Source organism: Oryctolagus cuniculus, chromosome 18 (genome assembly GCF_051225735.1).
Source record: "Oryctolagus cuniculus isolate XC-2025 breed Fujian yellow rabbit chromosome 18, ASM5122573v1, whole genome shotgun sequence".
In the NCBI taxonomy this organism is placed as follows: Eukaryota; Metazoa; Chordata; class Mammalia; order Lagomorpha; family Leporidae; genus Oryctolagus; species Oryctolagus cuniculus.
Window position 1 is genome coordinate 39,727,068 of NC_142884.1, and position 72,089 is coordinate 39,799,156.

At 40.9% G+C, this 72,089-nt stretch overlaps 2 long non-coding RNA genes and 2 pseudogenes across 6 annotated transcripts; 1 reads left to right on the top strand and 3 right to left on the bottom strand.

The window, feature by feature from the left end:
* Window positions 1-2,048: 2,048 nt before the first annotated feature.
* Window positions 2,049-32,599, bottom strand: LOC149120938 (uncharacterized). 2 transcript variants are annotated; one of them, XR_016225470.1, is made up of 4 exons: window positions 32,287-32,599; window positions 31,284-31,385; window positions 31,019-31,185; window positions 30,450-30,605 (listed from the first exon to the last, which is right to left on the bottom strand). It is a non-coding gene; the product is annotated as an uncharacterized LOC149120938 (long non-coding RNA). The 2 variants fall into 2 exon arrangements; XR_016225469.1 differs by lacking the exons at window positions 30,450-30,605; window positions 31,019-31,185 and adding an exon at window positions 2,049-2,298.
* LOC149120939 (uncharacterized) lies at window positions 31,721-40,166 on the top strand. The gene is made up of 4 exons (XR_016225468.1): window positions 31,721-32,349; window positions 33,192-33,324; window positions 39,561-39,795; window positions 39,968-40,166. It is a non-coding gene; the product is annotated as an uncharacterized LOC149120939 (long non-coding RNA).
* A 7,839-nt stretch (window positions 40,167-48,005) lies between these two features.
* On the bottom strand, window positions 48,006-48,842 carry LOC100353749 (high mobility group protein B2 pseudogene; annotated as a pseudogene). Of its 3 annotated transcripts, none has more exons than XR_016225477.1 (2): window positions 48,751-48,842; window positions 48,006-48,667 (listed from the first exon to the last, which is right to left on the bottom strand). The product of XR_016225477.1 is annotated as a high mobility group protein B2 pseudogene, transcript variant X2 (transcript). The 3 variants fall into 3 exon arrangements; XR_016225478.1 differs by having other exon boundaries at window positions 48,006-48,580; window positions 48,751-48,840; XR_016225476.1 differs by having other exon boundaries at window positions 48,006-48,834.
* Window positions 48,843-61,719: 12,877 nt separating this feature from the next.
* On the bottom strand, window positions 61,720-61,787 carry LOC127488326 (U6 spliceosomal RNA; annotated as a pseudogene).
* Between the last annotated feature and the right edge of the window lie 10,302 nt (window positions 61,788-72,089).

Consider the following 72,089-nt stretch of genomic DNA (forward strand, 5'->3'; position numbering starts at 1 on the left):
CTATCCTTAATGTGCTGTACATTGAGATTTAATGCTATAACGAGTACTCAAACAATATATTTCACTTTGTGTTTCTATGGGGGTGCAAACTGTTGAAATCCTTACTTAATGCATACTAAACTGATCCTCTGTAAAAAAAAAAAAAAAAAAAAAAAGAAATTATCAATTCCCAACTTGACTCTCACTGGGATTAAACATGACAATAGGTCTGATCTGATTTAATCATCATTTAAAAAAAATCATCTATTATTTTTCACTTTATGTTTCTGTGTGGGAGCAAACTGTTGAAATCCATACTTAATGTATACTAAGCTGATCTTCTGTATATTAAGATAATCGAAAATGAATCATGATGTGAATGGAAGGGGAGAGGGAGTGGGAAAGGGGAGGGTTGTGGGTGGGAGGGACGGTATGGGGGGGAAGCCATTGTAATCCATAAGTCGTACTTTGGAAAATTATATGCATTAAATAAAAGTTTAAAAAAAAAAAAAAAAAAAAAAAGAAAACCCAAGCATTGTCTTCTCCCACAGATGGAGTCTGCTATTGGTTTTTTTTTTTTTTTTTTTTTTTTTTTGACAGGCAGAGTGGACAGTGAGAGAGAGAGACAGAGAGAAAGGTCTTCCTTTGCCGTTGGTTCACCCTCCAATGGCCGCCGCGGCCGGCGCACCGCGCTGATCCGATGGCAGGAGCCAGGAGCCAGGTGCTTTTCCTGGTCTCCCATGGGGTGCAGGGCCCAAGCACCTGGGCCATCCTCCACTGCACTCCCGGGCCACAGCAGAGGGCTGGCCTGGAAGAGGGGCAACCGGGACAGAATCCGGCGCCCCAACCGGGACTAGAACCCGGTGTGCCGGCGCCGCTAGGCGGAGGATTAGCCTAGTGAGCCGCGGCGCCGGCCCTGCTATTGGTTTTGATTTACATTTCCCTAATGGCTAGTGATATTGGGCATGTTCATCTATGTCTTGACCATTGAGATTTCTTCTTCTGAGAAACATCTATTCAGATCATTCTCCATTTCTGAACTGTACATTTTGCTTCTTGTTTGGAGTTTTTCCAGTTCTATATAAGTATGTTTTGGCTATCAATCTTTTGTCATAGTCAGAGTTTTCAATGTTTCCTGCCATTCCGTCCATTGTATCTTCACTCTGTTGATTACTTTGTTGTGAAGATGTATATTAATTTGATATGCTCAAATTTGTATATTTTATTTTGTTACTTGTGCTTTTGGAATCTGACCCAAAACTGTTGTCTATGCTAATGTTTTACAGTTTCTCATATGTTTACTTAGTTTTTGGTTTTATATTTAGACTTTTAATTCACCTTGAGTTGCTTTTACATAGTGTATAAGGTGTTGGGGTATCTTTTCAGGCTTCTACATATGGATAATCACTTTCCTTTAAACCATTTGCTAAAGGGATTATTCTTTCTCCTGTTTGTTTTCTTTCCTTTGTTAAATAGGAGTTACCTGTAGAAAAGTCTGTTTATTTCAGCTGCCTATTCTTTTCCATTGAACTATGTGTCTTTTTCCAACAGTGCTAACACTGCTTCTATTTTTTTAAGATTTCTTTGTTTATTTGAAAGGCCAGATGCTTCTTCCAAGTCTCTCATGTGGGTGCCAGCACCCAAGAACACGGTCCATCTTCTACCAATTTCCCAGGTGCATTAGTAAGGAGCTGGATTGGAAGTGGAGCACTTGGTCTCCTAGCAGCAACATATGGGATGCATGCACAGCAGGTCAAGGCTTTAACCCACTACACCACAGCATCAAACCCTTCCTTATTTACTTCTGCTGTGATCTTTCATTATTCACTTTTTTCTACTGCCCTGCATCTTGACTCATTCCTGTTTTTTTCTGGGTCCTGGAGGATGGTAGTAGGTTGCTTCTGGGATATCTTTTTTGTGTTAGTAGATACTTGGTAATCTAAAATCACAGTTTTTAGTTTCTATATTTCTCTGCTAATCACGAGGAACTTCTAGATGACAGCAGAAAATGCTGGCAGAAATGAGGATATATAAATTTGCTAAGAAAATACCACAGAGAATATGATGTAAATCATGGAATTTTACTTCTCAGAGTTGTAGAGGTTGAAAATGTAGATCAAGGTGCTTAAATAGGCTTGATTTTTCCAGAAGCCTTTCTCCGATGTGACAGACACATCTATCATTTTATCTACTTGAAAGCACTTTCTTCAGGTAGAGTCATGTTGCTGGTTAGCACTTCAGTGTTTGAGTTTCAGGGAGGAACATTTCAGTTCACAACAGCAAAAGGGGCCCTGTGGTCTACTTCAGTGACAGCCATCTCTGCAGAGGACAGAAAGTTTAAAATCAGCGTTAGGATTTCTCACATTATTACTGTTAGTGCTATCTCCATCAAATGTATGTGCATTCATGTACACACAAACAAAACTACCTGTACACATAAACACATTCAACAGTGGAAATGCCTGATGGTTGTGTACAGGTAACATCAATATAATAATACATAAGATGGCCTATTAGCAGACATTAAAAAAAGAATTAGAAAGAATGACAACAAAATCTGCAATTACCTATATTTATGGCTATATGTATGATATTCAGTATTTATAGTTGCTAAAAGATGAATACTGATGTGTGGGAATAAAAGCTAAACCTTACCTTGCAATATTGCAGCCTAGTCTACATGAAAGATGTCTTCCTAAAACCTTTCCCTGGGCCCACTCTGTGGCATAGTAGATTAAGCATCCACCTGCAGCACCAGCATCCCACATGGGCACCAGTTTGAGTCCCTGCTCCTGCACTTCCAATCCAGCTCTTTACTAATGGCCTAGGAATGCAGTGGAATAGGCCCTGAGTGCTTGGGCCCCTGCACCCATGTGAGAGACCTGGAGGAAGCTGCTGACTCCTGGCTTCTGGCACCTGGCTTCAGATCGGCCCAGCTCCAGCCATTCTGGCCATTTAGGGGTGAACCAGTCGATAGAAGACCTCTCTTTCTCTTCCTCTCTATATCTGTCACGCTGCCTCACAATAAAGAAATACATTTTTTAAAAACCTTTCACATTTTAAATTTCTTAATTGTTTTAAAGATTCATTTATTTATTTATTTACAAGTCGAGTTACAGACAGAGAGGAGAGCCAGAGAGAAAGAGAGAGGTCTTCCATCTGATGTTCACTCCCTAATTGATTGCAACTTCCAGAGCTGTGCTGATCTGAAGCCAGGAGCCAGGAGCTAGTTCCAGGTCTCCCAGATGGGTACAGGGGCCCAAGGCCCAAGGCCATCTTCTACTACTTTGCCAGGCAATAGCAGAGAGCAGGATCAGAATTGGAGCAGCTGAGTATTGAACCGGCCCCCATATGGGATGCTGGCACTTCAGTCCAGGGTGTTAACCTGCTCCACCACAGCACCAGTCCAACATTTTAAATTTCTGATACTCTAAAGTAGCACAGGACTGCATTATATCTAGGAAAGATGCATTTAAAAATTATAAATCTAGTGCATTTTAGCAGAAGTTTTAACAAATACTTCTGATTTTCTCAGCATTATGTACTAAATAAATGACATAATGAGTCATTGTCAGATTTTTAGCTTTTGACAGCCACTTATAATATTTCACAGCTTTTTGAAATGTATTGCTAGTGTGTTTTTCTCAACACATGCACTGGATTTTACCTATAAGGGTTGCCTCTTATAGGATTTGCATTTTAATGGGTTTCCATGGCACATGTAATCAACATCTGGAAAGCCTCTAAAACACATAAATAATAACATGAATCAGGTTTTTTTTCTTAAAGATTTATTTATTTATTTGAAAGTGCTGCACAAATAGAGGAGAGGTAGAGAGAGAGACAGACAGACAGAGACAGAGAGGTCTTCCATCTACTGGTTTACTCCCAGTTAGCTGCAATGGCTGGTCTGTGTCAATCCGAAGCCAGGAGCTACTTCCGGATCTCTCATGTGTGCAAGGCCCCAAGGACTTGGGCCACCTTCTACTGCTTTCCCAGGCCACAGCAGAGAGCTGGTTCAGAAGTGGAGCAGCCGCGACTTGAACTGGCACCCATATGGCTTGCCAGCACTGCAGGCAGCAACTTTATCTGCTATGCCACAGCACCAGCCCCACATTGCATCTCTTTAAGATGATATGGATTTAAGTTCATGAGAAATTTTAGCATAGTGGGAACTGATAGATATGGATGAAGCAGGATGGACTTGTTAGGAATGGTGATGTTAATTTTCTTATAAAATAAATAAATAAGAAATTAAATATGGTCAGACATAAATGAAGACTAAATTTTTTTAATGGTGATCCAGAAAACACTGATCTCAGGTCTTTTTCTTCCAGTGTTAAGTTTATATTTTTAAATGCATATTAAGTGAACAAATTTCATGTAATTTATATATACAGTTTGAAGAGCAAACTGATAACATCCTATCCTATCTTCCCTTGGTCTCATATTTCCAACTTGCTCCTTCTCGTTTTATTTTCTTTTAATTTTGACAGCTGCATGCTTTGATTTTATTTTAGAATCACAAGCTTTAACCCTCTACAAAATAAAGAATTCAACAAGTAGTAGAAGAAATATCAATGAGTATATGTTGTTTACTCTATCAAAGAGTACAGAAAAGTGCTATGAACAATACTCAAATCTCAAAATGTCATATTAACTCATATGCTACTTTTTGTTGTCTATATATTAATTACCACCAGTCAGAGAAAACATATGGTATTTGTCTTTTGGGAACTGGCTTCTTTCATGAAGCATACTTTTTTCCAGTTCATCCATTTAGTTACAAAAGATAGGATTTCATTCACAATTATCCTGAATAGTATTTTACACTGTATATATAGCTCATATTCTTTTTCCAGTCACCAGTTGATGGACTTCTGGGTTGATTCCATGTTAGCTATTGTGAATTGAGTTGTAATAAACATGAGGTACAGATAACTCATGCCTATGCATATTCTATTTCATTTCATGCGGATAAATTCCTAGGAGTCAGATGGCAGGATCACATGGTATGTTTGTTTTCAGATTTCTGAGGAACTTTGATACTGCCTTCCATAATGGCTGTACTAGCTTCATTCCCACCAACAGTGGGTTAGGGTACCTTTTTCTCTCCCTCTCCACCAGCCTTTATTGTTTGTTGACTTTTTCAAAAGAATTATTTATTTGAAAGGTGGAGTTAATTATAGGGAGAGGCAGTGGCAGAGAGACATAAGTATTTTATCTGCTTGTTTATTCTCCATATGGCCCAACAGGTGGTGCTGGTCCAATCGGAAGCCAGAGTTAGGAGCATCTCCCTGGTCACCCAAGTGGGTTCAGGGACCCAGGCACTTGGGCCATCCTCCACTGCCCTCCCAGTCCAGAGCAGAAAGCTGGACTGGAAGAGGAGCAACCGGGACCAGAACGGCACCCATAGGGGATGCCAGCTCCATGGGTGGAGGATCAACCCAGTGTGCTATGGCACTGGCCCCCATCAGGGACATTTCTCTATAGTACTCTCTATCCACTGTATCTTTTTCTAGTTGAAGAATTAAGGTGATGCAGGATTAATCGAATGAGTTTGAGAGGATTGTCTCTCTTTCAATTCTTTTGAATAGTTTGAGAAGTATTGGAATTAGTTCTTTAAAAGTCCTGTAGAATTCAATAGTGAGGCTGTCTGATCCTGGACTTTTCCTTGTTGGGAGGGTCCTTATTACTCATCCAATCTCTGTCTTGGTTTTTGATTTGTGTAGCTTTTCTATGTGTCTTCATGACTCAATTTTGATATATTGTGTATGTCCAGGAATCTGTTGATTTTTCCTCTAAAATTTCCAATTTGTTAGCCATCACAACCGATGCCCACATCCTATATTGCAGTGCTAATCTGAGTTTTGGGTACTCCACTTCCAAACCAATTTCATGTTAATACCCCTAGGGAGCAACGGATAATAGCTCCAATTCTTTCCTTCCTGTCATCTAATTTGGAGAACTGTAACCTCAATGGGGACTTGAAACCTGGTCTTGCACAGTGGTAGCCATATAGAAAGTGAACCAGCAGATGGGAGACCTCTCTGCTTCTCTTTCCTTCTCTCTTTGTCTCTGTGTCTCTCTGCCTTTTTTATCATATTAAAATATTTAATTACTTATTTGAAAGAGTTACAGAGAGAGGGAGAGACAGAAATCTTCCACCACCTAATTCATTTTTGAGATGACTTTAATACCAGAGTGTGGCCAGGTTGAAGCCAGGAGCTTTTCCTGCAATGTGCGTGGCAGCATCCCAGCACTTGGGCCAACTTTCCCTGCTTTTTCAGTCCATTGGTAAGGATCTGGATCAGAAATGGAATAGCTGGTACTTGAACTGGTGCACGTAGAGGATGCCAATGTAACAGATAGCAACTTTGTACACTGCACCACAACCACCAGCTCCTCTTTCTGTCTTTCCAATAAATAAATCTTTTGAAAAAGAACTGAAGGTAGTAAAAGTCATCATGACTGAGCAATGGCAAATTTATTGAAGTGATCTATTTTCTTAAAGATCCTTTTATGAATTTGAAAGGCAGCACTAGAAAGAGAGAGTGGGAGAGATGGATCTTCCTCCTGGTTTGTTCACTCCTCAAATGGCTCCAGTGACTGTGGCTAGGCCAGACTGATATCAGGAGCCGGGGGCTTCTTCCAGGTCTCTCACATGGGTGCAGGAGCCCCAATATTTGAGTCACCCTGTGCTGCTTTTCCAGACACATTAGCAGGGAACTGGATCCGTTTGGAGCATTAATGTCTATGATACTCTCCTTGCAGTTGAAGGATTTAGAATCCGTTTCAATTATGGGTGGGCCAAGTACAACAGCTTCCAATTGTCCAAGGTTTGGATTAGATGGGATCTGAGAAATTTTGTTAAAATAGTTATTAATCATAACTCTGAGCTTAAGCTTTTCTTACCAAATTTTCATGTTTGCTGATGTTTATATCTATGGGAAAATTGGGTCTCTGGATTGCAACCAATGAAAGCATCCAGACTAACAGTAATAAGGTCAACAGTCAGCAGAATGATGTCCAGCTGAACTGAAATAGCTTTTCTTATTTGGTAGAGGGGTTACCTCCTGCATTATGCTGACATACTGACATAGACAGTAGATGTTGGAGCCTGTCCCTTCTGCCAAATGGAGAATACTACATTTTGGTCCATCATATATATATTTATATATTATAATATATATTATGTTATATATTTCTATACATAATATAGAATTACATATAATTATTATAAATATATAATTATATATGAATTTATTATTTATATATAAATATATAATTATTTCTGATCCAGCTCCTTACCAATGGATTGAAAAAGCCGTGAAAGATGGTTCAAGTGCCTGGGTTGCTGTGACACAGAGCGGAGGAGAAGCTCCTGGTTTCAAACTGGACACACGCTGGCTTTTGAAGTCATCTCAATAATATATATGTATATTATATATAATATTAATAATAAATTATATAATATCTGTTTATAATTATTATATATTATATAATATATTGTATGTTAAACTATAATATATTTTATATTGAATATATTTATATACATAAATATATAAATAAATGTATATATATAAATTATTTATTTATGTATTTGACAGGTGTACTTACAGACAGTGGGAGGAAGAGACAGAGAAAGGTCTTCCATATGCTCATTTACTCCCCTAATGACTGCTGGGAGCACAAGGACAGTGCCTAGAGTTTATTTTGATGGATTTTAGCCCCTTTCATTGGAGGGAGGCCCAATGAAGCTAGACTGATTTGTAAACCTCAGAAGTGTCTTTTCAAGGAGAAGGCAAACTGAGACTGAGGGGTTTTTGGAAAAACTTGGAACAAAATGCATTTGCCACACTTGGTTAAGACACATCATTTATTTATTGATTTCATCAGATCTGTTAACATTAAATATAAGGTACAGGGGACATGGTGGATGGCATATAGCAATATGATTTTAGTAATATATCATGAGGTGCTTTTTCTTTTAATGGATTTAGCAGGTAAAATTGGGCTACCTAATGGGATATAGCTGGAATAATCACCTTTTTACTAAATAAATCTGAGGTAATAAATGTTAGTGTATGATGACATTGAGTTTTCTTTTATTGGGCCTTCTTGGTTATTTTAATCTGGGATTTGTGAATTCTCATTTTCTCTAGGCAAGTTTTAACTGAAAAATTTTATTTTATTCTTCATCATGTTGGACCAACTCTGCTGCTTCTGGGATTTTTTTAGTACATCTGACAATTGGAAATTTAGACAATAGTATAGTTAATATGAGATGTACCAAGTAAAGTACTTATTTTTATTCAGATACATATTTTGGAATTCTTCTAAAATTCCTATTGAGTATCCTTGTTAAATTTAGTTGCATCCCAGGTTAAGACTTATTGGAGACAGGTGCCATGGCTCAATAGGCTATTCCTCCACCTGCGGCGCAGGCACACTGAGTTCTAGTCCTGCTGGGAGAGCCAGATTCTGTCCCAGTTGCTCCTCTTCCAGTCCAGCTCTCTGCTATGGCCCAGGAGTGCAGTGGAGGATGCACAAGTGCTTGGGCCCTGCACCTGTATGGGAGATCAGGAGGAAGCACCTGGCTCCTGATTTTGGATCAGCGCAGTGTGCCGGCCGCAGCACACTGGCCACAGCGGCCACTGGGGGGTAAACCAACAGAAAAAGGAAGACCTTTCTCTCTGTCTCTCTCTCTCACTATCCACTCTGCCTGTAAAACTAAAAAATAATTTTTCTAAAAAAGACTTATTGGAGCCACTCTAGTCATTATACCCATGAAACTATGTTAATTAATGCAAATAGAACCTGGGAAAATTGATGTATATCTTATGCTGTAGAGACTTAAGATTGAACATCTTTTTTATCTTTTTTAATTATATAATTTAAAAACAAATTTTAGATTTTTTTTGACTTTACTAAGCCACAGCTCTGGCCCCATTAATATGTCTTAACAATGTCTTTTCCTCTCAGACTTATCTCTATTGATTCAGTTAACTGGATGCCTTTTCTTTACATTCAGATTCCCTCAGCTGTCAAAGCTTATTCATCTTAATTCTGTTGTTCCTATTTCCCTCCCTTTTATTCTGTCCCTAGGCTAATTGAGGTCATGATTCTCCATTCCTTCTGTGTGGTGTCACAGTAGCCTTGAAGTGTTCTTTTTCTCTTCTGATTTCTAAAGAAAGAAATTATGTATTCCCCCAGTTTAGATATTTTAATAATTCATTCTAAAGCAAAGGTTAAATATTCTTAATTTGACAAGAATTTTCGGGGCCAGTGGTGTGGCATAGTGGGTAGAGCCACCACTTGTAGTGCTGGCAGCTCATATGGATCCAGATCTCTGCTATAGCCTGGGAAAGCAGTAGAAGATGGCCCAAGTCCTTGGCCCCTGCACCCATGTGGGAGACCTGGAAGAAGCTCCTTGCTCCTGGCTTTGGATCAGCACAGCTCTGGCCATTGCAGCCAACTGGGGAGTGAACCAGTGAATGGAAGACCCCTCTCTCTTCTCTGCCTCTCTCTGTGTAATTCTGACTTTAAAATAAATAAATAAATCTTTTAAAAAAGAATTTTTTCTAATTTTAGATTTGTTCTCCTTCATTGTCACTTCAGGGTGTGTGTAAAGAGTGCATATCCAGTTTTTCTATTTTGGATTTTTGGGATTTTGTATTAGCTCTGCTGTGTATTCATTTTTCTCGAGCATTGGTGATATCTTCTCCTTAGTTGTATTAAGAGAGAGAGCAATAGCCCTCATGTCTTTTTAGGTAAGTAAGACATATTAAAAACAGAGCATTCAGTATACATTCATAGTAGTTTGACTTGTTCAATTGATTTTCCTGACCTCCCTTGGATATTCTTGGTCTCTGCTGTACAACTTTCTATACTCATTAATTCTTTGATATTCCCAAACCCAGAAAATGAATGACTCAACAGCTGTGTTCCTGTATTTGCTGGGACTCAGGGTAAGAAGCAAAGTGGAGGTGTTCAGGAATCTAAAAGTACATGCTACATAGCAAAGCACATCATTTCCTATACAAAGTGACTGGGAAATCCAGAATCTTTTGCACACATATTGGATCCTGAACTATTACTGGACTATTTAGTAAGATTTTAATGCATTTATTTTCTGTGTGTGTGTTTGTATTTCTAAATAAACTCTGCTGGGCTACTTAACATTAACATGTATTGCAGAATTCTTTCATCAGTTTTTACTTTTAAAAAGTTTCTCTTTCAGTTTTATGGGAGAGGGTAGAAGCTTTCTGCTATGTAACTGAAAATTCATTCATCATTAAAGTTAAAAATATTTGTTGGAAATGGGTGGAATACTATTAATTCTTGTGTGATTTTCATGAAACTAAATACATTCTCTATTTTGTTTTGCTTAAAATTTCTGCATGTGTGGACTTCTTTTTTCCTTATTGCCCCAAATCCCTTTGTGTATTGGGATGGCAAATGGGTTTTACACCGGAGAAAACATGTTATTTTGGCAAAGAAGTACTTAGCCTTCCTGCTTCAAGTATTCAAATATTGCATTAGAAATCAGTATATTTGTTTACTGTACAAATGTCCTTCATACAATTTTGTAATCTTCTGGGATGGGAGAAGGAGCAGGAAATAGGAGGGTTATGGGTGGGTGGGGAAGTTATGATTGTCAGTATAAATTATTGCCCTACACTTTTTATAGACACTCTTCAAAGCATATCCTCAAACTAATTCAATTAATTTAAAGGATTTATTAAATGATAGACTACATGAAATTTATCGATGTATTTTATCAAGCAATCATCCAATGTAAATGATTACCATATGTTTGCACTTCAGGGAATCATTCTATTGTGAATATTTTTGCATCAATATAATTTTGTTAAAATTTCTTTATGAAAAAATATCTAGACTAGAAATCAATTGAATGCGTTGCATGGTTTTGTTACCTAGTGACAAATTGCCTTCACTGAGGTTTATAATTATTTATTCTTTCAACACTAATGTTATGTGTTTACCAAATACAGTAATATTAATATACATTTGGGGTTGGCACTGTGGCATAGTGGGTAAAGCTGCAGCCTGGCAGTGCTAGCATCCCAAATGGATGCCTGTTTGAGTCCCGGCTGCTCCATTTCTGAGCCACCTCTCTGCTAAGGCCTGGAAAAGCAATGGAAGATGGTCTAAGTCCATGAGCCCCAGAACTCGCATGGGGGACCCAGAAGATGCTCCTGGCTCCTGGCTTTGGGTCAGTGCAGCTCTAGTCATTGCAGCCAATTGGGGAGTGAACCAGCAGATGGAAGACCTATCTCTCTTCTTTCTGCCTCATCTTCTCTCTCTGTGTAACTCTGGCTTTCAAATAAATAAGTAAATAGATAAATAATTTTTAAAAAGATACATTTGTTTGCAAACAATATGTGACATCAATACAACTACTTAAATTTTCTCATACAAGTAGTTTAATTTGGAGGCCTGAATTATGGCTGATTGGTTCTGTAGTCTAATGATATCTTTGAACCCAACTATTTTCCCCTTCTTTATGAATTTCAGTGTTGTATATTACTAGAATTCTGAAAAAAATTCACAGAAACTTTAGGCATCATCTAAACATCATAATCTCCAAAGAGCAAAAATCATTGCAAACTATGATTTTCTAGAATTATTTCTTTGGATAATGCTACAATTTTATTGTAGCTTTAAATTGAGCACACACACACACACACACACACACCCATGTACCATACATACATTCACAAATGTACATACACAATCAGCAAGTCTCCAATGCATTTACCAAAGTGCATCAATGTGCTAGTTGAAGATTACTGCCAAAGAATAGTCCCTTTCTTTAAATACCAATTTACTCTATTGATTTATTTTTGACCAAAAATGATGCAGTTTAGTTACTGTTTTGACAAAGAGGCAGGTATCATCACAAAGCACAAATGAGTGAATAAGTTACATTATCCAGGGAATTAGATAAGAAATGGCTCACTCATCAAATTAAAAGGAATTGAATCTAGTTTGAGTTACCATGTCAAGCAAAATATGAAGTTTTACAAAACTTGAATGTATATAGTTTCAAATAAATTTTGAGTTGTATCTAAATGTGTACACTACAACATTAAGCATAAAGGCACAGATATTTAAATACCTTTATTTAGGAAAATGTGAATAGATAATAATAATAATTGCTAACATTTATTTTATACCAGCTGATGTTTCCTGAATTTTATGTTTCCAGAAAAATGGAGGTAGCTCCTGTTATTTTAACTTTAAAGAAAATGCAACTGAGGCATGAAGAGGTAAGTAACTGGTTTGCCCAAGGATATATAATCATGAAGTGGCAAAGCCTTAGACTTGGCATGATCTGAATGGCAGCCATTTTTTTTTTCACAAATTCAATGTTTGATCTATTTCATATATTCACTAAAAGGATTTACTATCAAATGATACTTTCTGATAAAACCTATGAAAACTGCAGATGAGTATTGCTCCAAAGCAAATACTTGAGGCTAGCATTATGTGTAGCAGGTAAAGCCATTGTCTTTAAATTTAGCAAAGATATGCCTTGTTAGATGAGTGTACTTTGTGTAATTCTTCTTGTCAGTGTATACACTTTAGAAATTGATTACAGGGGCCAGTGCTGTGGCACAGCATGTTAAAACCCCAACCTAGGGTGCCAGCATCCCATATGGGTGCTGGTTTGAGTTTCAGTTGCTCCACTTCTGATCTGGCTCCTTGCTAATGCACCTGGGAAAGCATCAGAGGATGGCTCAAGTCCATGGGCTCCTGCACCCGTGTGGGAGACCTGAGAAAAGCTCCTGGCTCCGGGCTTCAGATCAGTTCAGCTCCGGCTTTTGCAGCCAATTGGGAAGTGAACCAGCAGATTGAAGACTTTTCTCTCTGTCTCTACCTCTCTATGTAACTCTGTCTTTCAAATAAATAAAAATAAATCTAGAAAAAAAGAAATTGATTACATCAGGCAACACATATGAACTTTTTTATAGAAAGATTGACCTTTAGAAAAATTTTAGACCTACAGAAAAAAAAGTGGTACAAATGTGAACTTTTGAATAAAAATCTATTTTTCATGAATGTATGGTGTTATAAAACACAGCAATACATCAAGGAAAACCAAAAATAAATTGGACTATCTCATTCTGTGATTTGAAATCTAGGGACAAATGTCCTTTATTTTTCTTACAGAGAATGTAAATAGTGTTGTGATATCAAACTCATTCTAAGTTTAGGTACCCCATGGAAAGTTTGATCTAATGAAAACAAATCTGTTGGATCATTTACCTCATACATTCCACTACCATGAAAATAATATATCTGTCATAATACATCAAGAAGAAAACATATTTATGCCTAAAAATACAAATTCAACTATTACAAGCTGTTCAGCAAAATTTAAATTGTATGTTTTTAATATTCTAAAATGGAACATTTTTCTTTGCTTCTCAATAAAAATGTGATACACTTTAACATCTTCAGAATAAGAACTGAGAGTGTACAAGGCAAAATTTATTTATTTATTTATTTATTTATTTTTTGCCAGGCAGAGTTAGACAGTGAGAAAGACAGAGAGAAAGGTCTTCCTTCCATTGGTTCACCCACCAAATGGCCACCATGGCCTCCCGATCTCCCATGTGGGTGCAGGGCCCAAGCACTTGGGCCATCCTCCATTGCTCTCCTGGGCCACAGCAGAGAGATGGACTGGAAGAGGAGCAACCGGGACTAGAACCTGGGGTGCCAGCACTGCAGGCGGAGGATTAGCCTTGTGAGCCACGTACCCGGTGAAATATAGTTTAAGGAGAGAATTTATAACGTTCATTTTTAAAGTAACAAAAACATTTTTCACTTCTTGGTTTGCATTTTAAATTTGTACATATATATATATATATATATATACATATTAGCCATCCTTACTGGTTATTGCAAATTACCACATCCCAAAATTAATTGCTTCTCAACATTTACAATTTGTTTCTTCACTTTAAAGAAAAATATTTGTGTCTCTTGAGTAAGCAAGTAAATATAATGATTTGGCATCATTTTATAAAACTCAAATCTGTAAGAACTCAAAAACCACTGCAGAAATATTCTATAAGAATGTACTCATGCATATTGTTCTTACAATAGATTCACCCATGTCATAGGAGAGCAACTCCTTGCTCAACATTCAAAAGGTTCACAGTCTTCTAAATATTCCTTTTAACATAGTGACCACAGTTGGACACAAGAGAGTCTTTAAAATTAAAAGAAACAATTTGGGTATGCTGACTTTCCTAGTCTTCTTGTTTTCCTGGGACAGAGTATCTTTTTTGAATGTAGGCTGACAAGGATACAACCCCCTCCACAAAGTAAAATGCCTAAACATTAGAGCACTGCTCCTGACCCCTGCTCACTTGTTCCTCTATGTGGGATTTATGAATGACTTGCATGAATGGAGAGATGAAAGAGGCAATGAGCTACCACCCCCCCCTTTTCTTTATTTAGCACTTTTCTAGGATGCCTATGAGAGAACATGGGTTCTTGTCTGCCCTTTTTTATACTGTAAATTTAGCAAAAAACCTGTGCTCTGTAAGTGACTAGGTAAGGATGCAATGTATTGTACTAGGGCAATGGAAAGGAATCTTTGTTGCTAAGCACCAAGACCAACAACTCTGTGGGCTAGAAAGCTTACATTTTGACTTCTTTCCATGTCCAGCTTGAACCATTCAGAATTCAGAGAAAGTAGGAATGTAAGTTATGAACACACTTCACTGCCACAAATGTTATGATACTCATCAGTTTGTAATCAGGAATGACTTAAAATTTAACCAAAAATACCACAGTCAACTATGGCGGATTCATCAACACCTACACTTATAACTAACATCCACATTTATAATTGTATCTTTCTATGAAGGATCTGACAGGAATTATTATCTGGGATGGATAATTAACAACTCCTTTTACAATTTTTATAATGTACCAAAAAAGTGAACTTTGAATCCTTTGTGAATTGGATAAGCTAAATATATTTGTATTTGATGAATACAGGCTGAGAACTTGTAATTACAATACCAACCATAATACCTACCAAAAAATTAAATACCTTGGAATAAATTTAACTAAGAAATTGAAAGATCTTCACAATGAAAATTACAAAACATTAAAGGAAGAAATAGAAGAACACACACAAAAATGGAAAAATATTTCATGTTTGTGCACTGGAAAAAATAATATCATCAAAATGTTCATACTACCCAAAGCGATTTATAGATTCAATGAGACCCCAATCAAAACTCCAAGAACATTCTTCTCAGATCTAGAAAAAAAGAATGCTTAAATTTGTGTAGAAACACAAGAGACCCCCAAATAACTAAAGCAACATTAAACAAGAAAAAGTTGGAAGTATCAGAAGACCAGATTTCAAGACATACTACAGGGCAGTTACAAACAAAACAGCCTGGGACTGGAACAGAAAAAGACATGTATACCAATGAAACAAAATATAAACCAAAAAAAATTAATCCATGCAGCTACAACCAACTAGTCTTTGACAAATGAGCTAAAGTCAATCCCTGGAGAAAGGACAGTCTCTTCAACAAATAGTGTTGGGAAAATTGGATCTCAACATGCAGACATATGAAACAAAACCTGTACTTACACCCATACAAAAATCAACTCACAACTGATCATGACTCTAAATCTATAGCCTGATATCAACAAATTACTAGAGGAAAATATTGGGAAAACTGCAAGACATTAGCATAGGAAAGACTTCTTGGAAAAGACCCCAGAAGCACAGGCAATGAAAGCAGAAAGAGACAAAAGGGATTACATCAAGCTTAGAAGATTTGTGCTGCAAAGGAAACACTAAGCAAAGTGAAGAGTGATAGAAAATATTTGCAAACTATATAACTGATAAAGGGTTAATATCTTGAAGTAACACCTTGACAGTAGGGACTCCATTTTGGAGCACTTGAGACTCCATTCTGGGAAGGTGCCCCCCCCACACCATGAGACTCTGGTCTGAGACTATGATCTAAAACAGTTGAATAATAGCAGTCCACTACATCTCACTTGGCAGAGCACAGAAACCCCCTAGCATGATCGCTCAAGCTTGGAAGTGGATAGACTACACCTGGGTTAATGATAAAAAATGTAATTTGTCTAAGTCCTACGTATGATTAAAACCAATACCTGGATTAATGTCAACATTATAATTGGAATTGTTAAGATTGTAACTGGTATTGTCAATATTATAATTGATACTAGCTTATTGATACTAGATTATAATTGATACTAGTTTCACATAGGTTTTAGGTCAGTAACCAGTAACCAGTAACCATGTATTCCCCCCTATTCCTAGCAACCATGAATTCCCCTCCCAATTTTGTGGTTTTTGCCTTTAAAAACCCTGTTGCTTTGGGCTTCAGGGTCGAGAGTTCTTTAGGGCATGAGCCCACTCTCCACCACGGGCAATAAAGGACCATCAAATTTTATCAATCTGTGGAGCTCTTTTGTTTGCACTCACTCAGGTACAACAATCTGATGTTCATAAAGATCTTAAGAGACTCAACTTCAATAAAATAATGCAGTTAAGAAATGGGCAAAGGACATGCACAGAAAATTTTCAAAGGATGCAATCAATACAAATGGCCTACAGACACATGAAAAGATACTCAGCATCACTAACCATCAGGGAAATGCAAAGAAAACCATAAAGTTTCATCTCATCCCAGTTAGAATGTCTATCATCCAAAAATGAAAAAAATAATAAATGCTGGTAAGGATGTTGGAGAAAAGGCACACTTATACGCTGTTCATAGGAATGTAAAGTAGTACAACCATTATGGAAGACAGTAAGGATATTCCTCAGAAATCTGAAAATAGATCTACTATATGACCCAGCCATCCCACCCATGGGAATTTACCCAAACAAGATGAAATCAGGCTTTGGAAGAGTTATTTATAACCCCCATGTTTACTGCACCTCAATTGGCAATAATTAAGATAAACAATCAAATCAGATTCCCATTAACTGATGTCTGGAAAAAGAAAATGAGTAGTATGGAATACTGCTCAGTCATAAAAAAAGAATGAAATCCTGTCTTTGCAATAAATGAATGCAACTGGAAACCATTATGCTTATTGAAATGAGCAATTCAAGAAAGATAAATGTCATTTCTTCCCTGATATGTTCTGATTAATATAGGATACAAGAATAGATAAGAATGAAATGGATTTATGATTTGATTATTGTTTTTAGCCCTTGTGGATACTCTAGTCAAACTGTGGTTTTGGATTTTTTTTTATTTGTTGAATAGTATGGTTAATGGTGCACTAAACCCAAGATTCAAAAGAAAATTGTGAAATCATGTTTTTTTGAATTTATGTTTTTGCAAAACTTATAGAGAAAAAGGAAAGGTGAATGGGGATTGATGGAGGGAGTGAGGGGACTATGGATATCTTCTTAGCATTGTATTTATAAAATACATGATATCTGTTCTCTTTATATTAATAAAAAAATTTTTGGAGAGCCTAAAGGTAAACATCTCCTATGAGCTGATCTTCAACAGAAATGCTAAGAATATTCACTGCAGAAAGGACAGTCTTTTCAATGAATGGTGCTTTGAATATTGAATATTCACACATAAAAGATTTAAACTTTATCTCTCATCATATACAAAACTGAACTCAAAGGTGTTCATTTACCCTAGACATTAAGATGTCAGTTAAGATGCTAGTGACTCATATCAAAGTACCTAGTAGATACCCAGCTCTGACTCCTGACTCCAGTTTCCTGCTAATGCAGATGCTGGGAGGGAGTAGGGATAACTCAAGTACTGGGTTCCTTCCACCATGCAGGAAAGCTGGGTTGAATTCCACACTATTGGCTTCTGTTTGGCCCAGTCCTGTCCTTTGTGGGCATTTGTGGAGTCAATCAACATGAGAGCTCTCTCTTTTTGTTTATCTGCTCTCAAATAAATAATTTTACACTCAATTCAAAATTATTTAAAGACTTAAATGTAAGATCTGAAAGTACTAGGAAAAAAATGCTTCAGGACATTGGATTGAGTAAGTATTTGAAGGATACGACACTAGAAGAAAAAAGCAAAAATAGTCAAATGGACTTTTTTATTTATTTAACAGGTAGATTTATAGACAGTGAGAGACAGAGACAAAGAGAAAGGTCTTCCTTCCATTGGTTCACTCCCCAAATGGCCACTATGGCTGGTGCTGTGCCGATGCAAAGCCAGGAGCAAGGTGCTTCCTTGTGGTCTCCCATATGGGTGCAGGGCCCAAGCACTTGGGCCATCCTCCACTGTCATTCTGGGATGCAGCAGAGAGCTGGACTGGAAGAGGAGCAACTGGGACTAGAACCCAGTGCCCATATGGAATGCCAGCACTGCAGCAAGTGAGCCACGGCACTGGCCCTGGAATTTTACCAAATTAAAAAACTTCTGCAAAGCAAACAAAATAATCAACATAACAAATAGACAATATGAAATTGGAGAAAATATTTAGAAAATATACACCTATTAAGGTGTATACACCCTTTAAGACATTTTAAAAACTCAATGAAAAATGAACAGATTTTAAAATTGGCATTAGATCTAAATGCTCATTTGTCAAAGAAAGGCATACAAATGGCCAAGAAGTACATGAAAAATGTTCAGCATCACTAACTAACAGGGAAACACAAATACAAATCAAAACCACAATTAGACACCAAGTTACTCCAGTCAGAATGCCTATTATCAAAGACAAAACAGTGGCTGGTATTGTCACACAGCAGGTTAAGCCATGCTCTGTGACACTGGCATCCCATATGAGCACTAATTCAACTCCACATCCCATCCAGCTCCCTGCTAATGTGTCTGGGGAAGCAGCAGAAGGTGACCCAAGTGCTTGGGCCCCTGTCATCCACATTGGAGACCCAGATGGAGTTCCAGGCTTCTGGCTTCAGTCTGGCACAAAACCAGCCATTGTGGTCATTTTTAGAGTGAACCAATGATGAAAGATCTGTCTCTCTGTCTCACTATGTTTCTCTCTCTTTGTAACTGTTCCTTTCAAATAAATAAATTAATCTTATAAAAAAGAAAAATACACACTTGAAGGAATTGTATGCAAATTTAACAAAAACTTGGAGAACTCAGTAACAGGAAAATAAATGCCTTCAAATTTAAATACTGCCAGAATACATAGAGACACACATAAAATGCATAATAAAATAAACATATACGGGGCTGGCACCATGGCTCACTTGGTTAATCCTCCACTTGTAGTGCTGGCATCCCATATGGGCACAGGGTTCTAGTCCCAGTTGCTCCTCTTCCAGTCCAGCTCTCTGTTGTGGCCTGGGAGTGCAGTGGAGGATGGCCCAAGTGCTTGGGCTCTGCACCCACGTCAGAGACCAGGAGGAAGCACCTGGCTCCTGGCTTCGGATCAGCATAGTTCCAGCCATAGTGGCCATTGGGGGATGCACCAATGGAAGGAAGACCTTTCTCTCTGTCTCTCTCTTTCTTTCTCACTGTCTAACTCTGTCAAATAAATAAAAAAGCATATAAACCAATCTGAATATTAGAGAATTCTGAGAAAAAGAAATGTACTGTACATAAAGGAAGAGCACATTTAGACAGCAACAAGATGGATACACTGTGTATCAGGATGGTTACACTTAAAAACACACATTACAAATGCTTTCAAGGATAGAGTAGCAGGACATCTCATTCATTACTGGTGAGAATGCATCATGGGGCAGATGCTTTATCAGACATCTTGGCATGTTATTAGGAATCCAACACCGTGTCATACACCATACATGTTCTAATATATTTACAGAGCTGGTGTGAAAACGTATGCCTTGATAAAAGCTGACATGAAAATATATATAGCAGCTTTATTCACAATGGCTAAAGCTCATAGAAAACCACATTGTTCCTCAACAATTAAACACATAACCAAACCTTCAAAGTGCATGGAGACCCTGGGAAGAGAACAGGAGATGAAGGCACATGAGATGCTTAGGGTGCAGGCATTTAGCATGGGGACACAGGAAAAAAGCCGAGGCTGAAGTCATAGGGGATCTAGAAGCCTAAGGAAGACAATGACTTCAAGCAAAGGGCAGAGAGGTATCTGAAGGCTGCCATGAGCTGAAGGCTCAGGCTATGAAGTCACTCCAGGGTAGCAGGATAATACTCCAGAGTACAGATGCAGATAACTGATGGGAGATCACGGCTTCATGCAGAGGGGCTGGAGGACCTGACAGCTGGCTTGGGATGCAGGCATAGATGGACACTCAAGGGAAGATGTGATGGAGGCTCTGGCATTGTGGTGCAGTGGGTTATACCACTGCCTATAATGTTGGCATTCCATATGGGTGCTGGTTTGTATGCTGGCTGTTCCTGTTCAGATCCAGCTCCCTGCCAAAGACCTGGGAAAGCAGTGGAAGATGGCCTTACTGTTTTGTCCTCTGCCACCCACGTAGGAGACCCAGAAGAAGCTCCAAAGGCCTGACTCCTGGCTTCAGATGGGCCCAACCCTGGCCATTGCAACCAATTGGGGAGTGAGCCAGAGGATGGAAGCTCTTTCTGTCTCTCTATGCCTCTGTCTCTCCCTCTATGTGATAAGGAAATAACTTGAGATATTAAATTTCATGGGGTTTTTTTGAACAGAGTTAGGCAGTGAGAGAGAGATAAAGATCTTCCTTCCATTGATTCACACCCCAAATGGTTGCCACGGCCAGTGCATAGTGGCAATCCAAAGCCAGGAGCCAGGTGTTCCCTCCTGGTCTCCATGCGGGTGCAGGGTCCAAGAAGTTGAGCCATCCTCCACTGCCTTCCCGGGCCACAGCAGAGAACTGGACTGGAAGTGGAGCAACCAGGACTAGAACCTAGAGTGCCAGTGCCACAGCCAGAGGATTAGCCTAGTGAGCCATGGCACTGGCCCTCTATGTAATTTCCAAATAAATCTTTTTTAAAAAGAGGTGCTGGAGACACAGGGGATGGAGACTTATGAAGGCACATGGAATAAGACTGTGTCTAGGGAGGCCATTCATGCATCAGAATTCTACTTCTCCACTGTCTGTTTGTCATGATAAAGCCTCCCTTTGAGCAACCACCATTTAAAGATGCCACATGACAGACTCCTTGTCTCTGAGGCTAATATGTGTCTGTAAAGCCTACTTTAGAAGTAAGAAGTACAGATAATCATAACAAAATCTGTGACTGCCTCTGGAAGACTGAGGGACAAGGGGGTGTGGAAAAACACAAAATTGGGGCCAGTGCCATGGCTCACTTGGTTAATCCTCCACATGTAGTGCCAGCATCTTATATGGGCACCGGGTTCTAGTCCTGGCTGCTCCTCTTGCAGTCCAGCTCTCTGCTGTGGCCTGGGAAGGCAGTGGAAGATGGCCAAACTGCCTGGGCCCTGCACCCACATGGGAGACCATGAGGAGGTATCTGGCAGCTGGATTTGGATCAGTGCTGCACACTGGCTGTAGCAGCCATTTGGGGGGTGAACCAATGGAAGGAAGATCTTTCTGTCTCTCTCTCACTGTCTAACTTTGCCAAAAAATAAAAATAAAAAACACAAAATTTAATATCTCAATTTATTTCCTATCACTTCTTTTTTTTTTTAATTTTCACAGCAATGTCTTGCAATCACTTGGAAACAGGTAACAACATAGGGACCTAACATATAGACTGAAAGGATTGCAGACTCAAAACACAAACTTGGTTATTCACATCGAATGCACCTTTGCTCTAGAATGACACTGACTGCTGACTGTGAGTTTCCAGCAGTTCTTAGGATGCCAAGTCTTCTGAAAACACTTTGAAACCTCTCTTCCCAGCCTGAGAACCCATGGATAACAGGACTGGAGAGAGCAGTGCTCTAAGACTAGCTCAGCATCTGCTTCCACCCTTGGCAGGGAAGTGCCAGGGTCACCCCACACTGAGGGGGAGTAGCTGCATTCTCTGTGCCCTCTAGCAGTCATGTGTATCAGGGTTCACTCCCAGCCCTGGGGCCTCCAGAAACCCTGCAGCCAGCCTTCCTCCACAGCCATGTGGTGGGGTCGTGGGTGGGCTCCCACAGGGTGCATGGGGCACCTGGTGGCCCTCACCCCCCACCATTCCCTGACCTCTGGTCTGGTGCCTCCACCTCTGGGTTGGAAAAATCCCAGAATCAGTTGAAAGCCAGAGATAAGAAGGGAGGATTGGCACAGCACTGGCTGGGCAGGGAGCAGAGCTCCAGATCAGCCACCAGTGAGAGACCCTGAGGGGCCCTGTGGCACCCACGGGGTTGGCCTCAAGGTCCCAGGGTGGCTGCAGCAGGGCCTGCACAGGTCACCCCTGCACTCTCCCTAGCCCCAGCTATTTGGAGTTCACAAGTACAGAGATCCTGCATCCTTCAGTGCTGGGAGCACACTTCCTCAGGGTCTCCCACAGCCAGAAGTTCACAAAGGGCCACCACTTCCTCCTGTGCATCCATTTCCTCGCTCCTGAGTCAGCACCATCCATTTATGCTGAGTCATCATGAAATTGCTGCTGAGTCATCATTACCATACCTTCTGAGTCATCATGAAATTTCTGCTGACTCATCATTACCACCTACCTGGTCCCCACATGTTCTCTTTAGAGACCTGAGCCCTGTCAAGGGGTCCTGAGAGATAGGGTGGTCCCCAGCAGCTCCATCCTGGTCTCTAGCAGGTGCACATTGCCCCATCTGGGTCGCCAAGCTTCATTCAGTCTCTAGGGCCTTCATACAGATCTCCTGGCCTCCATCCGGGTCTCCAGGCCTCCAGCCAGGTCCCCAGGGCCTCCATCCAGGTGCCCGGGCCTCCATCCAGGTCTCTAGGGCTCCATCTGGGTCTCTAGCAGGTGCACAGGGCTCCATACAGTCTCTAGGAGCCTCATCTGGGTTTCCATGTCTCCATCTGGTTCTCCAGGGCTCCATCTGGGTCTCCAGAGCTCAATTTGGGTCCCCAGGGGCTCCATCCTGGTTTCCAGCAGGTGCATGAGGTCCCCAGGACCTCCATCCGGTCCCAGCAGGTGCAAAGGGCCCCTCCTTCCTTCCTTGCAACCTTGGGTTAGAGTTAGGGGTAGAAGCATGACTCAGCTGGCCTGGTGCCATGACTCAGCAGGTTAGGTTTGATGTCAAGGTTAGGGTGGGGATGGGATTCGGGTTAGGGTTCATGTTTGAAGCATGACTCACCAAGTTTAGAAGCACGACTCAGGAGGTCTGGAAGCATGATTCGGCAATTTTAGAAGTGCGACTCACTGGCCTAAGAGTATGACTTGGCAGGTGTAGTTGTCTACCTTTGTGGGTAAGGATGCCTGGTAGGTAATGATGACTCAGCAGATATAAAATGGTGACTCAGCAGAAGTTTCTCAATGACTCACCAGGTCTGGGATAATGAGGATTAAGTGGGTATGTATAATGATGGCTCACAAGGTGTGTGCTAGTGATGATTCAGCAGAATTTCCTGATGACTCAGCAGGAGTCTCAGCATGACTCATCCCTTCGATCCTTCCCTCTCCTCTGCATTCATTTCTGGTCCACTTTCAATTTCCTAAACCCACTTCTGGTCATTCTAGACCCACTTCCAGTCCACTTCTGCATTCCCAGAGTCAATTCCAGTCAACTTCCCGATTCCTACAGTCACTTACTTCCAGCTAATTTATGTCACTTCGGGGTTCTCAGACTCACTTTAGTCTACTTCTGGGTTCCTAAGTCACTTCCAGACCTGGTATACCTATTTTCAGTCACTTCGGTTCTGTTTATACCCATTTTTGGATACTTCTGGTGTACTTCCAGGTTCTTATAGTCACTTCCCAGAGGGTCTCTGTTGGTCCCTGGGGGTCTCTGTGGGTCCCAGTTGTCTCTGGGGTTCTCTCAGGGTCTTTCAGCATCTCTGGGGGTCTCTGAGGGTCTCTGGGGGTCCCAGGGCTCTTGGCGGGGACACCTGTCCATCACCCAATCACCCTTGTCCATCACTCAGAAACCTGTCCATCACTCAGAATAGACCTGTCACTCAGGAAAAACATTTTAATTCTCATACAAGTTTCTCTCAGCAAATTGGTCCTGGGTCCGAAAGACACCTTTTCTTACAGGGACTCCCTTGAGTTTTTCTCAGAGAAATTTTGTCAGGATCCAATATGGCTATAGCTCCTGTCAAAACAATTGCCAGAATCCAAGATGGCCACCACTGACATCAGAAAACACACTGCCAGACTCCAACATGGCTGCCACTCCTGTCAGAAAAATTTGCCAGCCTCCAAGATGCCTGTCATTCCTGTCATAATGAGAATTTGCCAGGATCCAACATTCTGCTGCTGATGTCAGAACGAGAATTTGCCAGACTCCAATATGGCTGTCATCAGAAAATCTAAAAATACATTTCTTAAAAATTTCATTTAAAAATTTATTAAAAATTCATTAAAAATTAAAAATTAAGTAAAAATTAAAAATGTAAAAAGACATTCAAATAAAATCCATTTAAAAATTCATTAAAATTGGCCGGCGCCGCGGCACACTAGGCTGATCCTCCGCCTTTCAGCACCAGCACACCAGGTTCTAGTCCCAGTCGGGGCACCGGATTCTGTCCCAGTTGCCCCTCTTCCAGTCCATCTCTCTGCTGTGGCCCAGGAGTGCAGTGGAGGATGGCCCAAGTGCTTGGGCCCTGCACCCCATGGGAGACCAGGAGAAGTACCTGGCGCCTGCCATTGGATCAGCGTGGTGCACCGGCCGCAGCGCGCTGGCGGCAGCAGCCATTGGAGGGTGAACCAATGGCAAAGGAAGACCTTTCTCTCTGTCTCTCTCTCTCACTGCCCACTCTGCCTGTCAAAAAATAAAAAAATAAAAAAATTCATTAAAATTCTTTTAAAATTAATTTAAAAAATAATTAAATAATTAGTGTGCATGAGTGGGATTGCCTAGCAACTTGCTTAAGCCAGAGGCCCTGAACGCACCTTTGAGGGATTGCCTAGCAACTGGGTTAAGCCCCGCAGCCCTGGGCAAGCCTGCACGGGGTTGCCTAGCAACAAGAGAAAGCCAGAGGCGTGGAGGATGCCTTCATGGAGTTGCCTAGCCATGTTCCCACAGTCTCTGCATTTTCCATGGTTCTGGCCCAGGGGCCTTGGGGGTCCCCAGCTTTGGGGGGAGGGTTCCAGCTGCACTGGAAATGGAGCTCCTGGGGGCCCTGGGCACCTGCTGGGGACCTGGATGAAGCCCTGGGTACCCAGATGGAGGCCCGGTGCACTTGCTAGAGACCTGGATGCAACCCCTGGAGACCCAATGGAGCCCTGGAGACCTGTATGGAGCCCCTAGATGCCCAGATGGAGCCCCTGGAGACCTGGATGGAGCCCTAAAGACCTGGAAGGAGCTCCTGGGAGCCCCTGGCACCTGCTAGAGACCCAGATGGAGCCCCTAGAGATATGGGTAGAGCCTTGGGGACCCAGATGGAGCCTTAGAGACCTGGATGGATCCCTGGAGACCCAGATGGAGCTCCTGCAGACTCGGATGGAGCCTTAAAGACCTGGATGGAGCTCCTGGGAGCCCCAGGCACCTGCTAGAGACCCAGATGGAGCCCTAGAGACCTGGATGGAGCTCCTTGGGGCCCAATGCACCTGTTAGAGATCTGGATGGAGCCCATAGAGACCCAGATCGAGCCCCTAGAGATATGGGTAGAGCCTTGGGGACCCAGATGGAGCCTTAGAGACCTGGATGGATCCCAGGAGACCCAGATGCGGCCCCTAGAGACTCAGATGGAGCCCCTGTTGATCTTCTGTAAAAAAAAAAAAAGAAATTATCAATTCCCAACTAGACTCTCACTGGGATTAAACATGACAATAGGTCTGATCTGATTTCATCATCATTTAAAAAAAAATCATCTATTATTTTTCACTTTATGTTTCTCTGTGGGAGCAAACTGTTGAAATCCTTACTTAATGTATACTAAGCTGATCTTTGTATATTAAGATAATCGAAAATGAATCTTGATGTGAATGGAAGGGGAGAGGGAGTAGGAGGGGGGAGGGTTGTGGGTGGGAGGGATGGTACGGGGGGGAAGCTATTGTAATCCATAGGTCGTACTTTGGAAATTTATATTCATTAAATAAAAGTTAAAAAACAAAACAAAACAAAACAAAAAGATTGTCTTTGTAGTTAAAGGATTTATTCTACACAGTCCTATCTTATGGTAAGGTTCACATGACTGTGAAGTGTTTTATAAACTGGCAGTGTAATAATCAAGTTGGCACCAAAGATGAAATGTTAAACAGCATAGAAATTCTAAAGCTTGCAGTTCTATTAGGAGCTATACAGAAACATTGAAGTTCATGGGCATTTTTAAATTTAAAAACAGAAACATTGAATCACTGTTCAGAATCAGTATAGTTGCTAAAATTCTTATTTATAATCACTGAGATTGGCAGTGTAATTACTGATAGCATACTCCTAGTGTTGTATATTTTAGTTTATACAATACTTAGACTATATAAAATATAGGTAGCATGGGAAGTGCGATACACAGCAGTCTCGTAGAATGGCAGATGTCCTAAGCAGCACTCTGGCCTAAGAATCAGCCCATAAGGCACTCAGATCTGGCTGAAGAGCCCATGAGAGTATTTTAGGTATGGAAAGCCACTCTGGCAAAAAAGAAAAAAAAAGGACCTAAATAAAAGATCTCTGTGAGTGAGATCCCAGTAGAAAGAACAGGCCATCAAAGAAGGAGGTACCTTTCTCTGAAGGGAGGAGAGAACTTCCACTTTGACTATGACCTTGTCTAAATAAGATCGAAGTCAGTGAACTCAAGAGGCTTCCATAGCCTTGGCAACTCATGACTAGAGCCCAGGGAGATTTCTGATGCCATAAACAAGAGTGTCAGATTGTTAAGTCAACAACAGGAATCACTGTGTGCTTACTCCTTATGTGGGATCTCTGTCCTTAATGTGTTGTCCAATGTGAAGTAATGCTATAACTAGTACTCAAACAGTATTTTACACTTTATGTTCTGTGTGCTGCAAACTGATGAAATCTTAACTTAATATAAACTAAATCGATCTTCTGTGTATAAAGATGATTGAAAATGAATCTTGATGTGAATGGAATGGGAGAGGGAGTGGGAGATTGGAGGGGTGCGGGTGGGAGGGAAGTTAGGGGTGGAAGCCTTTGTAATCCATAAACAGTACTTTGGAAAATTATATTTACTAAATAAAAGTTTAAAAAATTAAAAAATAAAAAATAAAAATATAGGTAGCAATATTTATTGCTTCTCTTACTGTTCCTGGATTGGATTATAGTATATGTTAATAAACCCTTTTTAAAGATTTATTTATTTATTTGAAAGACAGAATTGTAGAGAGAGACACATAAATAGACAGAGATGTTCTGACTGTTGTTTTACTCCCCACGTGGCTGCAAGCAGCTGGAGCTGGGCTAATCCAAAGCCAGGTGCTTCTTCCAGGTCTCCCACATGGATTCAGGGGCCCAAGTATTTGGGCCATCTCCTGCTGCTTTCCCAGGCACATTAGCAGGGAGCTAGATTAGAAGCAGAGCAGCTGGGACATGAACCAGTGCCCATAGGGGATGCCAGCACTGCAGGTGGTGGCTTTACCTTATATGCCACAGCACCAGCTACAGCCTATTCATTTTAAATTAATAACTAAAGATTATCTGCTGTTCAGCCTCCAGGCTTTGGCTAGGCCCAGCCTCTGCTGTTGTGGACATTTGGGGAGTGAACCAGAGGTTGAAAGATCTCTTTTCTTATGTCTCTCCCTCTCTAACGTTGCCTTTCAAATAAATAAATGAGTCTTTGAAATAAAAATACATACACACACACACACACACACACATGGTACCAACACAGTGGGTAAAGCCATGGCCTGCTGTGCCAGCATCCCATATGGGTGCTGATTCAACTCCCAGCTGCTCCACTTCCAATCTAGCTCCCTGCTAATGTGCCTGGGAAAGCATCAGAAGGTGGCCCAAGTGCTTGAACCACTGCATTCATGTGGGAGGCCTGGAAGAAGCACCTGACTTTAGATTGGCTCAGCTGAGGCCAATTTGGGAAGTGAACCAGCAGATGGAAGATCTGTCTCTACCACTCTCTGTAACACTTTCAAATAAATAATAGATTTTAAAAATGGGAGAAAAGGGCAGTTTTGTTGCCTTCCCTTTCCCTAGAGTAACATAATCAAAATCTGTTAGGCAAATGAATAAGGGAAATTCTGAGATCATGTGTTGACCACAGAAGAGAATGGATTCCTTGTGCATTTTCTGGAAGCTGATGCTAGTTAGAACCAAGGGAAGGATAACAAAAAAGGGGAGGCCTATATCCCTCTTATTTGTCTTCTTTGTTCATTGGAGCAGTGGAGAGTTGAGTAATGTAATATTGGTGTTTGTCTCCATACAGTTCACTTCTATTTAGCTGGTTCTTTTTTATTTTTGCATTTCTTTTTTATTTATTTTAAGAGATTTATTTGGAAGGTATAGAGACAGGGGTCTTCCATCTGCTGGTTTGATCCCCCAATGTTTGGGTGAGGCTAAAGGCCGATGAGCCCCCTTCCAGTTCTCCCATGTGGTGTGGGGTCCAAGCACCTGTCCATCACACTGCACTCGTTGGCTGGAGTGGGACAGGAATTTGGGTGGCAAGGACTTCAATCAGCAACTGTGATGCAGGCCCTGCAGTTCTGGTTGCACCCCCAAACCATGGTGCCAGCCTCGATAAACCTTTCTTTAAAGTGGAATTAGGGGTAAAAACGGTATGAGGTGCACGCGCGGTTCCATTGTGAGAGGGGCTGAAGCCCCACGGGTGACCAGGGGCCAATAGGAACACCTGCAGCCTTGGCCCGCAGGTCCCAGGCATCTCCCCTCTCCTTCTGCCCCACCCACAGCAGCCCGGCCCATGCCCAGTCGTGCCTTAGGGTTTCCACCCCAAACTGGTCAATTCAGGTCACTTTGTGATCCCTGAACAGATTCAGTAATGCATGCTTCTTCTCTACTACAAAGATCTTATGTTGGTCATATTTCCAGTTACCAAAATCAAATCAACTCACACCTGGACTCTGAGTATTCAATGACATTAGTTATCAAAATAAATGTATTCAAATATTCAAAGACCACTTCAAAGCTTAACTGCCTTCAAGAGTGTTTGGCACTTGGAACAGCCACTGTGGTTTTCTACACATGAGCACTCACTATTTTATATACCATTTAACAATTCAAACATCACTTCAGGTTCAGCAATACACAACAATAGCATGGATGATTCTACATAATAAACATGTTATATTAGTTTGGACTTAAAACCTAGAACTAAAACCATGTGGTAACATGGATGGATTTAAGGAAAGATGTAGAGCTAGGTAGCTAAGGCCACAGAATCCCAGACCTATTGATTTTAAGTGAGTCTAGAACAACAGCATTCCATTGCATTATCTTCCATCTCAGAGTCCTGCTTTTCCAGTGAGACCCACCCCACTCAGACCACGTATTTCCTGCCTGTGTCTTCATGGTGGTGGAAGCTGTTCTGATACAGGCATCTCCTGGACAGTCACCAGCTTCCTGATTTACTACCTGAACTGGAATCAACAGTTGTGAGGGATGTTTCCCAAACACCCAGGCTGAATTGAATGTCAGTCTCTGGCAGTCAAAAACTTCTGCCTTAGGAAACAGAACATGTCCTCTACTCTGGGGCTCCTTTTTCTTCTCATGGGGTTCTGTGGTGATCTGTGGTTTTCAACACAAGTCCTGGGAGCATTCTGACTCAAAAGAAAGACCAGGGATAAGAGTTCTTTCTGGGGGCTGGTGCTGTGGCATAGCAAGTTACACTGTTGCCTACAGCACTAACATCCCACATGGATGCCAGTTGGACCTCCAGCTGCTCTACTTCTTCCCAAGCTCCTTGCTGGGTAAAGCAGCAGAGAATGGCCCAAGTGCTTGGCCCTCTGCCCCCACATGGGGAAACCTGGAGGAAGCTGCTGGCTTCAGCCAGGCCCAGCCCTGGCCATTGTGGCCACTGAGGGAGTGAACCAGCAGATGGACCGCTGTCTTTCCCTCTCTTTTTCCCTCTGTAACTCTGCCTTGCAAATAAATACAACTTCAAAAAGTTACTCTCCATCAAGCAATACACCCTTTTCCAGGCAGTTGTAAAGCTGGGAGTCATAGCTTCTTGTATATTTTGGATAATAAGAGTTTTGGTTTGAAAGCGTGTTCATCTGAAACAAAGATCACTCATTATCCTTTGTTAGAGAAGGGGGCTCTGCTCTTTGAAAGTGGAAATCAGAAGCTGTAATGTGTGATGAGCTCCACCTGCCAGGTCTGGGGAGACTTATTTGAAAGACAGGACACCAGGAGAGCAAGCTTTTCAGATTCCCTGGCCCTTGCTTTAGTCTTATGTCTTTACTTCTTTTGTTGCTTCTTGATGTCAAGAGTGTACACTTTATGCTGAAATGAGGAGTTGTGTCTTACCTCTTTTGGGCCCTTTTCTAAGAAGAGTGTATATATTTTTCTTGGATATAAGGATAGCTTCTGGGGTGGGTGGATTTTCTTGGAAGTTTTCACAAGCCAGCCAGTAGCCTATATTTTCTTCACAGAATTCAGTTTTAAAAAAGCCTCCAATACAGCCAGACCAACTGTAGGTAGGGAAGAGAGGGTAGAAAAATAAAAAGAAACATGAGGAATATGAGGAAGCTAATGATCAAATAATCCCTTGTACTTTTCTAGTACTAGGATTAGCTATTCTCTAGTCTTTACTCAATCCTGTAATCCTGCGGATTTAGCACTGTAAAGACAAAGATGGCAGTAGGCAAAATACTTAAGTTGGTTCCATACTACTAAAACAGAAATACTTCAGTTTGTTTTAATGCCAAAAATGTATTTACAGGGGAGGCATAAATCCTCAGGGAACTAAGTCTCTTGCAAACACTGCATGCAATGAAAAGCATCCTCAGCCTCAACCAAGAGCACTGCCATTGCAGAGCTGAAGGCTGATTTATCTTCCCCACCTGGTGTGAATATGCTGTGAAATAAGCGGAGATAAACAGACCTTCTAGGTTAAGTCGAATTCTCCTTGGTGAGCTGCTCATTTGAGGACACAGCCTTTCTGCACTCTTGTGATACTTGCAATGGATTCAATTCAAGCCTAATTCACAATTGCTGGCCAGCAGCTCCTGGAATGCTTCTGACCACAACAGTGCTTCCTTCGGGGAAGGTCTGCAAGAGCAGTTCTCTAATGAGTTGTGCTCAGAGCAGTTCCCCTCCCAGCTCAGCAGTGAGCTCTTCAGATTGCAAACACAGGAATCTCAACTTACTTGATGAAAGCTTGCTACCTGCTTTTCTTGCCAATTGTGGCCTTCCCAGGAATGGTGGAGTTTTGCCATAGGTAGCTCAACCCGGTCTTCAATACTCTTATTCTTACAAAAAAAAAAAAAAAAAAAAGACAATTCACTAAGTGGTCATCCTTGAATACACTACTGAGCCTGAATGCATTTTTACCAAATAAAGTCGCCCAATAGCTATAAACCAAAAGCCTACAACAGGCTTGCCCACCTAATATTACACTCAGCCCTGAAGTACTGAGCAGTTTCATCAGTTCCTCAGAATGTAACTATGCTGTGAGGACTATAGATAGGGATGCCCAAATTTTAATTATCAATACACTGCACAGCTAATAAAGCAGATGCTGTCTCTTGCCCACAAAAGGAGACAATTTCCCTGCAAGGTTAACTGCAATCGGGAGACATTTTGCACCTGATGGAACCCGCAGCGGGACTGCGAGCTCCTCTGCTTCCCTTTCCACCTTTGGTCCTGGATGGGCCAGATACCATGCACAGGAGGTGCCACCGGTCACCTGTGTCCCCCTGTCCACTTGCAATTCTCCAGGGAGGCAGATGCCACAGAACAGTGATTTGTTCCATGATTGTCACTGTGTGAGATCAGCCCATCATGAGAAAATGACCATGGACTCCAATTAGATATCAACCGCAGAAGCACTTCCCACAGCATCAGTGCAGGAGGGTGGATGATGGAAGGCACAGCATGGCCAGGATCTCTAGGGACCCCGCAGGACTCTGCTGCCCTGGATGCCTACAGTAGGCAGCAGCACAAAGGCCCAGTGCACCTCCAGCACCCTCCTACCAAACCCTTCCCCCTGTCTGCCCATGCAGAGCACATAGAGGCTGCGTCAGTGAGCAAATCAGCACCGCGCACTTGGTTTTCCTGCTGAGACTTGGCCTTCATTGCTTCCCCAAGTGCAGCACGTGCTTCAAGCCTCAGCCAGCAGGGCTGGTGGGAGAGGTGGGCGGTCGCACTCACCAGGTCTGTCTCTTCTCCGGCCCTTCCTGACTCTCAGGCCACCACCTGCATTCTGGCCCCAAGGTATGAAATGGGAAGGCCAAGAACTTAACACGACCCATGTCACCAGCACACACCGCAACTACCAGCTGCCCACCAATGACCACCGCCTTTATAGCCAGCCTGGCATGGGGCGGGTCTGGCAGCACTGGTCCTGCCCCAGGGCAGGGAGGATTGGCCTGAGGTTCCCCACTGGGCAGAGCCTGAGCTGCCCTGCAGCAGATTCTGGAAGCAAAGAGAGCTGCTGATGGCTGAGGCCCTGGCTCAGAGCGCACTTAGTGAGACCCCATGCCCAGCAAGGGTGCTGGGGCCCTGCACTTTCCCAGGCTGCAGTCCTAGGGTGGAGGCTGACTCGGCCTCCTTCCCCAGCCCTGCCCACAGGTGGAGCGGGGTTCCCACGGGGGCATCTTCCTTCATGGGAGAGCGGGTGAACCCCAAATGCCATGACTCCCGGTGCCGGGTGCTGTCCCACAGCCTTCCGGGAGGGAGTAGGATACAGAGACTTTGTGGGGAGGTGACACTTAAGCTGGGCCTGTATTATGGGTTAGCTCTGGATGCACATCCCAGTGCACCTGGACCTGCGGGTCTGCTGCAGGCCTCCTGGAGGCTCTGGGAGCCGGGCATCCTGGTGGCAAGGGCAGGAGGGTGGGAGTTCGAGGTGCTGAGCTCCCGCTGGGTGCACCAGGCACTTTGGAGCTGTTCAGAGTAAGGAGTTGAGGTCACCTCCTGAACCACTCCTGGTCCCAAACTCCTGATTTGGGATTTGCTAGAACCCTGAAGTAGGGGTGTGGTGGGAGTGGTAGTGGTTGGCTTCAATGCACTGTATTTGTGAATTCTTCAAACACAGCTTCTCCCTACTCCTGCAGGCTTTCAAGTGATTGATGAGAACAGAGTCCCTCTGCTGCAAAGTGACTGAAGTTTGGAAACTGCGTCCAGAACTTCACAGTGTGTATTCAGGTGGTCATCCTTCAGGCCTGCAGGTGGACAGCAAGAGCCACAGTAAGATATTAACTACTGTAGATACTCTCCTTTCTTTCCAGCAGACCCACCAAAAGAGAATGGGAGATGAGTACTTGAACATTGGAACCAGTCAGCATGCTAGGGTGAGCTGCCGGTACTTGGAACTCAGGAGTGGGCATGGAGAGCAAAATATGCATTGTTACTAAAGAGAACAGTTAGGCATTTTACTGTGAAAAGGGAAATCATTTAAAAGTAAGCAAGACACCTTAAGAAAAGGTCTGTATATTTATTTTTGTTTATTTGCAAGGCAGAGAGAGCCCTTCCATTTCCTGCTCATTCCTCAAATGTCTGCACCAACCAGAGCTGGGTCAGGCTGAAGCCAGGAACTCAGTGTGGGTCTCCCACACAGGTGGCAGGGACTCAAGTACTTGAGCCATCAGCTGCTGCCTCCCAGGGTTCTGTTAGCAGGAAGCCAGAAGCAGAAGCAGGGCTAGGGCTTGAGCCCTGGGCATTCTGAATTGGGTTGTGGAAGGCTTTACCACTATGCCAAACACATGCTCCAGTAAGCTGTTTCAACACGTTTGCAAAATGTAAGAATGTGGTTTTAAATATATGCTCTTCATCTTAAAAATTTGCATAATCTTATATTCAGTTTCATATGATTCAATACTTATTATTAAATACAAGTAACATTTAGACACATGCTTTCCTCACCAATACAAACCTCAGTAATTTTTTCACTTAGAACCTTGAATATTAGCATTCATTCAGATGAAGTTCACTCATAGGCTGGGAATTCTGACAAAGAGACAGTAGGGAAAAAAAAAATCTAGGTGTGTATCTGATACCTAGTAAGATTCTGAACCTGACTGATAGAATCTGAGTAACTGTTCAGAGAGTCACTTCATACCTCTCCCCTCTGTAATGAGAAGACTGTGTCCTTTGGCCACTTTCACATGATGTTATGTAAATCTTACCTGAAAAGCCTTTTATAAATTCTGAAGTACCATACAGAAGCATATTATGCATTTCCATATGTGTGAAAAAAGGCAATGTCAAAGGCATAGCTATTCCAGAGAGAAGTTAGGAGGATTAGCTCAGTTTATAAATGTGTAAGTACAATTAAATATCTACATATTTGAAATAGATTTATAGAGTGTGGAGTTCAAGATAGATATTTAATAAATGCACTCTGGATAATAAGCAAATATCAGAAATAATTCCACACCCATCAGTGTTTAAACTCTTCAGACAGCTCCGTGCCAGGGAAGTGCAGTGATCCCTGTAAATTATCAAAAATCAATCTGTGTATACCCATGGAAGCCACTGGTTTATATGCAGCCTATACTAGAGGTTTTTGTGTTTAGTAAAATAACTTGATTTTTTAATGAATGCTTTCAGACTCATACCTGATGCTGAGTGGCAGACAATTTTTTCTGAAAAGTATGTGGTTGAGAAATATAAATATAAATCAGTTTATAATTTTTGTGTCTGAAGATTTTTCTGCATTGAAACAAAACCTGCAATAATCAGAAGACTTTTCCTCAAAAAGTTGCTATATTGATGCATCTTCATTTATTTATGTAATGTATGTTTAGGTAAAAGGAAGAGAGAGAGAGAGAGAGAGAGAGAGAGAGAGAGAGATCTCTATCTTTCATCTGCTGGCTCACTTCCAGATGGCCACAATAGCTGGGGCTGAGCCAGGCTGAAGCCAGTCCCCCATGTGGGTGCAGGAACCCAAACTCTTGGGCAATCTTTGCTCCTTTCCCAAGCAAAGAGCTGGATGAGAAGTGAAGGAAGTGAGTCTCAAAGCAGTGCCATAAGGCATCCTGCTGTTGCAGTTGGCAACTTACCCCTTTGTGCCACAATGCTGTCCCTGGATTGATGACATATTGAAGTGATGCCACTGGCTTTTGGCTAAATAGGATGACTTAACATGTGTTCCACTCTGTGGAAGAGGAACAAATAAGGCAGTTGGTTGTAAAAGTTGCCCATGGAAACCACAGCCTGAGAAAGATGAATCAACTCACCTTGCATTTTCCACCTTGCATCTACACCACCCTTTTCTGGACAAACATCTGATTGTATGCCCTTGTGATGGAGGTTCTCAGGGTGCTGGAACTTTTTGTAATTTTTTAAAAATATAGATTAAGAAGAAGGCAAATAAACAAAAAAATTACAAACTGCTGCCAATACCAAGAAGAGATTATTGAGAGTAAAAGGTCACCTGTTGGAGCCATCAGGTTAAAGCCCTGGCCTGAAATACAGGCATCCCACATGAGTGCTGGTAGAGTCCCAGCTGGTCCACTTCCAGTCCAGCCTCCTGCTAATGTACCTGGGAAAACAGTAGAGGATGGTCCAAGTCCTTGAGACCTTTTGCTCATGTGGGAGACCCAGAAGAAGCTCCTGGCTCCTGGCTTCAGATCAGCTCAGCTCTGTCCATTGTAGCCATTTGGGGAGTGAACCAGCAGAAAGAAGATTCTCTCTGTCTCTCTCTCTCTCCCTCACTCCTTACCTCTCTATATAACTTTTTCAAATAAATAAAACAGTTTTTTTGAAAAATGGTATCCTGCCATACTTCTTTCTTCCCTGTTAATTCTTAGGAATTAAAAATTGTTACGGGGCCAGCACTGTGGCAAAATTGGTTATACCAACACCTGCAGCACTAGCATCCTCTATGGGCACCAATTGCATGTTCTACTTCTGATACAGCTCCCTGCTAACATAACTGGTAAAGCAGCAGAATATGGTACAAATCCTTGGGTCCTGCACCCAAGCGAGACCTGGATGAAATTTCCCTGACTCCTGGGTTTTTTTTAAAAGATTTGTTTATTTCTTTGAAAGAGTTACACACACACACACACATACACACACACAGAGAGAGAGAGAGAGAGAGGGGGCTTCCATTTGATTTTTTACTCCCCAACTGGTTGCAATGGCTGGAGATGTGCTGATCTGAAGCCAGGAACCAGGAGCTTCTTCCAGGTCTCCCACTTAGGTGCAGGGGCACAAGGACTTGGGCCATCTCCTACTGCTTTCCCAGGCCATAAGCTGAAAGCGTGATCAGAAATAGAGCATCTGGGTCTTGAACCAGCACCCTATGGGATGCCAGTGCTTCAGGCCTGGGTGTTAATCTGCTGTTGCATAGCACTGGCCCCTACTCCTGGCTTTGCCCTGGCCCAGCCCCAGGTTTTCAGTAATTTGGAGAGTGAACCAACAGATGGAAGACCTTTCTCAAGTAAATAAAACAAATCTTAAAAATATATAAATATATTTATGTAATAATCATGTTCATGGTTTAGAAATTTAGGGACCAAAATATATGCTTTTAAAAACCCACTCAGTATCATTCTATATATTGCTCTTTGCTTTGCTTTTTTCAATCATGAAGATGTTTTAGGTCCTGAATTTTTCAGTGCTGTAAGCTTCTTTCTTGTATACCTTTGACAGCTTAAGTGGTTTCTATTTTTATTTTTTAAAGGAAGATTGATGCATGTATTTGAAAATGTAGCAGAGTGGAAGAGACAGATTATCTATCTGCTGGTGTACTCCTCAGGTGGCTGCAGTGGCTTGGGCTGGGCCAGACTGAAGACAGGAACTTCATCTGGGTGTCCCATGTGGGTGGCAGGGCCCCAGTTATCTTCTGTTGCTTTTCTGGGACCATTAGCAGGAAGCTGGATTGGAAGGGGAGCTGCTGGGACTCAGCTAGCACCCATATGGGATACCCACATTGCGGGCAGCGTCTTACCTCAAACTACAGCACTGGCACCAAGTGGTCATGTTTTACCTAGGGAAAAGAAAAATTAAAACCTAGGAAATTAAATGCCATGGGCAACAGATGTGGTGAGTGGAAAAAATGAAAACTTTTAGTACCTAGTGGTTGATCATATGAAAGAAGTGGGACACTTACCTATATTATTACCTTTAGTCCAGTTTGAGTTTCTTTAATTTTTTTTTACTTAATTGGGAGGCAGAGGGAGAGAGAATGAAAATGCACACTGATTCTCTGCTTTAATCCCCAAAATGCCTGCAACAGCCAGAACTGGGTCAGGCTGAAGCCAGGAGTGTGAACTCAATTTGTTTTTTTTTTTTATTTGACAGGTAGAGATAAAGATAGTGAGAGAAACAGAAAGAAAGGTCTTCTGTATGCTGGATCATTCCCCAAATGGCCACTAAAGCTGGCACTATGCCAATTCAAAGCCCGGAGCCAGGTGCTTCTTCCTGGTCTCCCATGAAGGTGCAGGAGCCCAAGCACTTGGGTCATCCTCCACTGCCCTCCTGGGCCACAGCAGAGATTTGGACTGGAAGAAGAATAACCAGGACTACAACCTGACACCCAAATGGGATTCCAGTGCTGCAGGCAGAGGATTAACCAAGTGAGCCATGGCGCCAGCCCATGAACTCAATCTTAATCTAACATGTGTGGGCAGAAACCTGAATACTTGAGCCATCACCGCTGCCTTATAGGATCAGTATTTGCAGGAAGCTGGAATTAGGAACCAGAGCTAGGCACTGAACCCCAGTACTCTGATGTAAGACTTGGACATGTTTTTTTTTTTTTTCAAAGATTTATTTATTTATTTGAAAGGCAGAGTTGCATAGAGAGAGAGAAGTCTTCCATCTGCTTGCTCACTTTCCAGTTGGCTGCAACAGCTGGAGCTGGGCTCATCCGAAGCCAGGAGCCAGGAGCTTCAAGGTCTCCCATGCATGTGCATGGGCCCAAGCACTTGGGCCATTTTCTACTGCTTTCCCAGGCCATAGCAAAGAGCTGGATCAGAAGTGGAGCAGCAAGGACTCAAACCAGTGCCCATATGGGATGCCCATAATGTTTTCTTTAATTGGAGAAATGTTCCTTTGATAGAATGAGCGTATGACCCCACAATATTCTCTACTTACTCATAACAGGGTCTGAGATGTAAAAGTCATGATTAATTTCTTAGAAGAAAATTTACATACCCAGAAACAAAGAGAGAAAATTAACCTTTTGTTTTTCTCATGAATGAATCAGAGTTTCAAAACTAATACTTAACTTGTATTTTAGAGGAGTTAATGACTTAACCATCTCTTCTATTAGAAATACTATGTTGTGGCCAGTGCTGTGGCACAGCAGGTTAAAGCACTGGCCTGAAGTGCCAGCATCCCATATGGGCTCTGGTTCTAATCCCGGCTGCTCCTCTTCTGATCCAGCTCTCTGCTATGGCCTGGGAAAGCAGTAGAAGATGGCCCAAGTCTTTGGGCTGTTCTGAGGCTCTTAGTGTAGTGAAGATATCTTAGATACTCATTAGTGAAATCTTTAGAGGTGTCAGAAAGCATGTAACTTTCTTTAATGATCTGAAACAGAGATGAGATCCATAAGGGCAGAACTGCTCAGCAGCCACACTGCAGGAATATGTATCTTCATCTGCTTCTTGCAGTTGCAGCCAGTCTATGAGCTCTTGGTCTGTTTTCTGCCCTTGGGAGGGCCTAGGGTGCTCTATATTGTCTGTAAGGATTCAAAATTTGTTGTATATTAGTGTCTAATCATAAAATTTCCAAAGTGACAAGCTGCATGTAATAAACTATGCCAGACTACAAAAAAAAAAAAAAAGAGAAAATACAAACATGGTCTACTGTCTATAAAGTACAGCGGGAAATCTCTATTATAAAGATACACATTTCTACACAATTCTCTGTTTCTTTCCCTCTGAAAGTCTACATTCAGCTCTCGATGTTATGATTACTTGGGAATAGATTTCATATACTTACTTTCATAATCAGTGAACTCGGAATTATTATTGTAGTATTGAGGATTGTACTGACTAAAACACTATGTTTATTCCATGTTAAATAACATCATCGTATCTTTGGATTCCATTTGTCCTGCTACTGATGTATTCACAGGAGAGGGGAGGTGGGAGGAAAACCCAAGATCCATCAGGGTGGAGGAGGAATGTCAGAGGCTGTGGTTCTATTGTACTGCAGCTTGGGTTCTGGAAGAACACATTAATGGACCCAGATGGTTTGAAGCTAACTGAGGGCCTATGTTCTGTACACTTGTCTGTGGTACTGCATTTTCATTTATGTAAAATTTATTTTCTTCAAGCAATATATTAATTTGGATGAAAATGAAGATGTTAAGGAATTTTCAGAATGGGTCTGTTTAACCCTCATTGGCTTTGTTTTTAGGCACTTAACTCCGAAAAGAAAAGATAGAAAAATACATTTTGGGTTCTCTTCATCGGTACCACGGCACTCTTTGGTTAAGATTTGTCATTTTGTCATATTTGATTCTCTAGACTCCCTGAAAAATCCCCTACTTCATTAGATGGAGTCCGTGTCTCACCATGGCAGTGAAAAGTTTAAAATGTTCCAGCTGTGCATTTAGCTAGGTCATGGATACATGCCATGGCACTTGCCAGCCAATTGTGTCCGGGGCATCATCTGAATCAGAATTACTTGCATGAAAAAAAGGAGTTGCAGAGTCTTCCAGTGAAAGTGGAGAGGAGCAGGAGCTGCAGCACATTGCCAGGGGTGAGTGTGCCATGGGATGCCATGTGGTGGCTGGTGTCTGGGGTGCTGGTTCTGCAGAAGATAGGGCTTATGGGGGCTGGTGTTGTGGTGTAGCAGGTAAGGCTGCCTCCTGCAGTGCCAGCATCCCATATGGTCACCGGTTTGAGTCCTGGCTGCTCCATTTCTGATCCAGCTGTGCTATGGCCTGAGAAAGCAGTAGAAGATGGCCCACGTCCTTGGACCCTGAACCCACATGGGACGCCTGGAAGAAGCTCCTAGCTCCTGGCTTTGGATCAGCTCAGCTCTGACCATTGCATCCAATTGGGGAGTAAACCAGCAGATGGAAGATTCTCTCTCTCTCTCTCTCTCTCACTCTCTCTCTCCTCTCTCTATGTAACTCTGACTTTCAAATAAATAAATCTTCTTTTAAAGAGCTTATGCTTAAGGGTAGTGGTCATGGAAAATGTATGGGACATTTTTCAGCAAGATTTTGGATGAATTTTCCAACCCCTGAACCTCCTAGAAATTAGAATAGACTTCTAATGCATAACTTCCTCTTATGCTTAATTAGGTTTTTGTTTTGAATTGTTTTTGATGAAACAGCAAGGAATTCTGAGTTATAGACTTCCTATTTCAGAGACAGGAAAACACTGATGCCTGCATTATAATTAAATAATGCCTATCACCCTTTCTTAAGCAACAAATGATCACAGATTCTCTCTTTGCTGCTAAGTAATGAGCATGGTGATTCTTCCCTCCATAACCACCTTCCCACCTACACTCCCTCCCCTCTTCCTCCTTCTTCTCCTATTGACATGGAATGCCTTACATAGCTAGGCTGAACTTTTAACCCCCTTGGCCCTAGGTGTTCATGCACTTCAACTGTGTGTAATTATTCATATACCCTTTTTATGACCAAGCTTATGTCAGAATGACAAATTATATATTCACCTAATACTGAGAGTCATCAAATTGATTTCTATTTTCTTCTCTATTAGGCAGTTCTTGAGGGGCAGAAATATTTATTTTGTATATCATGTATTTATTCAACTAAAAGACTGACTGTCAAGATGCTGAGTCTTAGTTTCAAAGCAAATAAGTTTCTAGACCCCATGAAGTTTACAGTCTGGCAAGAAAGAGCCATCTACCCAAAGAATATTGTTTAACATAGTAAATGCTGGTGTGAAGTCAGTGGATAAAAATTGAAGCATTCTTAATCTAGCACCAACTCTAATCCCATGATTTCTAATTGACAGAAGTAATCAGAAACACAGAACTCCATGTTACCCAGTTATCTCTTTGAATTTCTGATTAAAAAATAAAACATATCAAACAACACAGAAATACCCAGGCGTGCATAATATTTATATACTATCTTGATATTAAAAATAAGAAAAAATAACCATGAAATAATAGCAAATTTGAATCTCCTTTGTTTTCTAGACAAGTTATAATCCTATGTGGTTCTTTACAGTAAATTACAGTACATCATTACAGTAAATTATTACAAATAATTATTTTTGTAGGTACTCATCTCTCTCATATTTTTTCCCTTTGAGAAATCAGATTTTAAAAACTGAGACCCAAGACAAAATAAAGATTTTTTTTCTTTTTTTTTAACTTTTATTTAATGAATATAAATTTCCAAAGTACGATTTATGGATTACAATGGCTTCCCCCCCATACCGTCCCTCCCACCCACAGCCCTCCCCTTTCACACTCCCTCTCCCCTTCCATTCACATCAAGATTCATTTTCGATTATCTTAATATACAGAAGATCAGCTTAGTATACATTAAGTAAGGATTTCAACAGTTTGCTCCCACACAGAAACATAAAGTGAGGAATAATAGATGATTTTTTTTAAATGATGATTAAATCAGATCCGACCTATTGTCATGTTTAATCCCAGTGAGAGTCAAGTTGGGAGTTGATAATTTTTTTTTTTTTTTACAGAGGATCAGTTTAGTATGCATTAAGTAAAGATTTCAACAGTTTGCACCCCCATAGAAACACAAAGTGAAATATATTGTTTGAGTACTCGTTATAGCATTAAATCTCAATGCACAGCACATTAAGGACAGAGATCCTACATGAGGAGTAAGTGCACAGTGACTCCTGTTGTTGACTTTACCAATTGACACTCCTGTCTATGGCATCAGTAATCTCCCTATGCTCCAGTCATGAGTTCCCAAGGCTATGGAAGCCCTCTGAGTTCTCCGATTCTTATCTTGTTTAGACAAGGTCATAGTCAAAGTGGAGGTTCTCTCCTCCCTTCAGAGAAAGGTGCCTTCTTCTTTGAAGACCTGTTCTTTCCACTGAGATCTCACTCACAGAGATCTTTTGCCAGAGTGTCTTGGCTTTCCATGCCTGAAATTCTCTCATGGGCTTTTCAGCAAAAGAAAGATTTTTAAGCTAGTGTTATATGTTGATTGGCTCTCTAAAAAAGATTTATTTATTTATTTGAAAGTCAGAGTTACACAGAGTAGAAGGGGAGAGAGAGAGAGAGAGAGAGAGAGAGAGAGAGAGACATCTTCCATCTTTTGGCTCACTAAGCAGTTGGTCACAATGGCTGGAAATGTACTGATCCGATGCTAGCAGCCAGGAGCTTCTTCTGGGTCTCCCACACAGATGCAGCTGCCCAAGGGCTTGGGCCATCTTCCACTGCTTTCCCTGGCCATAGCAGAGAGTTGGATTGAAAGCAGAGTAGACGGGACACAACCTCCACCCATATGGAATGTCCATGCTTGCAGTAGCTTTACTTGCTATGCCACAGTGCTGGCCCCTTGATTGGCCTTTAACTTAGACTTTTAATGATATTAAAAAACACCATGTTTTTCTAAGCTCTTTCCAATCAGTTTCTACTTTGTAAACTGCAGATAATACTGTCCCCAGAATTAATCTAAGGTATAAATGCTATGATATAAGGCATTTAACCCCTCAACCTGTCTCTTTGAATACTCAGCTATGTTAGCTCTGTGTCCATTCTTCTGTCTCTGTACTAGATGAATAAAAAGACAGTGTAAAATGATTTGAAAAGAACTATAAGGGGTCGGCGCTGTGGTGCTGCTGCCAGTTGGGGAATGAACCAGCAGATGGTAAACCTCTCTCTCTCTCTCTCTCTCTCTGTCTCTGCCTCTCCTTCTCTGTAACTCTGACTTCCACATAAATAAACAAATCTTAAAAGAACTATAAACATCAATAAAACACAAATGAAAATTGTATACTCAAAACTGGATATTAAACCATGCCTTCTACACCTCTGTTAAAAGCTACATTCTATCATAGTGATTTATGATTTCTAGGGCCAAAGTAGTAAATAAGATTTTTCTGGAAGAGACAGAGGTTATGAGGGAGCCAGCATTTGGGGTCAGTTAGCAGCAGTGAGTGTCACTCTTTCAGATTTGATTCAGGAAAGGAAGAAAGCAACTGATCCCTGAGATTTTGGTGGGGGGAAGGAAAGGAAGGAGGGACTGAATAAAAGCAAAGGCCCTCTGGTTGTGGGCACCCACCCCTGACTACAGCCTTTGGGAGGGTCAGCTGGTGTCTCTAGGGATGCTGCGGCCTGGACTCCATTTCCCAGAGTTCCCAGGAGCACGGATGTATTATGCCTTCTGAATGCCTGTGCACATGCGCGTGCTGCTGCCATTCCCTGGGGCCTGAGTTGGAACAGAGGGAGTTCATTCCCTGATCAGGGTCAGCCCTGGGGGCTGTGCTTCTCCTTCTCTGGCATTTACTGCATCTCCTGCTCTGCACGTGCGATCCCAGGGAGTTTCCAAGTGCTCACCCCAAGCCTGCCTCCTGCTGCGTCTTCCCTCTTCATCCTCCACCTGTGGGTCCCACTTACCAGGGAGTCTCTTCCCGCCACTCCCCGAATCGCTCCCCGCGTGTCCAGAAGAAAGGGTACCTGCTCCAGGGACTTTCTGCTGCAGGTTTGGCATGCAGGAAGGGGCAGGACATGTATGGGAGAAGGGTGGTTGCCAGGCTGCCATCGATCATGGCAGCTTCCCCCGAGGTCAGGGCTGGGACCCGGGCTGTTCTGTCTCCCACCTCCATTTCCCAGGCTCCCAGTGCCCGGAATCTCTCCTGCAGAACCTCACCCAAACTGTCCCTAATGCGCTTTATTTAGTGGTTACAGGAGAGAGGGGGCAGCATTCTGGGAACATGCACACGCAGGGAAGGAAGGCTGAAAGACTCCGGCTCTCCACAGTTAAATAAGCTGGGTTCCCACTGTGGGTGGTCTCAGAATGCAGTCTGGCCAGGCCTCTTGATGTTTCCTGGGCTGGTTCCTGCAGGGTGGGGCTGGGTGGCCTTCAGCAGGGAGCCTTGTGCAGCAGAGGGGTGGGCAGGAGGATCTGTCTAGGATCTGCCCCACTGCTCTCATCCTGCACCTCATCTTCCTGGTGGGGAGCAGTGTGAAGCATGAATAGCTGCTTTGTGCATTGATCCCTCTCAAGTATTAATTATCAAATTTTTCCAATGTGGAATTTGAAGCTGTTCCAGAAACCTGGGTTGGGAAAACTCTCTTCTTTCAAACAGGCACAGAGACAGTGGAGGATCCAAGGAGTTTCTATTAATGGCCCTAGGCTCAGCTGGAATGATTTCCTGAGAATTGAGCATCAAATTCAAGTTTCTTAGCTGTTACAGCATTGGTGGGTTTAAATGGCAGCCTACATGACTTAGGTCCACATTTCCAATGGTCAGTGGGTCCAGTATGTTTGTAAAAGAGATGCTGGGGACAGATTTATTAGGATAGATTTATGACTGGAGTTTACAGAAGCAGAACTTAGGACATCTTCCCTCCCTAGATAAGATTTCAGTGGGCAGCTGTTTCACTAGTTGTCGTTCCCCCTCTTCATGGAGGAACGACACAGGACCCTGCGCTGTTCTTTCGTCTGCTCGGCCCTCCCCGGGTTTGCTGCTGGTTCTTCCCAGGTTGGCTACTGACCCTTCCACCTCCGTGGAAGGGCGGTTCCCCCTAGCCACATTCCCCACTTCCGCGGGGGAGCAGCACACCGCCGGCCGGCTCTCCTGGGGGCTGCACAGGTGTTCCTTCAGATAGATGTTCCTCGTACATGTTGTCTCTCTCCTCCTTTATAGTCCTCTTCCACCAATCCCAACTCTGCTACCCACACGCCGAGTATGCTGCTCTCCTCCAATCAGGAGCAGGTCCTACAGTTTGTTGGTTGAACTGGAGGCAGCTGTGTAGAAGCTGTTTCTCCCTTCTCAGCACCATATTGTGGGAGAGCAGATGCATAGAATAAGTCTTAATTCCAGTAACTTAGTCTAGTCCGAGTTGCTCCCCACAACTCGTTAATTGTGAGCATCCACTTTTAAAGGTTTGTGTTGGATGGGGTCCACTTCTCTTTCTTTGATGATGTATTTGGCTGCTTTTCATTTTCTGTCTTCAGCTATTTCTTCTCCTGTTAGCAAGGCTGTCAACTGTTTTGACCTGCCACTGATCCCTTTGCAAAATAAGAAGGGAACTAAAATTAATGCAAGTCTACTGTGTTGTCAATAACTGGAGCTACTTTTTTAAAGATTTATTTATTCATTTGAAAGAGTTACACAGAGAGAGGAGAGAGAGAGAAAGAGAGAGAGACGTCTTCCGTCCGATGGTTCCCTCCCCAATTGGCAGCAACAGCTGGAGCTGTGCCAGTCTGAAGCCAGGAGCTTCTTCTGGGATGAAGCTGTTTTTTGAAATAATTATTTATTTATTTGAAAGGCAGAGTTACAGAGTGGTAGAAGCAGAGATGGATGGCTGGAGCTGTTTGGATCCACAACCAGAAGCCAGGAGCTTTGTCCAGGTCTCATAGGTGGGTGCAGGAGATGAGGGATTTGGGCCATCTTCTACTGTTTTCCCAGGCCACAGCAGAGAGCTGGATAGGAAGTGCAGCAGCCAGGATCCCAACCAGCACCCATATAGGATGCTGACACTGCAGGCAGTAGCTTTACCCACTATGCAACAGTGCTGCCCACTAACTGGAGCTCTTTTAATCTGAGTTTGCATAAAGTGGAGAATTACAACATCATAAATACAGATAAGTAACATCTTTTTCTCTGCCCAGTACTTTACAGTTACACAGTGATCCACTGAGAATCTTACATTCCACACTGTGTAATTAAGAAGGCCAGTTACTTGTCTTATTTTGGGTTTTGTGTTTAAACCCATGACATTTTTTATATGGGAGGATATTAGTTCTACAATTTCATAGAGACTGCTCTGTGGAAGCATCAATAGAAGTTATAACTGTGAGAGTGGTAAGAAAGAAGAGGGGAAGAAATAAGTGCCCCTTACCCCACACAGAGATGTCCACAAATGGAGTAGAAGATGTGCCCTTGAAAACTATGGCTGACTTTCTGGGACAAACTGTGTTTGAGTGCTTCACATGTTCTGATAGAAAGGTGTTGCCACCAGGTTATTAGTATATTTATTTAGTTAGTTTTTAAAGATTTATTTATTTATTTGAAAATCAGAGCTACACAGAGAGAGAAGGAGAGACAGAGAGAGAGAGAGAGAGAGAGAGAGAGAGAGAGAGAGATGTCTTCCATCTGGTTCATTTCCCCAATGGCTTCATCATTGTGAACTTTGCTCAGTTCCTGACCTATACCTTTCCTTTAACCTAGTACTTTGCCATGAGGTAGCCCATGAAAACTGCAGACTGCATAAATGAATGAATACTTGGAGGGTTGTGATTTCTTAGAGGAACATCATGAGACAGAAGGAATAAAACAAAACAAAAGTATCCTCCGTATATAGAAGATATACTGTTTTTGCAAGCTACAGAGAAGAGGAAGAAGAAGGAAAGTAGTGAGACTGGAAAGTTTGTGGCAAAGGTAATAGGCACTAGTCAAGAATTCAACAAGCCCATTAGGAAAGTATTAAGGATTCTTTACTTCCATGTAGACTCTGCCCTCTAATGGTGAACAGAGTCCTCTAAACCCACTTGTTGCACAAATGAAAACCCAAGTGTTGTCTTCTCCCACAGATGGACTCTGCTATTGGTTTTGATTTACATTTCCCTAATGGCTAGTGATATTGGGCATGTTCATATATGTCTTGACCATTGAGATTTCTTCTTCTGAGAAACATCTATTCTGATCATTGCCCATTTCTTAAGTGTACATTTCACTTCAACAAATTTCCCCTTTGGTGCTCAGTTATTAGTCACCAATCAGGGAGAACATATGATATTTGTCCCTTTGGGACCGGCTCAATTCACTCAGCATGATGTTTTCCAAATTCCTCCATCTTGTTGCAAATGACCGGGTTTCATTGTTTTTGACTGCTGTATAGTATTCTATAGAGTACATGTCCCATAATTTCTTTATCCAGTCTACTGTTCATGGGCATTTGGGTTGGCTCCAGGTCTCAGCTATTGTGAATTGAGCTTCAATAAACATTAGGCTGCAGACCGCTTTTTTGTTTGCCAATTTAAATTCCTTTGGGTAAATTCCAAGGAGTGGGATGGCTGGGTCGAACGGTAGGGTTATCTTCAGGTTTCTGAGGAATCTCCAGACTGACTTCCATAGTGGCTTGATCAGATTGCATTCCCACCAACAGTGGGTTAGTGTCCCTTTTTCCCCACATCCTCACCAGCATCTGTTGTTGGTAGATTTCTGAATGTGAGCTATTCTAACCGGGGTGAGGTGAAACCTCATTGTGGTTTTGATTTGCATTTCCCTGATTGCTAATGACCTTGAACATTTTTTCATGTGCCTGTTGGCCATTTGGATTTCCTCTTTTGAAAAATGTCTATTGAGGTCCTTGGCCCATCTCTTAAGTGGGTTGTTGGTTTTGTTTTTGTGGAGTTTCTTGATCTCTTTGTAGATTCTGGTTATTAACCCTTTATCTGTTGCATAGTTTGCAAATATTTTTTCCCATTCTGTCGGTTGTCTCTTCACTCTCCTGACTGTTTCTTTTGCAGTACAGAAACATGCATAATTTTATTACAAAATTTAAAAAAAAACACAGAATGAAACATCCTAACAAAAAATCCAAATTTACAAATGATACTAATTCCTACAACTTTGCTGTGCTACCATACACAAGTCAAGAAATTAAAGAAACCATTAAATATTTAGGAACATTCAACATCAGAAGCTTTAAAATCTAACTGTATGTAGTAGCCCCTCAAAAAGCTACAACCTGCATTTTTTAAAAAAAGTATTTTCTCTACAAAGAATCTTATCAGCTATACAAAAATCTGTACAGTTTTTTTATACTGAAGCTAATATTGAGCTGCACTTGAATTCACATTCTTAGCAAAACAACTGCCTGAGCACACACGCACACTCCACACTCATCATTACAGGATAGCCATTTATTCTTCATCTTCATCCTCTTCCTCATCATCTTCATCTTCTTCCTCTTCCTCTTCTTCCTCCTCATCTTCAGGTTCATTCTTCTTCTTTGAGCCTGTGGGCCTACCAGGGCCCTTCTTTCCCGCTTCACTTTTGCCCTTGGCACGGTATGCAGCAATATCCTTTTCATATTTCTCCTTTAGCTTAGCTGCTTTCTGTTCATATGGTTGTTTATCTTTGACTGAGTGTTCAGACCACATCTCACCCAATTTTTTTGCAGTGTCCCCGATGGACAGGCCAGGGTGTTCACTTTTGATCTTTGGGCGATGTTCAGAGCAAAAGAGAAAGAAGGCAGATGGTGGTCTTTTAGGAGCATTGGGATCCTTTTTCTTTCCCTTCTTATCACCCTTGGGAGGAACGTAATTTTTCATCTCCCTGTCATAACGAGCCTTATCACTTTTTGCCATATCTTCAAACTTGGACTTTTCCTTTGCAGACATGGTCTTCCATCTCTCTGAGCATTTCTTAGAGAATTCCGCAAAATTGACCGAAGAGTCAGGGTGTTTCTTCTTGTGCTCTTCCCGGCACGTCTGCACGAAGAAGGCATAGGAGGACATTTTGCCCCTCGGCTTGTTGGGGTGTCCTTTAACCATGATGATGGAACGGCGGCCACCTGGTGCGAGTTGTTCCTCAGACTCCCGCAGAGCGGCCGGATCCGACGGCGTCGCTTCCTTCCCTCAGCTCCGGCGTGAACTCAGGATGTGAGGGTGATCTGGCTGCGACATCTGTCACCCCATTGATCACCAGGGTTGATTCGGCTGATCTGGCTGGCTAGGCGGGTGTCCCCTTCCTCCCTCACCGCTCCATGTGTGTCCCTCCCGAAGCTGCGTGCTCGGTCGAAGAGGACGACCTTCCCCGCTAGAGGAGGACTGGTCTTCGGTCAAGGGTATATGAGTAGCTGTGCTCCCCTGCTAGAACCTCCAAACAAGCTCTCAAGGTTTTGGTTTTATATTTAGACTTTTAATTCACCTTGAGTTGCTTTTACATAGTGTATGAGGTGTTGGGGTATCTTTTCAGGCTTCTACATATGGATAATCACTTTCCTTTAAACCATTTGCTAAAGGGATTCTTCTTTCTCCTGTTTGTTTTCTTTCCTTTATTAAATAGGGGTTGGCTATAGAAAAGTCGGTTTATTTCAGCTGCCTATTTTTTTCCATTGAACTATGTGTCTGTTTTTCCAACAGTGCTATCACTGCTTCTATTTTTTTAAGATTTCTTTATTTATTTGAAAGGCCAGATGCTTCTTCCAAGTCTCTCATGTGGGTGCCAGCACCCAAGAACATGGTCCATCTTCCACCAATTTCCCAGGTGCATTAGTAGGGAGCTGGATTGGAAGTGGAGCACCTGGTCTTCTAGCAACAACATATGGGATGCATGCACAGCAGGACAAGGAATTAACCCACTACACCACAGCATCAAACCCTTCCTTATTTACTTCTGCTATGATCTTTCATTATTCAATTTTTCCACTGCCCTGCAACTTGACTCATTCCTTTTTTTTTTTTTTTCTGGGTCCTGGAGGATGGTAGTAGGTTGCTTCTGGGATATCTTTTTTATGTTAGTAGATACTTGGTAATCTAAAATCATAGTTTTTAGTTTCTATATTTCTCTGCTAATCACGAGGAACTTCTAGATGACAGCAGAAAATGCTGGCAAAAATGAGGATATATAAATTTGCTAAGAAAATACCACAGAACATATGATTTAAATCATGGAATTTTACTTCTCAGAGTTGTAGAGGTTGAAAATATCAGATCAAGGTCCTAATAGGCTTGATTTTTCCAGAAGCCCTTCTCTGATGTGACAGACACATCTATCATTTGATCTGCTTAAAAGCACTTTCTTCAGGTAGAGTTGTGTTGGTGGTGAGCACTTCAGTGTTTGAGTTTTAGGGAGGCACATTTCAGTCCACAACAGCAAAGGGGCCCTGTGGTCTACTTCAATGACAGCCATCTCTGCGGAGGATAGAAAGTTTGAAATCAGCATTAGGATTTCTCACATTATTACTGTTAGTGCTATCTCCATCAAATGTGCATTCATGTACACACAAACAAAACTACCTGTACACATAAACACGTTCAACAGTGGAAATGTCTGATGGTTGTGTACAGGTAACATCAATATAATAATCCATAAGGTGGCCTATTAGCAGACATTAAAAGAGAATTAGAAAGAATGACAACAAAATCTGCAATTACCTATATTTATGTCTATATGTATGATATTCAGTATTTATAGTTGCTAAAAGATGAATACTGATGTGTGGGAATAAAAGCTAAACCTTACCTTGCAATATTGCAGCCTAGTCTACATGAAAGATGTCTTCCTAAAGCCTTTCCCTGGGCCCACTCTGTGGCATAGTAGATTAAGCATCCACCTGCAGCACCAGCATCCCACATGGGCACCAGTTTGAGTCCCTGCTCCTGCACTTCCAATCCAGCTCTTTACTAATGGCCTAGGAATGCAGTGGAATAGGCCCTGAGTGCTTGGGCCCCTGCACCCATGTGAGAGACCTGGAGGAAGCTGCTGACTCCTGGCTTCTGGCACCTGGCGTCAGATCGGCCCAGCTCCAGCCATTCTGGCCATTTAGGGGTGAACCAGTGGATAGCAGACTTCTTTCTCTTCCTCTCTGTATCTGTCACTCTGCCTCACAATAAAGAAATACATTTTTTTAAAAACCTTTCCCTTTTTAAATTTCTTAATTGTTTTAAAGATTTATTTATTTATTTATTTACAAGTCGAGTTACAGACAGAGAGGAGAGCCAGAGAGAAAGAGGGAGGTCTTCCATCTGATGTTCACTCCCTAATTGATTGCAACTGCCAGAGCTGTGCTGATCCAAAGCCAGGAGCCAGGAGCTAGTTACAGGTCTCTCAGATCGGTACAGGGGCCCAAGGACTTGGGCCATCTTCTACTACTTTGCCAGGCCATAGCAGAGAGCAGGATCAGAAGTGGAGCAGCTGAGTATTGAACCGGCCCCCATATGGGATGCTGGAGCTTCAGTCCAGGGTGTTAACCTGCTCCACCACAGCACCAGTCCAACATTTTAAATTTCTGATACTCTAAAGTAGCAAAGGACTGCATTACATATAGGAAAGATGTATTTAAAAATTATAAATCTAGTGCATTTTAGCAGAAGTTTCAACAAATACTTCTGATTTTCTCAACATTATGTATAAATAAATGACAGAATGAGTCATTGTCAGATTAATAGAAGGAGTTTGAGAGGATTGTCTCTCTTTCAATTGTGTTGAATAGTTTGAGAAGCATTAGTTCTTTAAAAGACTTGTAGAATTCAATAGTAAGGCTGTCTGATCCTGGACTTTTCTTTCTTGGGAGGGTCTTTATTACTTATCCAATCTCTGTCTTGGTTTTTGATTTGTTTAGCTTTTCTATGTGTCTTCATGACTCAATTTTGGTATATTGTGTATGTCCAGGAATCTGTTGATTTTTCTTCTAGGTTTTCCAATTTGTTAACCATCACAACAGATGCCCACATCATATATTGCAGTGCTAATCTGAGTTTTGGGTACTACACTTCCAAATCAGTTTCATGTTAATATCCCTGGGAAGAAATGGATAATAGCTCCAATTCTTTCCTTCTTGTCATCTAATTTGGAGAACTGTAACCTCAATGGGGACTTGAAACCTGGTCTTGCACAGTTGTAGCCATATAGAAAGTGAACCAGCAGATGGGAGATCTCTCTGCTTCTCTTTCCTTCTCTCTTTGTCTCTGTGTCTCTCTGCCATTTTTTATCATATTAAAATATTTAATTACTTATTTGAAAGAGTTACAGAGAGAGGGAGAGACAGAAATCTTGCACCACCTAATTCATTTTTGAGATGACTTTAATATCAGAGTGTGGCCAGGTTGAAGCCAGGAGCTTTTCCTCCGATGTGCGTGGCAGCATCCCAGGCACTTGGGCCATCTTTCCCTGCTTTTTCAGTCCATTGGTAAGGCGCTGGATCAGAAATGGAATAGCTGGTACTTGAACTGGTGCACGTAGAGGATGCCAATGTAACAGATAGCAGCTTTGTCCACTGCACCACAACCACCAGCTCCTCTTTCTGCCTTTCCAATAAATAAATCTTTTGAAAAAGAACTGAAGGTAGTAAAAGTCATCATGACTGAGTAATGACAAATTTATTGAAGTGATTGACTTTCTTAAAGATCTATTTATGAATTTGAAAGGCAGCACTAGAAAGAGAGAGTGGGAGAGATGGATCTTCCTCCTGGTTTGTTCACTCCTCAAATGGCTCCAGTGACTGTGGCTAGGCCAGACTGATATCAGGAGCCAGGGGCTTCTTCCAGGTCTCTCACATGGGTGCAGGAGCCCCAATATTTGAGTCACCCTGTGCTGCTTTTCCAGACACATTAGCAGGGAACTGGATCCGTTTGGAGCATTAATGTCTATGATACTCTCCTTGCAGTTGAAGGATTTAGAATCCGTTTCAATTATGGGTGGGCCAAGTACAACAGCTCCCAATTGTCCTAGGTTTGGATTAGATGGGTTCTGAGAAATTTTGTTAAAATAGTTATTAATCATAACTCTGAGCTTAAGCTTTTCTTACCAAATTTTCATGTTTGCTGATGTTTATATCTATGGGAAAATTGGGTCTCTGGATTGCAACCAATGAAAGCATCCAGACTAACAGTAATAAGGTCAACAGTCAGCAGAATGATGTCCAGCTGAACTGAAATAGCTTTTCTTATTTGATAGAGGGGTTACCTCCTGCATTATACTGACATACTGACATAGACAGTAGATATTGCAGCCTGTCTCTTCTGCCAAATGGAGAATGCCGCGTTTTGATCCATCATATATATATTTATATATTATAATATATATTATATATTTCTATACATAATACAGAATTACATATAATTATCAAAAATATATAAAATATAATTATATATAAATATTATATATGAATTTATTTATATATAAATATATAATTATTTCTGATCCAGCTCCATACCAATGGATTGAAAAAGCAATGAAAGATGGTCAAAGTGCCTGGGTTGCTGTCACACACATTGGAGGAGAAGCTCCTGGCTTCAACCTGGCCACACTCTGGCTATTGAAGTCATCTCAATAATATATATATATATAATACTTATAATAAATTATATAATATTATCTGTTTATAATTATTATATATTATATAATATATTATATGATAAAGCATAATATATTTATATATGAATATATTTATATACATAAATATATATAAATATATATATATATAAAGAATTTATTTACGTATTTGACAGGTGTACTTACAGACAGTGAGAGGAAGAGACAGAGAGAAAGGTCTTCCATATGCTCATTTACTCCCCTAATGACTGCAATGTCTGCAGCTGGGCCAATCTGAGCTAGGAGCTTCCAGGTCTCCCACATTTTGGCAGGGACCAAAGCACTTGGAACAGCTTCTACTGCTTTCCCAGGCTATTGCAGAGAGCTGGATGGGAAAAGGAGAAATGGGGACCAGAACTGGTGCTCATATGGGGTGCCAGCACTGCAGGTAAAGGATTACACCACTGCACCACAGTGCTGGCCCCAGTCTATCCTTTATTAAGGAGATCTCAGTAATCATGTTCAGGTATTGCTGTCCTATATTCATGGCCAAAGTCCTAGCAGACAACATGGTTTGGAGAATCGTAAGCACAAGGTGTGTAGGAGACTTCATTTCTCATACAGCACAGTCAATAACAAGGTTCCAAGTGGGGAAATTACTTGCATCATAGTCTTTGAGAACTAATGGACATCACAGGTGATCTAAAGAATTTAGAAGGTTTGTGAGCCCCTAGAGTAAAAAAGTCACAGGGAGCACAAGGACAGTGCCTAGAGTTTATTTTGATGGATTTTAGCCCCTTTCATTGGAGGGAGGCCCGAAGAAGCTGGACTGATTAGTGAACCTCAGAAGTGTCTTTTCAAGATGAAGGCAAACTGAGACTGAGGGGTTTTTGGAAAAACGTTGAACAAAAGACATTTCCCACACTTGGTTAAGACACATCATTTATCTATTGATTTTCATCAGATCTGTTAACATTAGGTATAAGGTACAGTGGACATGGTGGATGGCATATAGCAATATGATTTTAGTAACATATCATGAGGTGCTTTTTCTTTTAATGGATTTAGCAGGTAAAATTGGTCTACCTAATGGGATGTAGCTGGAATAATCACCTTTTTGTTAAATAAATCTGAGGTAATAAATGTTAGTGTATGAAGACATTGAGTTTTCTTTTATTGGGCCTTCTTGGTTATTTTAATCTGGGATCTGCGAATTTTCATTTTCTCTAGGCAAGTTGTAACTGAAAATTTTTATTTTATTCCTCATCATGTCAGACCAACTCTGCTGCTTCTGGGATTTTTTTTAATACATCAAACAATTGGAAATTTAGACAATAGTATAGTTAAAATGAGATGTACCAAGTAAAGTATTTATTTTTATTCTGATACATATTTTGGAATTCTTCTAAAATTCCTATTGAGTATCCTTGTTGAATTTAGTTGCATCCCAGGTTAAGACTTATTGGAGGCAGGCGCCATGGCTCAATAAGGTAATCCTCCACCTGCGGTGCAGGCACACCAAGTTCTAGTCCTGCTGGGAGAGCCAGATTCTGTCCCAGTTGCTCCTCTTCCAGTCCAGCTCTCTACTATGGCCCAGGAGTGCAATGGAGGATGGCCAAAGTGTTTGGGCCCCGTACCTGCATGGGAGACCAGGAGGAAGCACTCGGCTCCTGGCTTTGGATCAGCGCAATGTGCCAGCCGCAGCACACTGGCTGCAGCGGTCACTAGGTGGTAAACCAACAGAAAAAGGAAGACCTTTCTCTCTGTCTCTCTCTCTCACTATCCACTCTGCCTGTAAAACTAAAAAATAATTTTTCTAAAAAAGACTTATTGGAGCCACTCTAGTCATTATACCCATGAAACTTTGTTAATAAATGCAAATAGAACCTGGGAAAATTGATGTATATCTTATGCTGTAGAGACTTAAGATTGAACATCTTTTTTTTTATCTTTTTTAATTATATAATTTAAAACAAATTTTAGATTTTTTTTTACTTTACTAAGTCACAGCTCTGGCCCCATTAATATGACTTAACAATGTTTTTTCCTCTCAGACTTATCTCTATTGGTTCAGTTAACTTGATGCCTTTTCTTTACATTCAGATTCTCTCAGCTGTCAAAGCTTATTCATCTTAATTCTGTTGTTCCTATTTCCCTCCCTTTTATTCTGTCCCTAGGCTAATTGAGGTCATGATTCTCCATTCCTTCTGTGTGGTGTCACAGTAGCCTTGAAGTGTTCTTTTTCTCTTCTGATTTCTAAAGAAAGAAATTATGTATTCCCCCAGTTTAGATATTTTAATAATTCATTCTAAAACAAAGGTTAAATGTTCTTAATTTGACAAGAATTTTCGGGGCCAGTGGTGTGGCATAGTGGGTAGAGCCACCACTTGCAGTGCTGGCATCTCATATGGATCCAGATCTCTGCTATAGCCTCGGAAAGCAGTAGAAGATGGCCCAAGTCCTGGGCCCCTGTACCCATGTGGGAGACCTGGAAGAAGCTCCTTGCTCCTGGCTTTGGATCAGCACAGCTCTGGCCATTGCAGCCAACTGGGGAGTGAACCAGTGGATGGAAGACCCCTCTCTCTTCTCTGCCTCTCTCTGTGCAACTCTGACTTTCAAATAAATAAATAAATCTTTTAAAAAAAGAATTTTTTCTAATTTTAGATTTGTTCTACTTCATTGCCACTTCAGGGTGTGTGTAAGGAGTGCATATCCAGTTTTTCTATTTTGGATTTTTGGGATTTTGTATGAGCTCTGCTGTGTATTCATTTTTCTTGAGCATTGGTGATATCTTCTCCTTAGTTGTATTAAGAGAGAGAGCAATAGCCCTCATGTCTTTTTAGGTAAGTAAGACATATTAAAAACAGAGCATTCAGTATACATTCATAGTAGTTTGACTTGTTCAATTGATTTTCCTGACCTCCCTTGGATATTCTTGGTCTTTGCTGTACAACTTTCTATACTCATTAATTCTTTGATATTCCCAAACCCAGAAAATGAATGACTCAACAGCTGTGTTCCTGTATTTGCTGGGACTCAGGGTAAGAAGCAAAGTGGAGGTGTTCAGGAATCTACAGGTACATGCTACATAGCAAAGCACATCATTTCCTATACAAAGTGACTGGGAAATCCAGAATCTTTTGCACACATATTGGATCCTGAACTATTACTGGACTATTCAGTAAGATTTTAATGTATTTATTTTCTGTGTGTGTGTTTGTATTTCTAAATAAACTCTGCTGGGCTACTTAACATTAAAATGTATTGCAGAATTCTTTCATCAGTTTTTACTTTTAAAAAGTTTCTCTTTCAGTTTTATGGGAGAGGGTAGAAGTTTTCTGCTATGTAACTGAAAATTCATTCATTCATTAAAGATAAAATATTTGTTGGAAATTGGTAGAATACTATTAATTCTCGTGTGATTTACATGAAACTAAATACATTCTCTATTTTGTTTTGCTTAAAATTTCTGCATGTGTGGACTTCTCTTTTCCTTATTGCCCCAAATCCCTTTGTGTATTGGGATGGCAAATGGGTTTTACACTGGACAAAACATGTTATTTTGGCAAAGAAGTACTTAGCTTTCCTCCTTCAAGTATTCAAATATTGCATTGGAAATCAGTATATTTGTTTACTGTACAAATGTCCTTCATACAATGTTGTCATCTTCTGGGATAGGAGAGGAAGCAGGAAATAGGAGGGTTATGGGTGGGAGGGATGTTTTGGGGGAGGGGAAGCCACTGTAATCCAAAAGCTGTACTTTGGAAATTTATATTTATTAAAAATAGTTAAACAATTTTGTAATCTTCATCTTCCATTTTATTTCATCCTTTTTAAAAAAAGATTCATTTATGTTACTTGAAAGTTAGAGTTACACACACAGAGAAGGAGAGAGAGAGAGAGAGCAGTCTTCCAACCACTGGTTCACTCCCCATTTGGCCACAATGGAGGAGCTCGGCCAATCCAAAGCCAGGAGCCAGCAGCTTCTTTTGGGTCTCCTATGCAGGTGCAGGAGCCCAAGGGCCTGGGCCATCCTCTATTGCTGGATCGTAAGTCTTACTTGCCTAAAATGCTGGATAGTAATTTGAGTAGCCAGGACTTGAACTGGCACCCATGTGGAATGTCGGCACTGCAAGCCACAGCTCTACTTGCTACTCCACAGCATCGGCCCCCTAAATTCTTATGAGTATTGCTACGCTATTGGAATTTATAATTGATAATGCTGAACAATTGAAACTGTCTTATTTACAATTGTAGGACTGGATATGGCAGTTTTACTTGAAGTAAAGTATGTAGCCTGCTTATTGTATGATTTTTGGAAAAGCATGTATTTATATATAACAGCAGATCTGTTAATCATTTAAAAGTGAATTATCATGATTACCCAGATGTAAAGAATGCAATATGTGCTAATGAGTTAACAGTCATAATAATTTAAAATTAGAGGGATTTTAGAACCTTTTCAATACTGCAGTTTTTACGAAAAACTAATAATTTTTTTATTTGACAGGTAGAATTATAGACAGTGAGAAATCAGAAAGGTCTTCCTTCCATTGGTTCACTCCCCAAATGGCTGCCACAGTTGGAGCTGTGCCCATCCAAAGCCAGGAGTCAGATGCTTTCTCCTGGTCTCCCATCTGGGTACAGGGCCCAAGCACTTGGGCCATCCTCCACTGCCTTCCCGGGCCATAGCAGAAAGCTGGACTGAAAGAGGAGCAACCAGGACTAGAACCCTTTGCCCATATGGGATACCAGCACCACAGGTGGAGAATTAACCAAGTGAGCCATGGCGCTGGCCCCTGATAAATTTACTCTTAACAAAATATCAAAATATCTTATTCAGTATAAAGTTAGTAGTGAAAAAGAGACTACCTTGTTGAACACAGAAATTTGAGATTATATTTCTTGGTATTAATTTGCATCTTAAGGCTTATTGCCTAGTTTATTTCAATATTTCAATCTAATATTTGCATCTTAAGGTATTAATTGCATCTTGGTATTAATTGCATCTTGGTATTAATTTGCATCTTAAGGCTTATTGCCTAGTTTATTTCAACATTTCAATCTAATATTACTAATAATATCTTGTACTTAGTGGTTCACTGTGTGCCAGACAATATTCTTTAGATTTTTTAAAAGATTTATTTATTTATTTATTTGGAAGTCAGAGTTACACAGATAGTGAACAAGAGGAAGAGAGAGAGAGAGGTCCTCCATCTGCTGGTTCACTCCCCAGATGGCCTAAAAGGTCAGAGATATGCCAATCTGAAGCCAGGAGCCAGGACCTCTTCAGGGTCTCCCATGCAGATTCAGGGGCCCAAGGACTTGGGCCAACTTCCTACTGCTCTCCCAGGCTATAGCAGAGAGCTGGATGGAAAGTGGAGCGGCCGGGACTTGAACCGGCCTCCATATGGGATGCCCCCATTGCATGCAGTCGCTTTACTAGCTACACCACAGCACTGGCCTCAAGACAATGCTCTAAAATGATGCATTAATTATTCCCAAATATTGAAAAGTGGCATGGTACACATTTGAATGTGTTGTTTTGTACTAGTTGTAGAAACAGTTTAAAATATATTTAGATTTAAAAATGTAAGCTTTGATCTAAAGGTTTACTTTCCCTTAAGGTGCCTGTTTGGAAACTGAGAGATCATTGAAGTCTCAAGATAGAGTACAACTGATCTTATCCAAGCCTCCTTTATCACATGAGGATGCTAAATGCCAAGCCCAGAGAAGTAAAGTGAACTGTTCAAGGTCACATAGGTAAGTTGTGGCAGGGATAATTCTGTATTAGCATTAGGTATCCTGATACATAGGCCACTGTTCTGTCAATTTTGTACTCCTTCTGGAGTTAAAGATTCTAAGTTGTGGAAAATTAAGTTTGGAAATTTAGTGGTTGCTATGTTGTTATGGTGAGAAATTTCTGTGTATAGCTATGAGTTGCTTAAATTTTATTCAATATATTTTTCTAGTATGTTTGCTATTTATTTGAAATGTATAACAAGTAGCTTCATCTATTTGCCAAAAGAATTTTTTAAAGAGTTATTTATATTATTTGAAAGTCAGAATTACACAGAGAGAGAAGGACAGGCAGAGAGAGTGGTCTTCCATTCACTGGTTCACTCCACAGTTGGCCCCCATGGCTGGAGCTGTGCCAACTGGAAGGCAGGAGCCAGGAGCCTCTTCCTGGTCTCCTATGCAGATGCAGGGGCCCAAGGACTTGTACCATTTTATAGTGCTTTCCCAGGCCATAGCAGAGAGCTGGATAGGAAGTGGAGCAGCCAGGTCTTGAACTGATGCCCCTATGGAATACCAGCACTGCAGGTGGCAGCCTCACCCACTATGCCACAGTGCCAGCCCTTGCCAAAAGAATTTATAGAAGCTATTCCATATATACACTTAACAATTATTTACTTGACACGAACTATCCCTGCATATTTGAAAATTTTGAATGGTATCACTTGGGTTTTAAGAATGTTATATTTTAGGTCTCTTAATATTTTTAGTGATGATGTTTTAAAGGCCCTTTCTGTTTTAAGAAAAATGATAAGGATTTTGTTTTACAATGGCCATAGTATTACTACTTAAAGCAATAGATTAAATAACACTTTTAAACAAAGTCATTTAATACTGAATTCTAACACGCTGGTATATTTTAAAGTGAGAAACCGGATTTCTTTCAGATATTCTAAAGAAGAATGATAATCAAAATTGAAGACATCTACAGTTTTTAATCACTTGTTTTAAATATTGGTCATAATGGTCCAATTTTGAGTTTTAATTTTCATTAGCTTTTAAATGATTCAATATGGTTTATAGAAAATTCGGAGAACATAATTATATACTCAACCTCCCTCCCTTCTTTTTCCTTCTTTGTCATTTTTTTAGCTTATGAAATGACATTTTCAGTTTACATTACATTAAAAATGGTTGTTGAATCAAGGGACAAGTTTAACAGGCAAAAAGCACAAAGATCCTGATTTAGAGGGAATACAGGCAATGGCTCTAAACAATATTTGAATATCACATCTAAACAATATTTGAAGAAACTGATAAATATTTTAATTTCTCCTACTAAAATGCTCAGAGAAAGTCTTTAATTATTTATCAAATATTAGTGCAAAATTATGGATTTAAATGATCCCAAAAAGTGATAATTTTTGTGTAATAAAGTCCAATTTTTGTCAAGGCTTTTTGACAGTCTCACAGAAAACTTATGTTTGTGAATGGGAAGAATAATACCAAAATATCCATACTACCAAAAGCAATTTGCAAATTCAATGCAATCCCAATCAACATACCAACGATGTTCTCAGAGCTAGAAAAAATGATGCTAAAATTCATATAGAAACATGAGAGATGCTTAACATCTAAAGCAATATTATAAAGCAAAAAAAAGCTGGAGACATCACACCATATTTTAAGACATATTACAGGGGTCAGCACTATGACAAAGCAGGTAAAGTCACCGTCTGCAGTGCCGGCATCTCATATGGGTGCCAGTATGTTTCCCAGCTGCTCCACTTCTTATACCCCTCTCTGGTATAGCCTGAGAAAAAAGTAGAAAATGGCCAAAGTCTTTGGGCCCCTGCACCTGCATAGAGACCTGGAAGAAGCTCCTGACACTTGGATTCAGATCAACACAGCTCCAGCCATTGTGGCCATTTGGGGAGTAAACCAGTGGATGGAAGACCTCTCTCTCTCTGCCTCTACTTCTCTGTAACTCTGCCTTTCAAATAAATAAACTGCAAAAAAAAAAGAAGAAGTGATAGCACTGATATAATAACAGACACATAGTTCAATGGAAAAGAATAGGTAGCATAGAAATAAACCCAAATTTCTACCAGCAACTCATATTTAACAAAGGAACTAAAATGAACTGGAGAAAGAAGAATCTCTTTCACAAGTGGTGCAGAGGAACTTGATTATCCATACGTAGAAGCCTGAAAAGAGACTCCAACATCTCTTACACTATGTGAAAGTGAACTCACAGTGAATTAAAATCTAATCATAAGACCCAAACCCAAGTAAACATAGGGAAACTCTAAATATTGTCAACACACAATAGCTTTTGGGTAAGATTCCAATAGCAATAGTCACAAAAATAAAAACAGAGACATTTGAGTATATCCAACTAAGATACTTCTTCACAACAAAGTAAACATCAGAGTGTAGATACAATGAACAGATGGCAGGAAAAATTAAAACTCTGAATGTTTACAGATTTCCAGAACATTTACATGAATTGGAAAAACTCCAAAAAATACAGTGAAGAAACAGGCAAGGATCTGAATAGACATTTCTCAGAAGAAATGTAAATGGTCAAAACATGTGAATATGCCCGATGTCACTAGCCATTATGTAAATATAAATCAGAACACCATATCAGTCTCCAACACCTGTGGGAGAACACAATGCTCAGGTGTTTGTGTGTGCAGCAAGTGGGTTTAGAGGACCCTGTTCACCTCTGGAGAGCAGAGTCTACAGGGAGGTAAAGAAACCTTACTGCACAGGGGCATGCTAATCTTCTCTGTATCGTTCCAATTTTAGTATATGTGCTGCAGAAGCGAGCACATGTGCTGCCAAAGCAAGAAAGAGATGAAAAGAATTTATCTCAGCTAGCCACCAATATTCAAGAAACAAGGTCTTCAGGAAAACCAACTCAACTGACATTTTCATGTCATTGTTAAATAAAGGAAAAATTATCTAGGTTCAGCAATACGTAGTTTATAAGAGAAAGACTACAGAGTAATTTCCTTGGCATAGAAATAACTTTGTCTTTTTTTTTTTTTTTATCTATGAGGGCTTGCTATCTAATTAGGTTGCAAGAGAAAACAGCTTTTTGTACACCTGTATTTACACAATTAATCACTAATAGATGGGGCTGTGGTGCAGTGAGTTAACCCACCCATAGGTACACCCATGTTGAGGTGGATTCGTTCTGAGAGGAGGAGTGTTGTGGGGGCAAGAGGCGCGGAGTCACCACAAAGACCCTGGGAGTCCAGTGAAAGCACACCAGAGTGGAGCAGCCCCCAGACTTGTTTATTTCAGTTGGTACAGCAGCTTAAATAGCCAAGGCAGCCAATTTGGTCAAGGAGCTGTCTATGCCCTAATCAGCAACAGCCTGTTGCCAGGCAGTTTCTGAAGACATCCAATCACAGCCTGTTGCCAGGCAGTTTCTGTTGCCAGCAGCTATCTTGACATGGCCTTCTCATTCCACCACACACCCACATCCCATATACAAATGCCTGGCTTGAGTGGTAGCTTCTCTGCTTTGAGGCAAGTTTCTGCTAGTGTGCACCCTGGGAGGAGACGGAGGATGGCAGAAGTGCTTGGGTCCCTGCACCCAAATGGGACATCCAGAATGAATTCCCAGTTCCTGGTTTTGGCTTGGTCAAGCTTTGGCTATTGCAAGTGTCTGGGGAGTGAAACAGTGGTTCCCTCTTCCTGTCACTCTGCCTTTCAAATCAATAACTGTTGTTGGTAATGACTAATGATGATATTCACTGATTGTCAAATTTTGAATCTTTGTTGGTAATGACTAATGATGATATTCACTGATTGTCAAATTTTGAATCTATTAATTATAGACAATTTCTCTTTGTATTTTTAAACTTTCATAATGTTCTGTAGCCAATTTCATCACTAGAAATAAAAACTTTTCCTTAAAAAAAAAAAAAAAAAAGAAAAGAAACCTTACTGCTTTCCTAATGGGCTTATTAAGTTCTTGACCAGTGCCTGTTAGTCTTGCCACAAACTTTCTAGTCTTACTACTTTCCTTCTTCTTCCTCTTCTCTGTGACTTGTAAAATAGTATACATTCTATATACTGTGGATACTTTTGATCTATTTTATGCCTTCGGTCTCCTATGAAGTTCCTCCACAAAAGCACAGCCCTCAAAATATTCATTCATTTATGCAGTCTGCAGATTTCATGAGCTACTAAATTCCTAGTAGTATGTTAAAGGCAAGATCTAGGCCTAAGAGAAAAGTGGTCTGAATTCTGTGCCTAGAAGAGGATTTGGGACATAGTAGAACTTCAGTGAAGTGCTATGTGAATGACATGCACTCAGTAAATGAGTAATCTAAATCATACACTTCATTTAAGCAACACAGCAGCCCTACTCACCTCAGGTAGAGCAATTGAGAGGAATAATGTGAACAAAAATAAGAAATCAATAAGTTGAATAATAACAGAGAAAAAGCAAAATGAGATAGATGCCAACATTACTGAGCTATTTTTGAGGACTTAAATTGATAGAGGGGCTGGCATTGTGGCCAAGTGGGGAAAGCTGCAATCTGTGAGGCCAGCATAACATCTGAGTTCCACTTTGAGTTTAGGAATCTCCACTTCCAATTTAGCTCACTGCTAAACACCTGGGAAAACAGCAGAAGATGGACGAAGGACTCAGGTCCTTGTCACTGATGTGGGAGACTTGGATGAAGCTCCTGACTTCAGCATGCCCCAGGCTCAACTGTTGAAACTCTCTGGGGTGTCAGCCAGCAGATGAAAGCTATCTCTGTCTTTCCCTCTCTCTCTAAATCCACCTTTCAAATAATAAAGATTTAATAAACAAATTAACTGATTTCAAAATACACAAAAACATGAACAATACTATATCATTTTTATGCCAAACTGATAAAAAAATAACAAATGCTAGAGAGCACATGGGAAAAGAAAACCGTCATATATGGTGGGTGAAAACACAAGTTAGTACAGATGTTATGCAGAACAGTATGGTCATTCCTTAAAAAGGATAAAAATTGGGGCCGGCGCTGTTGTGCAGTGAGTTAAAGCCCTGGCCTGAAGGGCCAGCATCCCATTTGGATGCCAGTTCTAGTTCCAGCTGCTGTTCTTCCAATCCAGCTCTCTGCTACCTCCTGGGATAGCAGTAGAAGATGGCCCAAGTCCTTGGGCCCATGCACCCATGTGGGAGACCCAGAGGAAGCTCCTGTCTCCAGGTTTCAGAATGGCATAACTCTGGCCTTTGTAGTCATCTGTAGAGCGAACCAGCTAATGGAGGACCTCTCTGTGTCCCTATCTCTATTGTAACTCTTTAAAATAAATAACAAAAATTTAAAATAAGATAAAAATTGACCTACCATTTGAGAGTTATCTTGCTCTTGGCTATATATAATAAGGAAATTTTATTAGAAGGAAAGGAGAAGAGCATATCAAAGATACAGCAATTTTCCCATAACACAGCCACTATAACACAGTTCACTGCAGCCAGGATTTGAAACCAATCTAGCTGTCCATCAGTGAAAAAAATGGACAGGGCAACTTCATTTAGATACAAAAAAGAACAAAATATTATTAAATTAATTGAAATAAGCCAGAAGCAGGAACACAAATGTCACCTGGTCCTTGTCACATGTGGAAGTGAGAGAAAATAATGGATCTGAACACAGAACTGTGATTACTAGAGGCTGAGAAGGGAAGCAGCTAGGGATAGAGGGGGATTGGATAATAGGTATCAAAATACAAAGAGGCAGAAAGAACTTCTGGTGTTCCATAATATAATGAGATGACTACATTCAACCATATTAGGTTCTGTGTAAAGAACTGAAGGAGAGGAGCTGGTAGTCTCAAATCATGGAGAAGAATTAGAAACTGTAGTTGCTTGGGGGCCAGCATTGTGGCACAGTGGGCTAACGCCCTGGCCTGAAGCACCAGCATCCCATGTGGGTACCAGTTCTAGTCCTGGCTGCTCCTCTTCTGATCCAACTCTCTGCTATGGCCTGGGAAAGCAGTAGAAGATGGCCCAAGTCCTTGGGTCCCTGCACCCAAGTGGGAGATCTGGAAGAAGCTCCTGGTTCCTGGCATCAGATTGGCAGAGCTCCGGCCATTGCGGCCATCTGGGGAGTGACCCAGCAGAGGAAGACCTCTCTCTCTCTCTGCTGCTACTTCTCTCTGTAACTCTGTCTTTCAAATAAATAACTCTTTAAAAAATTAATAAAACTGTAGTTGCTTAGCTTGATCACTTTTTACTGCATAAATGTGTGCAAATATTGCACTACACCCTGTAATAATGCATGACTAGGACACATTAATCACAAATTATTTCAATGAAATTTTAAAAATTAGAAGCATTTCTTTATATTAACAATGAACTATTTGAAAATGAAATTAGAGAAACATTTCCATGCATGGCAGCATAAGAACCAGGAACCAATGTCTTCAATGTTATCAGTGATGAATCAGATTCACAGACCCCAGCACTCAGTTTTTGCCATAGACCTTACCATGGCAATTGTGGGCATATAGTAGTAAATCAATGGACAGGAATCCTTTGTCTCTATATCTGTTAAATAAATAAACAAGGAATTCATCAAAGAAAAAGAGATATCAATTTGGATGCCAGGTCACAAAAACACATGCACTTGAGCTATCCTCCAGTTTGTGATGCCAACAAATCTTTCAGACATGTTACATTTTCAGAGACTGTTCTGTAATCTTGCTAAGCTTTCTGGAAATCTGCCTTATAGCAAAGGGTTTCCCAATTCCATTACACTCATGATTTTTCTTTTGTGTGAGTTATTAGTTTACCATCTAGAGATAATTTATGGTACAAAACTTTTCTATGCATGCATGTTTTCTCATTTGTGAGTCTATTCATGGGAATTGAAGACTGATTTATAGCAGAAATACATTTTCCAAATTCATTGCATAGACTTTTGTTCCTTATGAATTCTCTGAAGTCTGTTGATGTCTAATTTCTGGCTAAAGGTTTTATCGTATTTACAGCATGCAAAGACTATCACCTTTTGTGAATTCTGTATCTATACAAGCCTGAAATAAAGAAAATGTTTTTACACAATCAGTATACTCCTAAGAAACCACCTGTGTCAATTCTCTGATGTACCATTGACTTCTGACTCTAATAATATTTATAAGCTTTTTTCTTTACATGAGTCTCTGTTGGATAGGATGTGATTTCCAGCAAAAGGTTTTGTCACAATACTTACATGAATTTTGGAGAAAAGCTCTTCCACATTCATTATATTGTTAAGGTCTCTCCCTTGTTCAAATTCCATGATGGATTGTGAGGCATTACCTATGTGAAATGACTTTCTCACATTTATTTCATTCATTAGATATATATGTTGTGCATTCTGATATAAGGAGAGATTTGGGCAGAGCTTTCCAACACTCATTACACCCATAAGGTTTCTCTCCCATGTGAATTCCCTGTTGTCTTATGAGGTATGGCTTCTAATTAAAGGGATTTTACTTTCAAAGGAGTTTTTCCCTATATGAATTTGATGATGTATAATGAGGGCTGAATTATGGTAAAAGGCTCTGAGTCATTACATTCATAAAATTGCTCCCCATGAGAATTCTTTTATGTTTGATGGGGTCTGATTTGCACCACAAAGGCTTATTCACATGTATTATATTCATGCATTTCTCCCCTTGGTGAATTCTCTAATATTTCATGAGATATAACTTGCACAAAAAGGTCAAGTAGAAAATTCCCTGTGTGGATACTCTGATATCTTATGAGTTATGAAGTACAGCAAAGAGGCTTTCCACCATCCTTCCATCCATAAAACCTACCTAAATTGAGCAACAAAGATATAGAAAACCTAAACACACACATAACCAGATGGAAATGATATCAGTAATAAAGACCTCACTGCCAAGAAAACCCCAGGACTGGATGGCTTCACTGCTGAATTCTAACAGACATTTAAAGCACTAACTGCAATTCTTCTCAAGTTATTCAAAACAATTGAGAGAGAGGCGATTCTCCCAAATTCTTTCTATGAAGCCAGCATCACTTTCATTCCTAAACCTGAAAAAAGTGCAACAAAGAAAGTAATTATAGACCAATTTCCCTGATGAACATACATGCAAAGACCTGCAACAGAATTCTGGCCAATTGAATCCAACAATGCATCAGAAAGATCATCCACCCAGACCAAGTGGGATTTATCCTTGGTATGCAAGGATGGGACCAAAGGCTTTTCCACAGTCATTTCATTTATAAGCTTTCTCCATGGTGTGAAGGCTCTGATACTTTCTGAGGTTTGACTTCTCAGCAAAGGTTTTTCCACAGTCATTGCAATCATAAGGTTTCCCCCCAGTACAAATTGTCTGATGCTTTGTGAGCTTTGATTTCTCAGCAAAGGCTTTTCCACAATGATTGCATTCATAAGGTTTCTCCCCTCTGTGAATTCTCTGATGATTTATGAGGTTTGCCTTCTGGCCGAAGGATTTTCCACAGTCATTGCATTCATAAGGTTTCTCACCTGTGTGAATTCTCTGATGATTTATGAGGTTTGCCTTCTGGCCAAAGGATTTTCCACAGTCATTACATTCATAAGGTTTCTCCCCTGTGTGAATTCTCTGATGTTTTATGTGGTGTTTCTTCTGGCCAAAGAAATTCCCACAGTCATTAGATTTGTAAGATTTCAACCCTGTGTGAATTCTCTGATGTCTAATGAGATCTGACTTCTGGTGAGTGGTTTCTCCACAATCATTACACACATGAGGGTTTTCCACAATATGAGTGCTGTGATGGAGGGTATGGCAGAATTTAATACTGAATGACTTCCCACAAGGTTTACATGCATAGGATTTCTTCCCTATATTTGGTCTATGATTCAGTCTAACATATGATTGGTAAATGACAGGTTTCACAGTCCCAATATACTTATAAATGTTCTCTCTTTTCAGGTGAATACAATCAGAATTCCACAGTCACTCAGCTGGGAGGGGTGGATGAATCTGGAAACAGCTGGTTTCCTTGTACTAAAACAAGCGCAATATCACAAAGGACTCTTGCATTTCTTTTTCTTTTTTGCATTTTTCACATTTTTCTTATTTATCATTGTTTGTAATAAATTTTCTGATGTGGGTTTTGGTTTTGAGGCTGGCTTAAGGAGTTCAGGGAACCAGAGGAATGGTCTTTTTCAATCAGGGCACAGCTGTTGGCTCTCTCCAATTCTGGCTTTCTGTCATTGTTTTGGGTGCCTCAGCCAATTTTTGGTTTTGAGCGGCAATTTCCTAAATGTTTTGTTGGTCTGAATTGGTTTTGCCTTTTTCCTTTTCAAATTGTGTATTCTGATGCAATACAAACAAGGGTTTAGAATGAGGATCCATTATGAAATTGAAAAACAGAACATATTGGGCTTTCATGCTTAGAAATCATAGGCAACATGACCAAGATGAGCTTTTGGGTTTTGGAAAATGACATAGAACCCTTCCGCTGAGGGGCAGATATTAATTTCCTCCAAATCGAGTGTGAGTGCGATTTTCAGGCGAATTCAATCAGAATTCCACAGCCAGTCAGATAGGTGGGGTGGATGAATCTGGAAACAGCTAGTTTCCTTATGACTAAATCAAGCCCAATATCACTAAGGACTCTTGCATTTCTTTGGATTTTTTCACATTTTACTTATTTATCATGTTTTGTAATGAATTTTCTGATGTGAGCTTTGGTTTTGAGGCTGGAATATGGAGTTCAGGGAACCAGAGGAATGTTCTTTTTCAATCAGAGCACAGCTGTTGGTTTGCTCCAATTCTGGCTTGCTGTCATTGTTTTGGGTGCTTCAGCTGATTTTTGGTTTCTTGAGTGGTAATTGGCTAAGTTATTTCCGGGTCTTTGTTGGTTTTGCCTTCTTCCTTCCCAAATTTTGTATTCTGACGCAATACAAAAAAAAAAACAAAAAAAAAACAAAAAAAACAAGAGTTTGGACAGAGTAGCCATTATGAAATAAAAACACAACCAATTGGTCTTTTAGGATCAGAAATATACAGGCACAATGACAAAGATGTGTTTTTGTGCTTTCGAAAAGGAAATGGGACACTTTTTCTGAGGGGACAGATATTAATTCCCTTCAATTTGAGTGAGAGTGTGATTTTCAGGTGAATTCAATCAGAATTCCACAGCCACTCAGCAGGGAGGTGTGGATCAATCTGGAAACAGCTGTTTTCTTGTGACTAAATCAAGCCCAATATCATTATGGACTCTTGCTTTTCTTTGGCATTTTTCACAATTTCATTATTTATCATGGTTTGTAATGAATTTTCTGATGTGATCTTTGGTTTTGAGGCTGTAATATGGAGTTCAGGGCACAGGAGGAATGGGCTTTTTCAATCAGGGCACAGCTGTTGGCTTGCTTTCTGTCATCATTTTGGGTGCCTCAGCTGATTTTTGATTTCTTGAGTGGTAATTTCCTAAATTATTTCTGGGTCTTTGTTGGTTTTGCCTTCTTATTCCCAAATTTTGTATTCTGATACAATACAAACAAGAGTTCAAACAGAGTAGCCTTTATGAAACAAACAAAAAAATTGGCATTTCATGCTTAGAAAAATACAAACAATGCAACCAACATGAGTTTTTGTGTTTTCAAAAATGAAATGGAACCCTTTGTTGAGGGGACAGATATTAGTTTTCTCCAAATCGAGTGTTGTGATATTCAGGTGAATTCCATCAGAATTCTAGAACCATTCAGCTGGCAGGGGTGGATGAATCCGGAAACAGCCAGTATACTTGTACTAAATCAAGCCCAATGTCACTAAGGAGTATTGCATTTCTTTAGCTTTTTTCCCACTTTTCTTACTTATCATGGTTTGTAATGCATTTTCTGGTGGGAGCTTTGGTTTTGAGGCTGGAATATGGAGTTCAGGGTACAGGAGGGCTCGTCTTTTTCATTCAGGGCACAGCTGTTTGGTTGTTCCAATTCTGCCTTTCTGTCATTGTTTTGGGTGGTGCCTCAGCCAGTTTTTGGCTTCTTGAGCAGCAATTTCCTAAATGTTTTGTTGGTATGAGTTGGTTTTGTCCTCTTGCTTTTCAAATTTTGTATTCTGACACAATACAAACAAGGGTTTAGACCGAGGATCCATTATGAAATTGAAAAACAAAACATATTGGGCTTTCATGCTTAGAAATATAGGCAACATAACCAAGATGAGTTTTTGGGCTTTGGAAAATGACATAGAACCCTTCTGCTGAAGGGAAGATATTAATTTCCTCCAAATTGAGTGTGAGTGCAATTTTCAGGTGAATTCAATCAGAATTCTGCAGCCAGTCAGCTAGGAGGGGTGGATGAATCCGGAAACAGCTGGTTTCCTTGTGACTAAACCAAGTCCAATATCACAAAGGAATCTTGCATTTCTTTGGCTTTTTTTTCATTTTTCTTAGGTATCATGGTTTCTAATGAATTTTCTGATGTGAGCTTTGGTTTTGAGGCTGGAATATGGAGTTCAGGGAACCAGTGGAATGGTCTTTTTCAATCAGGACACAGGTGTTGGCTTGTTCCAATTCAGGCTTGCTGTCATTGTTTTGGGGGCTTGAGCTGATTTTTGGTTTCTGGAGCGGTAATTTCCTAAATGTTTTCTGGGTCTGAGTTGGTTTTGCCCTCTTATTACCAAATTTTATATTCTGATGCAATACAAACAAGAGTTTAGACAGAGGATACATTATGAAATAAAGAAAACAACCAATTGGCCTTTTAAGATTAGAAATCTACAGCCAGGATGACCAAGATATTTTTTTGTGCTTTGGAAAAGGAAATGGAACACTTTTTCTGAGGGGACAGATATTAATTCCTTTCAATTCGAGTGAGAGTGCGATTTTCAGGTGAATTCAATCTTAATTCCACAGCCAGTCAGCTGGGAGGGGTGGATGAATCCGGAAACAGCAGGTTTCCTTGTGACTAAATCAAGCCCAATATCACACTGGACTGTGCATTTCTTTGGCTTTTTTCACATTTTTCTTATTTATCATGGTTTGTAATGAATTTTCGAATGTGAGCTTTGGTTTTGAGGCTGCAATATGGAGTTCAGGGCACAGGAAGAATGGTCTTTTTCAATCAGGGCACAGCTGTTGGCTTGCTCCAATTCTTGCTTGCTGCCATCGTTTTGAGTGCCTCAGCTGACTTTTGGTTTCTAGAGCGGTAATTTCCTAAATTATTTCAGGGACTTTGTTGGTTTTGCCTTCTTCCTTCCCAAATTTTGTATTCCGATGCAATACAAACAAGGGTTTGGACAAAGGGACAAACTATCCTTATGAAATAAAAAACACAGCCAATTGGCCTTCTAAGATTAGAAATCTACAGCCACGATGACGAAGATGTGTTTTTGTGCTTTGGAAAAGGAAATGGGACACATTTGCTGAGGGGACAGATATTAATTCCCTCCAATTCGAGTGAGAGTCCGATTTTCAGGTGAATTCAATCAGAATTCCACAGCCAGTTAGCTGGAGGGGTGGATGAATCCGGAAACAGACAGTTTCCGTGTGACTAAATCAAGCCAAATATCACACTGTATTCTTCCTTTTCCTTGGCGTTTTTCACATTTTTTCTTATTTATCATGGTTGTAATGAATTTTTTGAAGGGAGCTTTGGTTTTGAGGCTCAATGTGGAGTTCAGGGCACCGGAGGAAGGTTCTTTTTCAATCAGGGCACAGCTGTTGGCTTGCTCCAATTCTGGATTGTGGTCATTGTTTTGGGTGCCTCAGCTGATTTGTGGTTTCTTGAGCGGCAATTTCCTAAATGTTTTCTGGGTCTCAGTTGGTTTTGCCTTCTTCCTTCCCAAATTTTGTATTGTGACGCAATACAAACAAGAGTTTGGACAGAGTAGCCATTATGAAATAAAACACAACAAATAGGCGTTTGAAGCTTATACATCTACAGGTAACACGACCAAGGTGAGTTTCTTTGTTTTGGAAAATGATATGGAACCCTTCTGCTGAGGTGACAGATTCTAATTCCCTCCAAATTGAGTGTGAGTGTGATTTTGAGGTGAATTCAATCAGAATTAAAAAAGTCAGCCAGCTGGAGGGGTGGATGAATCCAGGAACAGCCAGTTTCCTTGCGACTAAATCAAGCCCAATATCATTATGGATTCTTGCATTTCTTTGGCTTT